Source organism: Salvelinus namaycush, chromosome 3 (genome assembly GCF_016432855.1).
Source record: "Salvelinus namaycush isolate Seneca chromosome 3, SaNama_1.0, whole genome shotgun sequence".
In the NCBI taxonomy this organism is placed as follows: domain Eukaryota; kingdom Metazoa; phylum Chordata; class Actinopteri; order Salmoniformes; family Salmonidae; genus Salvelinus; species Salvelinus namaycush.
This window is the reverse complement of record NC_052309.1, coordinates 48,732,214-48,804,302: the sequence shown is the minus strand read 5'-3', so window position 1 is coordinate 48,804,302 and position 72,089 is coordinate 48,732,214. Positions and strand designations below refer to the sequence as shown.

The following is a 72,089-nucleotide window of genomic DNA, read 5'->3' as shown; positions in this document are numbered from 1 at the left end:
ATCCACTAGGGGGAGACAAAGACAACAAAACGCAGATAAGAAACAATGCCATTTAAATGGCTATTCTAATTGCTTACAAGTTACTCTGAACTAAGCATCAATATTTGAAGTTTTATTTGCATACCTTTTCAGCAAGAGAGAGGACAGTGCTGGCTTGAATAATGGCCACTTGCTCCTCATTTCGCAAGTTCTAAAAAAAAAAATTAAAAAAAAGGTTAAACAATCCTGATTTTCAAGTCTTCACGCAAAGGAGGAGTGCATTTTTATTTGCAAAAACATCAGTAATAACATGTTATAGAGCCCTTCCAAGCAGGCTTACCCCGTTATCACCCAGAATGTCGAGCAGCTTGATCAGGTCAGGTATACAGACATCCTGGGGAAGGATCAAAATAAACAATCAGCATCCTATTTCACCTAAGATTGCTTTGCAGAAAGACAAAATATAATGTATTGTAATACTAATGAGACATTGCTGAGACGGGTTATACCTTCACTCCTTCCTTCATGCAGTAGATCTGCAGGGCGCTGACACCCTCGGAGAACGGATGCATGCGGAGATGATTAAACGGAGGGGATTTCCTCTCACGCTCCTACAGGAGGAACAAGTCATTTATTGAATCATTTAACAGCATTGGTTAAATTGATTGAATGGTTGGACAAAGAAGAGAGCGGAGGGAGTCAGTGGAGGGACATTTCCTGCTGTTTTGTTCTCTATCCAGTAGATGGAAGCACCGTTCTTTTGGGGGCTTATTGCAGTATCTGCACTGCAGCACAGAATGCACAAAGCCCTGTTCTGAGCCTGTCTGAGCCTGGCCATTGGGGGAAGGGGAGGAATACAGGTCCCAGAGACAAGACGGATATTAGTGCTGAGCGATTAGTACTTTTTGAGGCCGGTTCGGTTTCAGTTCGATTATTTTAAAAACAATCACGGCTTTCGATTTTGATCATTTTGGGGGGGACATTAAATGCACTATGCATTATTTGGGTTGAATGCTGTAACAATGTAGAATGAAACAATTACTAAAAGTCCCATGATGGTGGTGACTGCCCATTACTGATTATCACTTATTTACCATTTATTCAAATTGCATATATTACATTTGTTTTAGGCCTATTTGACAACTTGAATATTTAATTCCATCATCTCATCTCCAAAGAGCTGCTGCCTATGCTGTCTGACAAAATCACTATTTTAGTAGTTCTTCAAATTAAATAAGGCATACTTGGTTGACTGCTGAATACCAACTATCAATCGTAGATCATGTATTTTCAGATAAAGATACCTCACAAAGCAACTGCTCTCCATCCCTCTTAATCGCACGTTCTTCTGTCTGTTCTCTCCGTCTCAGACAGGACAAGGAGTCCTTGATTACGGTTGATTATGGTCAATGTAATTAATTACCACGTTTTCTGCGCTAAACCATGTAGAATATTGGCCTGTTGAAAACTACAACTCCCTACTACATCGCACAGTTCGGACTTGATCTGATTTATCTCTAGAGAAACTGAGCGTTGCCCTCACAAAAAAAAAAAAACGAACAAAATTAGTTGTCATTTAGTTGTTTAAAACCCGAAAATAACCAACATTTTGGTTAATCGCTCAGCATTACTGATATAATGTTTGGAATGTATCTAAATATTTGTGTACACACAAAAAAATGCAAATGAATTACTTAAAAATCATACAATGTGATTTTCTGGATTTTTGTTTTAGATTCCGTCTCTCACAGTTGAAGTGTACCTATGATAAAAATGACAGACCTCTACATGCTTTGTAAGTAGGAAAACCTGCAAAATCGGCAGTGTATCAAATACTTGTTCTCCCCACTGTACGTGTCACACTTGTGTTCAGAGTCCTTGATTTTTTTCTAAATTAGTACCTTATAAACTGCACATGAACCATGAATCAATAGTGCACGCAAATTAATCGCATAGATATTGTATTGAAATCAATGGAACTTGGACAATAATGACATGTACCGTTTGTGCTCTTCTAAAAGACAAACCACAACGAACTTGTGTAAATTACATTTACTTGTCGATAGATGAGAACCTATAGCAGCCATGTATCAACTAATCTGTTTACGGTAGATGGCCAATACGAAAAGGAAATGCAACACTTTTTTCATTGGATCATTTCAACAAATCATCACCTCACAGGTAGTTCTACATAGTGACAGAGGTTGGCTTTCATTTGAGTGACAGTTTTACTGTCAAATCCGTGTATTTGTTTGTGGTCAGTGATTTTATACAGAGATTGCTCCGAATTATTTATGCCATTTGAGTTTTCTAAGTCATGCGACAGACAGGCGTGTTTGATAAAACCAACAGTACCAAACCAAAGATATTGTAGCATCAATGTATCATCATCTTGATGACTATAAACTGTTATATTAACATCACTAATCTGAGGTAAAAAGGATGTATAATTCCACTAAATGTTATGTTTTGAAAATGCAAGCTTGTGTAAGGTAGTAACACAAATTGTCCACGTTAGGTAAATTAGCAATAAAAAAAAATGTATATGGACAAATATAACCACAATTCAATTTAAGATGATAGTATATGTTGCCCACTCACAAACTATTCCAACAATGACATCTATTTCTCACTCATTTAACCATTTAGAGAGTAAAAACATGCTCTGAAACACAATTTAACCAGGCGCTCTAGACTAGAGCTTCCATAGTGTCTGTGCAGCAGCCTGAACGTCCGACGTCCTCACCTCTAGTTCCAGTATTCTGAATTCCAGGAGCTCATTCTGGTCCTTGGAGTCTTGCAGCTCCTGTTGCTGTCGACTGCATTTTCCATCCAACTTCTCCACCTGCAGAAGACCAGAGGGATAGCATGAAGGTCAGAGCCTGCCAGTAGCATGGACTTCCATACCCTACACAATATCAAGTGGTGCATGGTGAATGTTCAGATCCAAAATGACTACCGTGTATCACCCTTCTTGCTAGCGGACATTGGTGGAGGACAAAGTGAGTTGACTTTAAAATACAAAAGTAAATAATGATGCATAGTGTAATGCAATATTGCTATCATATCAATGATGTCACAGCAGGACAGACCTTATCCAGTAGCTCCTGATTCCTCCTGAAGAACAGCTGTTTCTCCTCTACCCACTTGGAGTCCTGCGAGAGGAGAACCAGGTTTCAATGAGGGAAAAATTGTCTTCTCTTGCAGATGTACTTAACTTGATCACTCTGTTGTCGAAAATATCATTTTTTCTGTGTCGCAGGAAATGTAAACCTGTAGTGTTTTTGAGTTTTAAAAAGTCTTGTAATTCCCACTTTAACATTTCTGACTTGATTTGCCCTAAGGAAAATCGTATCAACAACCAACAAAATGCCATATAATTGTAACACACAGAATCATTCAAATGTCCTGTTGCTGCTGTGAGAAACTGGTCAAATTAAGAGAGTACATCTATACTTGCAGCCATAGAATTAGAATGAGTGTACCAATGAGTTTGCCATGGTCAGAGGTTCTATGCCCAGTCTACTCATTCTATTTCTATGGTTACAGCATACTGAAGTGTTATACAAAATCGAACATATCCCGCAGATAGATATCATAGCTATCCCATCATGGATAGCATTTGCGTTTGTTAACTGACCCACACTGTATGAAATACTAGCGTCGATCACAACCCAAACTCAAAATTGTTCTTCACTGTTGTGAGGCAACAGAATCAAAACCATTCATTGACTTTTCCTCTCAGTCCCCAAGACTAATCACTATTGACAGTCCAACTCTGGAGTTGTAATTACATTTTCACAGACCCGTTACATTTGGTACTCCTAGTATATAAATAATTGCATAATAACTATGGTCACATACAGTACAGTACAAGCCATCCATGTGCAGTAATTCAGAGACTGGGACATTGTGTATCGCCTTCCTCTATGTCATAGGATGTGTCCCAAATGGCACCCCATAGTGTACTACTTTTCGACCAGACATAGCCCTATGGACCCTGGTCAAAAGAAGTACAGGAGGGGTGCGTCACTTGAGTGGGTTGAGTCACAGACATGAACTTCCTGTCTTCCGTGCGGTGGAGGAGAACTTTGTGGGCTATACTCAGCTTTGTCTCAGGGTGGTAAGAGCCTATGCTCTGTCTGCATACCCACAAGTACCATATCTTCGCCCTGTTACCATTTTCAATTCCTACCATTTTCAATTGGTTGTTATCCCTCTAGTGGTGTGCAGGCTGTGCTTTGGCAAAGTGGGTGGGGTTATATCCTGCCTGGTTGGCCCTGTCTGGGGGTATCGTTGGATGGGGCCTCAGTGTCCCCCGACCCACCCGTGTCTCAGTCTCCAGTATCTATGCTGCAATAGTCTATGTGCCGGGGGCTAGGGTCAGTCTGTTATATTTGGTGTAATTCTCCTGTCTTATCTGGTGTCCTGTGTGAGTTTAAGTATGCTCCCTCTAATTCTCTCTATCTCCCTCTCTCCCTCCCCTCCCAGAGGACCTGAGCCCTAGGATCATGCCTCAGGACTACCTGGCCTGATGACTCCTGGCTGTTCCCAGTCCACCTGGTCGTGCTACTGCTCCAGTTTCAACTGTTCTGCCTGTGGCTAGGGAACCCTGACCTGTTCACCGGACGTGCTACCTTGTCCCGGACCTGCTGTTTTCAACTCTCTCTCTCTCTACTGCACCTGCTGTCTCGACCTCTGAATGCTCGGCTATGAAAAGCCAACTGACATTTACTCCTGAGGTACTGTTGCACCCTCTACAACCACTGATTATTATTTGACCCTGCTGGTCATCTATGAGCGTTTGAACATCTTGAAGAACAATCTGGCCTTAAATGGCCATGTACTCTTATCATCTCCACCAGCCCATGTCTTAGTGTTGGTCTGTGGGATAATGTCCTTTACCTGTCCTTTGTGGGCGAGCTCCTTCTCCAGGTCTTCTATCTTGGCCTTGTACCTGAGAACGTCTGCATGGAGCTGCTCCTGAGCCTGTGACCCACAACATATCCCCATTAACATCAACCACTTGATACAGCCGTATGTGACGGATGCTGCTGTTATAGAACACATGGGCAGTGATAGTTGTAGTGGAGTATATTGTCTGTATGCAGTCTTATACACAATTTTACTGAATACAGAAACAAATCTGGCATGACTGCATCCCTATTGCCCCAGATAATGCAAAAATTACAATCTTATGCGGGTGACATTTAACTGAAAATGAATGGCAGGTCTACTGTACCTTAGCTTCCATCTCAGCGTCTAAAAGGCCCCCTTGATGTTCCTGTAGCAGGGCGTACGCTCTCTGTAAGGCCTGGTATTCTCTGGTCAGCTGCCTGAAGCGCAGCTCCGACTCCTCGTTAGCCAGTCCCTGTGTTGGTGGACGGACCCCGGGGTTAGAGAGAAGACATTGGGAACAGGGGAGCGTGAGGGGAAAGCCAGGATGAGAAATGATAGATAGTGAGATTAGAAACACATTGGTTCAGAAAGACAGAAGGGAAAGTGCATGACGTGGCAGGTAGCCTAGTGGTTAAGACCGTTGGGCCACTAACCGAAAGGTCGCTGTTTTGAATCCCCGAGTCGACTAGGTGAAGAATCTGTCAATGTGCCTTTGAGCAAGGCACTTAAACCTAATTGCTCCTGTAAGTTGTGCTGGATAAGAGCGTCTGCTAAACTACTAAATATTGCATGGATGCTGATTTGCTACTGGTGCTTATGCAAAGGTTATTGATCACTTATCGTAAATAAAGTTCCCTCCCCACCCAGGGTCTGTGTCTATTTCCTATGACGTGAACAGGTCTCACCTCATCCAAGTCTTCATCAGGAGTGGCTGGGGTGCGGTCCATGCGAAACGAAGCCACAGAGGACGTCTCCGAGTCCATGGATTCCTCATCGTATCCGAAGAAGGTGTCCACTACAATGTGCCTCTGTGTAGGGAGAGATCATAGGATTGTTTGGAAATCGGAGATTTCCCGAGGCAGATGACTGTATTATGGTATTGATCTTGTTCTTGGTTCTCCTATAAAGAGAAACACATTCACGTGCAAACGTGGCTTCCTCTACCTTTATTTGCCTGTTGCTTCGTTTATGCCTCTTCTTCCGCAGGAGCTTTTCCCTATCCTGAAAGACACCGAGTATATCAGAACTAGCAACAAACAAACATACAACTTTAGCAACCATGGATATGTTTCATTTGATCATTTGTATCTGGCAAAGAACAAAATACTGCATGTACACCAGTTCTCTTAATGCTTCATTTAGATAGTAAAGCAATTGTCTCTTGTGACAGACTGCTAATATACAGTAAATGTTATCTGGCCAGTACAGACAACATTTGGTTCTGGGTACCACCGAGATTAGTAAATCAACACCTTTGATCGTTTTAGAAGTGGAAGCCTATTTGACAAAACGTATTCGCACGATTTTTACTTTGAAAAAAAAAAGTGAACATCCCCAAAATAAACCTATTGTTGGTGGTGAAGTCATATTTCGAAAAGGACAACTCACTCTTGTCAGCTCGTCGATGATGCTCTGCTGCTCCAGTACCTGCAGCTTAAGGAACTCAATCTCCTGGTCGTCATGTGCCTGGTCCAGATCATTCAGAGACTTACAGTTGGATTTCTTCAGCGGTGGGTGGGAGCTGATCTTCTCCTTCTACACACACACAGAGTGGAACCAGTTGTACGGGAGTTAGAACCTTCTCCATCTCTCAGCATGTGCTCATCATGAATAATGAATACGTGTGGTGGTTAGGGTACCGAGGCCCAAGCCACAATATAATGGACTTCTAAATCTACAAGACTAATGCAGACTTTAATGCTTTGGTTCCATTTACTTTACTGTGACAAGGACTGTAATCATAGCCAATGTGCTGCAGACAGTCTTCGTCAACACTGAGCTATTGAGGCATGCTATGCTTGTACTAAACTATTGGAGCCCTGGTTGTGTTGAGATCTGTGTGATGACGACACTCGCCATATAAACAGAGTTACTAGAGTGGGAATTCCCCATTTAAGTCAAGGGTCTGTAATTCTATGTCCTTGCCACTCACCATCTCCAGGTTCTCTTTGGCCAGGCCTTTGAGTTTCTCTTCCATGCGCTGCAGGGTCTGGCTGAGGTCATCGTTCCTCTTGTTCAGCATCTTGTTCTTTTCCAGCATGGGCTTGCACTGCTTCTCCGACTCCCGCACACGCTTTAGCTGAGAGAGAGAGAGAAAGAGAGAGAGAGAGAGAGAGAGAGAGAGAGAGAGAGAGAGAGAGAGAGAGAGAGAGAGAGAGAGAGAGAGAGAGAGAGAGGTGGCAATGATGATAGAATAGAAGGGGAGGGAAGAGAGAAGGAGGCATAAAGAGTTCAGCTCAGTCCAGTGTGTCAACTTGGCAGGGGACTCCATACTGTAATTGTAACTCCTTTGCAAGATAAATTAATTACGTGTTTAAGGAATCCAGATTAAGACGGATTGTTATTGTTCAGTGATAGGGGATTAAGATGTGATTCTCTGCCAGGCATGGAGAGTTCAGAGTGACCAGGTCATACCAGTTCATTCCTCTCATCCACTAGCAGTGAGTTGCGGTCCTCCAGCTTGCGGATGGTGGAGTTGAGGTCGGCCATGCGTCTCTGGTTCCTGCGCATGTCCTAGGTTGTTCAAACCGAACACACTGTTAGCTCACTGGTATCTTGCAACACACTACATTCACTCTTGGATGCAGTTTTCGACACAGCGACAACAGTACAAAGTTATATTATGTTCTATAATATAATCAATTATTTCAATTACATGTATTATACATTGAATAATAAGATGTTTGGGGCATTTTTTTCAGGAAAATGTAGTTTGATCATTTTATACGTTTCTGGGACATTTATTTTTGGAGTTCACTTATTGGGTAATTCTTTGTATTCATCAGTCACATCTCTCTAGAAATATTGGCCAAAAACAGTTGTTTTCTGTCATGTAGTGATTTTCGAGCAGACCACTAACCCAGAATGTGAGACTGCATTGAAACCTCACAGACTTATTGACTGACCAGCAGTCTTCAGAAACAATGCTCTTCAGAGCCCTTCCTTCAGTTCTTTGTTCAGTACCAGACAGAAGCTTGTCTTATTCTAGCAGGTAGGCCTCTAAATACTTGTTTGTTGTGGTTTTCATTTGACAAAATATCTAGTACTACTGTTTTGGTCATGTTTTATTGCTCTCATACAAAGTAATTCCTTGAGCACTACACATGTAGCATAAAAAGTGATATTTGCAGATGAAGAAATTAAGGGATGCATTTGCCCTACATTTAGAATTCTGTTGGTGGGGCACTATGGAGTAGACGTCTTCACAGGTCCAATTTTTTTTAAGCTACTTTATTAACCAGAGCTGATAAAGCGGGAGAGGAGGGAGAGAGAGGTCCCGCTCTAGCATGCGGGGGAAGGGCCGTACTGTGAGTGAGGGGAGGGGAGGGATGAGAGAGGAAGAGATGAGAGACAGCAACCAACTAAGCCGACTCGCACTATAGTAAACTAGTAGTTGCCATAAATAGGTTATTTACCATGATATATGATTACGTAATATCTGTCTTGACTGTATCAACCCAGGAGAAGCTAGTTAAGCTAGCTAATGTTAGCTAGCTAGGCTAACTGAGGCTGCAGTGCATGCACTTTCTCATCATACAGTTACAAATAACAACAACTCCATTCAGAATACTAAGTAGCAGCCTACCTGTTGGCTCTTGGTCATTGTAGCCTATCTTTCTCCTTTAACTTTTAATTCCGTAATTTTACCTTATGATTGGCCAACATCAACAACAACAACAAGCTACAGTACATGCACCACGCTCCACTCTTGTGAAAAGCAAGAGCGGCAGCATAAATTATAAAAAGTCTCTCTCTCTACTGCAGCAGTAGCGTTCGGATCTGTACGGCCTTTCAGACAAGTGAAAATAACACATACACGAGCCCCGTGACAGTCATATCAGATCCAACCCAGACCCGTGACATTATTTAGACTTCTAGATCCGCGGATCGGATTTCGGGTATTAGGGTACAGGTGGATCTGTGAAGACTTCTACGGAGTGCGGCTTTTGGTATTCAAATTGTGGTATTATATGAGCGATACAACTTTCATATAGAGAACGGCCACACCCAAACTGTGTTTGTTTGACGCTGTGTGAAAGCAGTTTGATCATTGTCCTGCAATGTGCAAAGACCATGTTGCTCTGTATGGATGAGGTGATCGGCGTGATTCGAATTGCAGGCTAATTTAATCCTGTCCTTAAAAGTATATTTCTGACCACTTATTCATGTCATTCTTCTCAAGCTTTTTCCGCATAAGCTGCGTAAACTAGTATAGGCCTACAGTATTTTATCGCTCATTATCGGTTAATTGTCCCATTAATTTCCATTTTCTTTTGGATTGGCTTCATTATTACATTTCTATAATCTGTTTTGTACCATTTCCAAGTTCCCCTCTGCCTTTCTATGTCGTACCGGGCTGCCACAGTGCTCCGCCCCGTCCCCAGCCCGCCCGGGGATCTCTCTCTTGGGGCTGCCCAGGTTACACTCTGCCTCCTTGACCAGGAACAGCTGGTCATCCAGGGCATCCTTTTGCATCTGCATCTTCTGCAGCAAGCCAATGGCATTCTCCAGCTCCTTCTCCAGAGAGAAGATGGTGCGCTCTTTGGATTTGATCTCATCCACCTGAAGGAGGGCATAGCAAACAGGAAACTCCGAGAGTGGTTAATGAGACACAGAGAGATGGACAGGAAGGATGGATGGACAGACTGACTGTCTCAATGATTGAGACAGACAGACAGACATGTGCACAGTTCCATTCAAAAGAGCAGGGGTGAAAGTAGATTTAATTTGTTCATGGTGCGGGACAACCTATGTGTTCACGCGCTTGCGGCTGACCGGAGGTGATGATTAATTATGGTGTACTAACCTACAGTTTTCTTGTCATCTTTGTTTTAATTATTGTGATATGCTCATGTTTTATCTGTACGCTGTACCAGCACAATTTTTTGTCAGGTACTCCATACCGGACCGTATTGGCTTACTTTGACCCCTGCAAAAGAGTATCATGTGAAAGAATGATGTATCATATCATGTAACATTAAAATAACATCAAATTGATCAGAAATACAGTGCAGACATTGTTAATGTTGTAAATGACTATTGTAGCTGGAAACGACTGATTTTTAATGGAATATCTACATAGGCGTACAGAGTCCCATTATCAGCAACCATCACTCCTGTGTAATGGCACGTTGTGTTAGCTAATCCAAGTTTATCACTTTAAAAGGCTAATTGGTCATTAGAAAACACTTTTGCAATTATGTTAGCACAGCTGAAAACTGTTGTCCTGATTAAAAAAGCAATAAAACTGGCCTTCTTGAGACTAGTTGACTATCTGGAGCATCAGCATTTGTGGGTTCGATAACAGGCTCAAAGTGGCCAGAAACAAAGACTTTCTTCTGAAACTCATCAGTCTATTCTTGTTCTGAGAAATTAAGGCTATCCCATGCGAGGAATTGCCAAGAAACTGAAGATCTCGTACAATGCTGTGTACTACTCCCTTCACAGAACAGCGCAAACTGGCCCTAACCAGAATAGAAAGAGGAGTGGGAGGTCCGGTTGAACAACTGAGCAAGAGGACAAGTACATTAGAGTGTCTAGTTTGAGAAACAGATGCCTCACATGTCCTCAACTGGCAGCTTCATTAAATAGTACTCACAAAATGCCAGTCTCAACGTCAACAGTGAAGAGGCGACTCTAGGATGCTGGCCTTCTAAGCAGAGTTCGTTCCTCTGTCCAGTGTCTGTGTTCTTTTGCCCATCTTAATATTTTATTTTTATTGGCCAGTCTAAGATATGGCTTTTTCTTTGCAACTCTGCCTGCAAAATGGTTTTCTAATGATCAACTAGCCTTTTAAAATGATAAACTTGAATTAGCTAACACAATGTGCCATTGGAACACATAAGTGATGGTTGCTGATAATGGGCCTCTGTACGCCTATGTAGATATTCCATTAAAAATCTGCCGTTTCTAGCTACAATAGTAATTTACAACATTAACAATGACTACACTGTATTTCTGATCAATTTGATGTCATTTTAATGGACAAAAAAAATGTTGCTTTTCTTTTCAAAAACAAAGGCATTTCTAAGTGACCCCAAACTTTTGAACGGTAGTGTACATCTGTCCCTCATTTTAAGGTCCATCCCTCTCAATTTAAAATGGTGAAACTATTCCTTTTAAAAATGATTTTGAAATAAGAAACATGAATCATATAATAGTCAAATCATAAAGTAAAAGCAGATGAGCTGGTTCTACTCTTTTTGGCAATTCGATGGTGTTTTATGGTGGAAAACTGAGCGGGTCGAGCATAACACGTCCACCCTGTTACCCATAGATATGTTTTAACAATTTCACTTTTTGGGGTGAAGCTTGCATTCAATTGCCACTCCCTGTTGCACACAAGAAGCTTCCATTCCCCCTGTAACAAGGGGATGTATGGCTGATTTAAGAAGAAGCACTTAGTATAAACCATTTTTTTATTTAACCTCTTGAGATGGGAAAACTTGTTTTTGATGAAGTTGAACATGTGCTCTTCATGATAGAATATAACAATTTGGCACCAAATTGGTGGAACGAACCCCAATGTTCTGCACACTTGCATAATTGGTATGACGTAAACCATGGAGACATCACTCCATCACAAAAGACCTAGACTCTACTAAACTACTCTGCATGCTGCTCAGAACTTCTCCGACAGATCATTTTCCTGGGCCAACTATCTGTATGGCGCAATGAGATGTATAGACCAGCTACGGCTACGTCTGGTATTCAGCAAGACATGCATCCACAATCAGACCCTCTGCTCTACCCTCTACCCATCCTCCAGCCAAGACAGTTTTTACCAGTCTGCGGATGTCCTTCTCGCTGTCCCACTTGATCTTGGAGATGTGTTCCTGGTGCATCTGATGCTCGGAGCGCAGATCCCCGGCCTTCATCTTATCCGCCTGGATCATGGTGCTGAGTGCCTCGTCCGTCTGCTTTTTGTTCTGCTTGAGCTCCGAGATCTCTTGCAGCAGCTTGACCCTCTCCACGTCGAAAAAGCGTCGTGCCTCCTCCTTGGCCTCTAGGGTCAGCGCCGTGCGCACCTTCTCTCCGCTGCCGTCCCGCATGGCGCTCAGCGCCGCCTTGAGCCGCTGGTTCTCCTGGTCCTTGATCTTGGCGGTGCGGGCCTGCTCCTGCTCGTGCTGGCGGACCAGGTTCTCCCTGAGTGCCTGGAGCTCTTTTTGCTTCTCCTCGTGCCATTTGGCTCGCTGCTCTGTCAGCGTGGCCGTGTGCCTGTGCTGCTCCTGCTCCCGGATCCGTTTGCACTCTTGCACCTTCTCACGCTCCAACTTACTCACCTAGGCCCCGGGAAGAGAGGGAGAGGAGACAAAGAGAACTGAGTTACACCATAAAAGGAGGAATGTTAGAGAGATACTACAGACAGCCTGAGGCCATTCTCTTCATCTAGCACCTATTATGTAGATAAAAAGATGTATTACAGTGTCAAATATAATTAGAAAAAACAGATAATGGCAGATAGGGCACGCAAGACCAAGCGGAGATCGAGATCTACCATTGTAGATCGAGATCTACTACGATAGATCTCACCTGCTCTTACGTAGAGCAGGTGAATGTACAACAACAGCAACAGCCTACATCTACTGTGTGCCAACTGTGAAGGGGGTAAACCTCATCCAGACCAGGTCAATGTATAACTCAAAACATCCCTGTACATCTATGTAGAACCTTATAAAATGTTGAAACGTGCTGTATGTCAAAGGTTGTGTGTAGTGACTATACGTAAGACATTCAATGCCACTTGAATGCCACGTGCCACATCATCTGCAGTTGAACCCACTGTTACAGGTGTATTTGAGAAGGGACGATTTACATGCAACGTAGTGTTACAAAATGGCCTACCTTGCATTTCTCTTGATGCAGTTCTATTTGAATGTCAGTCAATTTGGACCTGAGATCTTCGTTAGCTGCCTGTAGGGCAGAGATGAGCGCTTCGGGCTTCTCGCCCTTGGTACGGCCCTTCTTCGCCATTGAGTCAAATACTACAGCTCCTCCAATGCTTTCATAGAGACTTCATAGAAATGAACAGAGGCCCTCCCGAGGTTTCCAGTTCTTCCTCTTCCTCATTATCTTAGTAGACAGTAGAGCTGTGTGTGGGGAGGAATAAAAAACATTTTTTGACAATTGTAATTGAAGGATATGGAGCTCAACTCAACTTAACTGTTTACAAACATTGATTATTCAAGTATAATAGTAAAGCAGTTAATTGCATGGTGCTGGCAATGTACAGTACAGTGTTGGCAGTAGCCACTGGTCAGGAGTGGCTCACTGATTTAGACAGGTCAGGCAGCTGCACAGTGAGTAAACATTGACCAGGTTTTCATCCTCACAGATGACTACAAAAGGACAGTGTCAGCCAGTGGTTTTCTATGCCAAATGTTACAACCCATTAGACTGATGCAGACCAGCGCACATAATTGAACATCAGCATGTGAAAGAACCAGTAGGCTACATCCACAACGTATTATACATAAGATGAGACGCAACTTGATGCGACGGTCGAAAGGAATTGTATTTAAGAACATAGTTTGTTTGATCCGAACGGTCTAGTTTTATAACGTCTCATGTCGTCGGCTGGAGTTCCCAAGATTCAACATGTCAAATCTTTAGCTATGGATCTTAATTTGATCACTCTTTTGTTGCTGAGAATTTTCCTGCAGAAAATGCAAACTTGTAGTGTATTAGAGGTTTTAAAAGGCTTCTGAAGTTTGTAATTTCCACTTTAAAATAGCAGTGTTGATTTTCCCTTATGTGAATTGTATCAAACCCAACAAAAAAAATCCATTAATTATAATCCACATAATAATTCACATTTCCTGCTGCTACAGGATTATTTTCCTGCCGTAGCAAACTGGCTCAAATAAAGATCTTACCCTGTAGATTGCTGATATTTATCTGACAAGTCACAAAGTGTACCCTGTTTCCGGTGCATATATTTCATAACACTCGTTTGCTACAACACCTTGCTACAACAAGTGGCAACTTTGTTTTAAAGTTTCATCACGTCATTGAAAAGAGTCACCGTTACCGTGGAAACGGTCTCAACTGACTGCCCCGTCTTTAGTCAGCTGTTATACAACACAACATTCTAAAACTGGCACGTTTTTATCTCACCTCGTCTCAAGACAGCTGTTGTATCTGAACTGACTTTAGAGGTGAACATTCTGAAAAGTCACTGTTGAAACGACATTGTTTTTCTAGCTGTACAAATCACGTGGTACTCGTGGCAATTTGATGCGTGGCACTCTGCATGTGTTATACATGTTGTTTGATAAGAAAATGGGTGTTGGTGTTGGGTGTTAGAGTAGAGCGTGGGGGAGAGGAAGGGCAGCTGTATATACACTGGTAGTGATGTATAAAGTAGGGCACAGCATGGTGCTGTGTGCTTGCATAAGGAGATATAACCTAACGTAAAAGAAACACCTGAAACTAGATTCCCTACATACTGGTCTTGACGAGGAGAGAAAAAAAAAGTTGGGGGAGGTTCTCTTCAGACTCTCTCTTTTTTTAAGGAAAGTGGAGAAACACTCTCTTCATATTTTTGGATGCTATATTGACAGACAGATTAGACACTGTGGGAGAGAGGTAAAGGGAAGTCACATTGAGAAAAGAACACACAGAGATTGAACTCCCGGTCTCCAAGGCGAGTCACATTTGTGCGTTGAGCCAGGAGTGTTACCACCGGACCACTGGAGCACATAGCAGAAGTCTCTTACGAAGACTGTATAACCCATGCGCTATAGTCTCAGCGATTGTACACACACAGTGCCATAACCCCCTTGCATAATTTCCTTATAATCAGAGACAGAGGCCTCAAATATTACACTAAGATTTCAGATGAAGATTATAATGTCACGTTTCTTGCTCGTGCGCTTATCAGTCCACTAGTGCTAGGCTTTTCAATCGCTGGTGAGTGTTGCTCATGGCTTCTGTCCAAAGGACCATGGCTGTTTTGTTGAATTACTGTTGATATTATTTGCAGAGTGTGAATATGCAGACAGCAAGAGACAATGTCTCATCCACCATTCAAAATCAAAGCCATATAGGCTATTCTCTGGAGTCTTTACGACCTTTCTAACAGCAAATGGGTCCGGTATGGCTCTGTTCTGGAACATTTGATCCTAAAAGAAAAAGGATGACATGGCTAGGATAACTGTGGTTCCATGCCACATCAGAATGTCAAAAGGCGTAATGCAACCTAATAACGTGACAGAAAGTCATCCTAGTTGTTGTCTGAAAACATGGAATCCTAACTTCTAAATACAACGTATTAAACATTGTTCATTGTGGGCTAATCAGCAATTACAAGCATGGATGCATGCGAGACAGATTCAAGGCACTAGCTTTGTTCAAAGCACTTCTGGGCAAGGGCAGGAAAGCGTACATGAGTAGGCCTACTACTCACAGAGAGTATAGTAAAATCAGTTGAAAATAATCACAGAGAATTAGGTATGTATGAAACGCAAAACTGATGTAAGGGAAGTCAATGTAATGGTATTGAAATGAATGCTGACAGACACTACAACAAGGTCCACTAGTATTGTGGCTGGGTGAACACATACAGATACTTTTTCAGTGAAGGGCTGTCTGGCTTCAATGTCCTCCTTTACACTCTGATGCAAACTCCAGATTTAAAGTGCATTATTAACATTTAGTGTAATTACTGAGTTGAAAATCATTCCTAGGATTTTAGGTAACAATCAATAGCTCAATAATGTAGGGCTGGACGATACTGACAAAATATAAAATCACAATATTTTTCAAATCTTTGACGGTATGACAGTATTTTATGATTTTAGAATAAATGTGCTAAATATGAATCATGAGTAGTGCATGACCTTAGGGTGGAAACAAATACATTCTAAATGTTTTTAATGGGGCATTCATTCTTCTGATTGTTCTACACATGTTGCTCATGGATCCCACCATGTCAAACGAACCAATTATCTGTCGGCATTTATACAATTACCCCCGAAACTTCCTGTTTCCCTCACAGCTGTCGTGATTTTTTCTTATGACTTTTCGCATAAAAACTGTGGTTAGTCACCATGTATTTTCAACGGATTCAATGGCAGCTCTTACTAAAGCCACAGGGTGATTCTGGCACCCGAACTGCCACACAGGTAAGTTTCATTACAAAAAAGTATAAGCGCTGTAACGGCTGTCGTCTTCCTCTGACGAGGAGAGGAGAGAAGGATCGGTGGACCAATACGCAGCAAGGTATGATGACATAATGTAATTTATTGAAAGACAAAGACGAATACGAAAACACTTGGAAAATTACAAAATAAGAAAACGACGTAGACGAAACCTGAACATGAACTTACATAACTACACGCAGAACTCACGGACAGGAACAGACTACATCAAACGAATGAACAGCCAAAACAGTCCCGTGTGGTGCACATACACAGACACGAAAAACACAGGAGACAATCACCCACAAACAAACAGTGAGAACAACCTACCTTAATATGACTCTCAATCAGAGGAAATGCCAAACACCTGCCTCTAATTGAGAGCCATACCAGGCAACCCTTTAACCCAACATAGAAACACAACACATAGAAATGCCCACCCAGCTCACGTCCTGACCAACAAAACAAAGGATTAACACAATAACTAGGGTCAGAACGTGACAAGCGCGCACATTCAGCGCCAGCGCTGCCTCACAGGCACTAGTGATGATGACTAGTGACGATTTTTTTCAATGAGGCGGATCTTTTGGCTCCGTTCACCTAAAAGAGCCATTCACTTGGCTCCCAAACGGCTTTTTGTTCTGTAGAGCATAGAAGAGCCCTCTTTCTGATTTTCTCTACTTTTGCATATATTTTTCAACTGAATGTTATCAATTGTCGTGTTATTTGTTCACTCAGGTTTTCTTTATCTAATATTAGGTTTTGGTTGAACATATGATAACATTCAGCATCAAAAATATTTTTCCTAATTTTGTTGTGATTAAATTTAGATTTTGTGTCCCTGGCCTACACACAATACCCAATCATGTCAAAGTGGAATGATGTTTTTAGAAATGTTTACAAATTAATTAAAAATGAAGCACTGAAATGTATTGAGTCTAACTATTCAACCCCTTTTATGGAAGCCTAAATATATTCAGGAGAAAAAAATTGCTTAACAAATAATACATTTGTGAATTACTTACTCTGTACCTCACACATACAATTATCTGCAAGGTCATTCAGTCGAGCAGTGAATTTCAAACACAGATTCAACCGCAATGTAATGCGGTGCGTACAGGCGGCAGAGAAGTCAGGCGCAGGAGAGTGAAAACTGATTTACAACAGTGTCGTTTAATAAACATAAACCACCGTCAACAGAACAATACATGAAATGGGTCAAACAAAACCCGGTAATACCAGCATACCGTTGCATATGCACTACAAGAAACAATTACCGACAAGGACATGAGGGGGAACAGAGGGTTAAATACACAACATGTTATTGATGGAATTGGAACCAGGTGTGATGGAAGACAAGACAAAACCAATGGAAAATGAAAAGTGGATCGGCGATGGCTAGAAGGTCGGTGACGTCGAACGCCGCCCAAACAAGGAGAGGGACCAACTTTGGCGGAAGTCGTGACACACAAAGACCAGGGAGGTTTCCGCATAGTGGTGGCTGCATCATGTTATAGGTATGCTTGTAATCATTAAGGACTGGGGAGTTTTTCAGGATAAAAAAGAAATGGAATGGAACTAAGCACAGGCAAAATCCGAGAGTAATACCTGGCTCAGTCTGCTTTCCACCAGACACTTGGAGATTAATTCACCGTTTAGCAGGACAATAATCAAAAACACAAGGCCAAATCTACACTGGAGTTGCTTATCAAGTGGACGAGTTACAATTTTGACTTAAATCTACTTGAAAATCTATGGCAAGAACTGAAAATGGTTGTCTAGCAAAAATCAACAACCAATTTGACAGAGCTTGAAGAATTTTGAAAAGAATAATGGTCAAATATTGCACAATTCAGGAGTGGAAAACTCTTAGAGACTTACCCAGAAAGACTCACAGCTGTAATCGCTGCCAAAGTTGCTCCTACAAAGTATTGACTCAGGGTGTGAATACTTATGTAAATGAGATATTTCTGTATTTTATATTCACTACATTTGCAAACATTTTTAAAAACATGTTTTCACTTTGTCATCATGGGGTATTTTGTGTAGATGGGTGAAATACAAAAAATGTATAAACATTTTGAGTTCAGGCTGTAACACAACAAAATGTGGAATAAGTCAAGGGGTATGAATACTTTCTGAAGGCACTGTAATTGTATGTGTGGGGTACAGAGATGAGGTAGTCATTCAGAAAAAGTCAAGGGTTATGAATACTTTCCGAAGGCAATGTGAGGTCCCTCAGTGGTGTGGCTGTATAACTTTTGGAGGATTTGAGGGCCTATGCCAAAACTTTTCAACCTCCTGAGGGGGAAGACGTGCTGTCGTGCCTTCTTTACAACTGTTAGCGTGTGAGAGGACCATTTGAAGTCATTCGTGATTTGGACACTGAAGAGCTTGAAGCTCTTGACCAGCTCCAACCGTTTTACACTACACTACACATGAGCGCTAATGCTGTATTAACCCAGTAACTAACCATGCTGGAGGAATGCTGCGGTAGACTACAATCGGTCAGAACCAGGTGGCGGGGGTTAAATGAATATGTAGACTCATAAATCAGATTATTGTCCTATTACATATTTGGTGATGGGACATAATCCCAGCTCACCGGAAAACAATTATATTATTGGGACACACTCAGTATGTGTGTCCCACATGCTGGGTTTACGAAGCATGTGACAAATTATTTGATAGACTATTGGCATCAGTTCCCTTCCTGACATGTGACACAGAGGATGTGTGAGCATTAGGCTTGGGCGGTATCCAGATTTTCATATTGTCATACCGTCCTTCTCTCATCCAGGGATTTACAGTATTACCGGCATAGCACACAAGGGGATGCTAAAACGCAAAAAAGCCAATTGGGCATCTATTAACAGAATGCTAACAAAAGTAGCACAAACTAATAGCAAAATCATATGGACACTTTTAGCTAAATGCTAGCAAATGAAAAGTAACAAACTAATTGCAAAGACAGGCAAATCCAGCTCCTAAAGTTATACAAGCATAGCTAGTAGCTACAGAATGTCATTTTTGGTGAGTGTGGACATTTACAAGCGAAAGTGAACGAGAGAAATTGTGCAACTGATCAAAGCATCCTGCATCCTGCATGCTGATGAATTGTTTTGTATTATTACGATGTATTATTAATAAGGTAGTTAAGTCTCTGACTGGTTCGGTTACAAAAACAGTTACAGTTATTACAGTGTAGTAACTACGTATAAGGGCCACTATATATAACTGCATAGTTTCCTAAGGACCTGAAGTGAGGCGACCATCTCCGTCGGCATGTTACCAACACCAAGGGTGTTACCATGGGTTACAATGGTGTAACAATCAGAAACAATATAGTGTAACAGTAACATAACAAAACATTAAAAAAGGAAGGGCCAAAAAAAGAGAAAAAAATACAGTTTCCAAAACTTTCTGCTCAGATACACACCTCACATGTCACCAATAAGCTTACATAACGACATCCCATTACTCCCTTTACCCCGAGTTAAGGTTGCCATTTCGTGCGCCAAGCTACATCCTCTCTGCCCCTCTCTAACAGGTCAACTAAATCTCTAGGCAAATGCTCCAGCATCAGCTGCCACACTTAGTATAAATGTTTTCATTTCCTTTCATCCTACTAAAACCTAGCAGTGTTCCGGACACATTTTGCACAACCGCTGCATTCAAACAAGGCTGTAATGAAAACTAATGGGACTGTAGAGGCTGTATTGGCATCAAAATCCGGGGTGTAAACCACGTTTCTATTCAAGCGTTGACATAGTAATGGACCAATAGTTTTCGAGCAAACATGAAAAAACGGACCCCTCTGGCTTCACGTTACATCGTGACGTGTCATGACGTAACGTACGGCACGCATTATGCAACCCATTGTGTGCCGTACAGCATCTTCCCACCAGGGGTAGCGTTTATCTTGTAGATTAAAAACATGCTTAACCTTATACACTTGTAAGAAACCTTCATTATTCATGATTTTTCGTTTAAATGAGCATTAGTATTAATATTATTATTGCCAATATTAAACACATTTTTCATGAGTAGGGTGCTAATAGCACAGCTCTTGATTGTGCACAGGTGAAGATAACGAACCAATCTCCCTAAAAGACAGCATGTCACCAAACTGCAATAGTTATGAATTATATGGACTGTTTTTGGACCATTGGCTTCCCTGTAAACAGGTACTGACAGGAGGCATGAGCCACCTCCCTCAGGCTACTCCCAGCCATCACCTCCTCATAAGCAGCCTGTAGCTATTCGGGGGTGTAACGCTGCTGTTACGTGGGCTGTTGTTGGGTATTTCCCTTTCCAGACATTTCCTGTCATAATACAGTTAAAATCGTTTTTTTTTGTGTGTGTGTCCATGCAACATCATTCATAAAGATAGCGCCAAGGAAATGGACTAACAAATGTGAATATCATTTTCATGTGATCCAACATAACGTTATTGCACATTTCATGGAAAGAGCAGGTGTTCATGTACACTCAGTGTATGTGATGGAGTGAGAGGACAGAGGTGAGTTGTTGTTACAACTGTTGTTAGTTGTTATATACATTTTTTACATGAATATTGTTGCTTTATACAGTAATTTACTAACGTTAAGTAGTTTATAAAAGTACTTATCTCGTGCTATTGGAAGTTATAATATGAACCCTAATCATCCCATGCTTTGTTCATTAACATTATATAAAGTAACATTATCTTCCTTCATCTCTCTCTTTGAACAGAATCACATCCATCCCCTCAAAATAAAGTTCCCTACTTTGTGTAACTCATATATTCAACGATATTTATTTATTTATCAAGACACTATCAATGGTGAGTGTAAAGTTAATTACTTGTGAGCTCATCAATAGTTAATTCAATCAACAGTACATGTTTCGCGTCATCACTGCGAGCCATCATGACTCTCAAAAGCCGTGACAGCCGCAGTTCACTTCAGAAGATAACTTTAGCGCCGCTCTAAAACCCCCGATTCAAATTTGACATAAACCTTCAAGTAGGTATGTAATGAGACATTTATATAGACTCTTTATAGTGTTTTATTGACATTTTAGAGGTGATAAGTTGAACAAATTGGGTGAAAAAGGCTGTTTCCCCACACAACATATCTTCCCCTTTCACTATCACTCAGTAGCCTTCGCTTCCCCCTTCGCCAATGCCTTCTTCAATCATGCAGAGACGGGCAGCCTGGAGGTCTCGTTATTGATTTTGTTGGAAAGGGGAGAAATTGTGCTTCACAATGGAATCAATATTACAGTTGACCTGGAAGTATTACATTTGTATGTGTATGTATGTGCCAATTCCTGTTCTGTATTTTAAACACATTGGGGATGCTGTCTGTGTAGGAGTTTGTACAGGACTTCTCTAATCCTGTAACAAGAGAATGTGGTGTTGCATGATGAGATCCATGCTGCCCATCTCAAGCTCCCTCTCCCAGATTCTTAATACATTACCTATATTGTATTTATCCCAAGTATGAATTGACTCATAAAAGTAAGAGATAAAACACTTTGAGTCTGTGAATTGGAGGAAGCATTGATCAACTGGACCCGTCAACGACCCATCTAGACATAACGTAATGTCACTCCGAAATAAAATGTAGAACTTGCAAGAAACCATAAAAGTGCATTTGCGGGATGCCAAACTTAGCTTGGATTTGTGTAAAACACATCAGAACATTGTTTGAGTATACGTCCCCAGTAACTGATTCCTCTGCTGAGCCATGAGTCGAAGGTACTGTTGTTAAATCCTGGAGGGAATGTTCTATTGCTTCTATTGGTGTCCGTGATGAGGATATACCTTTCCTACAAGTGAGGGTTCATCAGCTCCAGCCATATTTGGACTGTACAGTAGATCACAGGGTTATTCAAAATGTTTGATGGTATTTGTTTACTATTACTAGTAAGAACACTTAACAACGCCATAGGTGCACAGACCCATGCTTCTGGAGACTGTGCCTGACGCCTGAGATAGTCTTGCATCCATTCAAAAATGGATGCAAGGTATAGCATGCCCAATTGTAGTTCCTCAATTTAAGTCCAACTCTTTTACCATGCCAAATTATTTGGAGAGGTCCGTCTCTACACTCTTCACCATTTTTCTAGTGAAATGTCCTCTTATTTCATTTATCAAATCTCAGGGCCAGTTAGAGTGCAAGTAGTTAGACCTATTATCTTACTGCTTGTATGTCCTTGTAGCACACTCTGGCATTTACACATCTTCCCCCTGGATTTAAGCCTGAAGCAGAACTCCAAGACATAAGGCAAGTAAGGCTGATGAACAATGAGAAAGGGGAGAAGGCAGTGAGGTTCCCGCAGCAGGAGTGGCCTGTTTCCCAGCTCTGATGCATGGTGAGGGTTGAACACAACATCATTAAGCACACTGGCATCATGACCCACTTAACTCTCCACTGAGATCAAATCTGTGTTGCTACCGGATTCTGCAGATGATGCTTTGTAGCCGCCCGCCACAGTCATGAATAAAGATTTCTGGTGTTCGAAAACCATTTGACCAATTTCCGCATTTTGATAGAAAATGTAGGCCGTGTATTACGCTGTGTTTAAGTACTCATGTCATGTTTGTATGGTATATTCCTAAGCACCACTGCTGTTTGATACCACCTTGTTTGTGATAGTAATTCATAAATGAAGAGTTTCCAAAACGCTATATATACATTTTCAGAAATGTTAGTAAATCCGCTTTTTTTTTGGAACTTACGTTTCTTTCCCCACGTCTAACCATGCATTGTTAAATCACAGACATGTTTGTTTGAAATCTATCACTTGAAATCTATCATTTCAGAGACAAATAATCACGTTTTTTCCTAAACGAGATATATCCGCATCACTCTCATAGAAAAAAGGAGTACTGCAAGGTTTTACAGAGTCAAACGTGACAAATAATTACATTTGTATTAAAGAACTGAACAAATTATACATTTGTGACATTGATATATATATATATATATAAATATACAGTTGAAGTCGGAAATTTACGTACACCTTAGCCAAATACATTTAAACTCAGTTTTTCACAATTCCTGACATTTAATCCTAGTAAAAATCCCCTGTTTTAGGTCAGTTAGGATCACCACTTTATTTTAAGAATGTGAAATGTCAGAATAATAGTAGAGAGAATGATTTATTTCATCACATTCCCAGTTTACATACACTCAAATAGTATTTGGTAGCTTTGCCTAGTAATTGTTTAACTTGGGTCAAACGTTTCGGGTAGGCTTCCACAAGCTTCCCACAATAATTTAGGAGAATTTTGGCCCATTCCTCCTGACAGAGCTGGTGTAACTGAGTCAGGTTTGTAGGCCTCCTTTCTCGCACACACTTTTTCAGATCTGCCCACAAATTTTCTATAGGATTGAGGTCAGGGCTTTGTGATGGCCACTCCAATACCTTGACTTTGTTGTTAAGCCATTTTGCCACAACTTTGTAAATATGCTTGGGGTCATTGTCCATTTGGAAAACCCATTTGCGACCAAGCTTTAACTTCCTGACTGATGTTTTGAAATGTTGCTTCAATATATCCACATAATATTCCTTTCACATGATGCCATCTATTTTGTGAAGTGCACCAGTCCCTCCTGCAACAAAGCACCCCCACAACATGATGCTGCCACCCATGTGCTTCACAGTTGGGATGGTGTTCTTCGGCTTGCAAGCCTCCCCCTTTTTCCTCCAAACATAACGACGGTCATTATGGCCAAACAGTTCTATTTTTGTTTCATCAGACCAGAGGACAGTTCTCCAAAAAGTACAATCTTTGTCCCCATGTGCAGTTGCAAACCGTAGTCTGGATTTTTTATGGTGGTTTTGGAGCAGTGGCTTCTTCCTTGCTGAGCGCGCTTCAGGTTATTTCAATATAGGACTCATTTTATTGTCGATATAGATACTTTTGTACCTGTTTCCTCCAGCATCTTCACAACGTCCTTTGCTGTTATTCTGGGATGGATTTGCACTTTTCGCACCAAAGTACATTCATCTCTAGGAGACAGAACGCGTCTCCTATCTGAGCGGTATGACAGCTGCATGGTCCGATGGTGTTTATACTTATGTACTATTGTTTGTACAGATAAACGTGGTACCTTCAAGCGTTTGGAAATTGCTCCCAAGGATGAACCAGACTTGTGGAGGTCTGCTATATTTCTTCTGAGGTCTTGGCTGATTTCTTTTGATTTTGCCGTGATGACATGCAAAAGAGGCTCTGAGTTAGAAGGTAGGCCTTTAAATGCATCCACAGGTACACCTCCAATTGACTCAAATTATGTCAATTAGCCTACCAGAAGCTTCTAAAGCCATGACATAATTTTCTGGAATTTTCCAAGCTGTTTAAAGGCACAGTCAACTTAGTGTATGTAAACTTCTGACCCACTGGAATTGTGATACAGTGAATTATAAGTGAAATAATCTGTCTGTAAACAATTGTTGGAAAAATTACTTGTGTCATGCACAAAATGGATGTCCAAACCGACTTGCCAAAACTATAGTTTGTTAACAAGAAATTTGTGGAGTGGTTGAAAAACGACTTTTAATGACTCCAACCTAAGTGTATGTAAACTTCCGACTTCAACTGTATATATAACCTTCCAGAAGGACAAGCATCTCTGCAGCACTCCACCAATCAGGCCTTTATGGTAGAGTGGCCAGACGGAAGCCACTCCTCAGTAAAAGGCACATGAAAGCCTGCTTGGAGTTTGCCAAAAGGCACCTAAAGGACTCTCAGACCATGAGAAACAAGATTCTCTGGTCTGATGAAAGCACGATTGAACTCTTTGGCCTGAATGCCAAGCGTCACGTTTGGAGGAAACCTTGCACCATCCCTACGGTGAAGCATGATGGTGGCAGCATCATGCTGTGGGGATGTTCTTCAGCGGTAGGGACTGGAAGACTAGTCAGGATCGAGGGAAAGATGAACGGAGCAAAGTACAGAGAGATACTTGATGAAAACCTGCTCCAGAGCCCTCAGGACCTCAAACGACCCTAAGCACACAGCCAAGACAACACAGGAGTGGCTTTGGGAAAAATCTCTGAATGTCCATGAGTGGCCCAGCCAGAGCCCAGACTTGAACCCGATTGAACATCTCTGGAGAGACTAGGGCTGTGGCGGTCACGAAATTTTATCAGCCGGTGATTGTCAAGATAATAACGGTCGGTCTCAACTCCTGGCTTCCACAAATAGCCTACAAGCCACTGATGCAGACCTTTGGAAGGCTGGCATCCCGGAGTTGCCTCTTCACTGTTGACGTTGAGACTGGTGTTTTGCAGGTATTATTTAATGAAGCTGCCAGTTGAGGACTTGTGAGGCGTCTGTTTCTCTAACTAGACAATCTAACGTACTTGTCCTCTTGCTCAGTTGTGCACCAGGGCCTCCCACTCCTCTTTCTATTCTGGTTAGAGCCAGTTTGCGCTGTTCTGTGAAGGAAGTAGTACACAGCATTGTACACGATCTTCAGTTTCTTGGCAATTTCTCGCATGGAATAGCCTTCATTTCTCAGAACAAGAATAGACTGACAAGTTTCGGGAGAAAGTACTTTGTTTCTGGCCACTTTGAGCCTGTAATCGAACCCACAAATGCTTATGCTCCAGATACTCAACTAGTCTCAAGAAGGCCAGTTTTATTGCTTCTTTAATCAGGACAACAGTTTTCAGCTGTGCTAACATAATTGCAAAAGTGTTTTCTAATGATCAATTAGCCTTTTAAAATGCTAAACTTGGATTAGCTAACACAACGTGCCATTGGAAGACAGGAGTGATGGTTGCTGATAATGGGCCTCTGTACGCCTATGTAGATATTCCATAAAGAATCTGACGTTTCCAGTTACAATAGTCATTTACAACATTAACAATGTTTACATTGTATTTCTGATCAATTTGATGTTATTTTAATGGACAATTTTTTTTGCTTTTCTTTCAAAAACAAGGATATTTCTAAGTGACCCCAAACTTTTGAACGGTAGTGTATATATATATATATTTATCATCAATACAGTCATTTGAGATCTGAGCTCTGGTCAAAAGTAGTGCACTATATAGGGAATAGGGGTGCCATTTGGGACAAGGCCTACCTCTAACCAAACACTACAGCATGAGGCTAGATTTATGATGGGTTGAATTTATGCAGTATGTTAAACATACAGGATAGGCACACTCCATTCAAGCTAAACAATGGATATAGGGCATTTTGCAACAAACCCCATTTTAATACACATCTAAAATCTATTCAGAAAAAAAATCTTAGAACAATCATATGTTACACACACATACTGTACATATAGCCATGAGCAATCATTTCTGATGAACAACCACCACTATGAAAAATTGGTGGATATAGCGTTTCGGAAACAAACTCTTCAAATGCTACTCTTACACCAAAGACTACCCTTTAGGTAGGAGCTGCAAATGTATGTCTGTCTGTTCGCAAGTCATTGGCACGTGTCCAATTTCATCTTCTGCTCCCAACAACTCAAACGACTTTATTTCCATTCTGACATAAACAATGACAAGTAATAAAAAAGTATACATGCCACATAGTATACTATACATCATATTGATATAACCATTCTATTCACATACAGTACATTTCATTGCATTCAACATATAAAATTGCAGCTTGTTTTGCAAGGCTCACTGCATTTGCCAATGCATATATTTTTCAGATTGCATGCTGCTGGAATATAATACATTTCCTAATGCCAAGCCTAAACAAGTTGGATTTCAGTTCGCTCCAAATTGCCCCTGTCGTGTTATGCCCATGTCATTTCCAGATAAATATGACATTTTGGGACACATTTCTAAAGAGAATCCAGGTTATGCAATCTTTGCAGATGGTGCAGTTGGGCCACTCTCGTGTGCCCCAAATGACACCCTATTCCCTATGGGCCCTGGTCAAAAGTAGTGCATTATATAAGGAATATGGTGCCATTTGGAATACAAGCCTCTGACTCCAGTGCTGGCTGTGCCAGAGGACCTGGGGATTAATCACTCTGCATGGCAGTGAACATTATCCTTCCTGTCTGATTATTTGGGCTGGACAGCACTTGTCATTGGATTACCACTGTGCCCCCCTCTCCTTTTACATTATTATTGTTGGTATTCACTGTACTCAACATACTATTTCCATATGAACTATTAGATCCATATGTACTATTAAGATCTCTCTGACCAGGATTGATGAGAAAGCAGACCTTTGCTCTGAGGGTCGGCCGGTCTAGACTGGGCCTGTATTAACATCTAATCCCTAAACTATCAGCCAGCCACAACAATGACCACAACATCCCAATGGTTGTGATCCCAAAACAAACTGCTCTCCAGATATTGAGGCCTTAGGCCTATTACACAATGATTTGAAAAAGGATGTTGTGCCCAGTATTGGATAACCTAGCAGATGTATTGTGATATATCTAGGCCTCCGTGCATGCATACAAACACTCTAGTAGGCCTAACATGTCATATTGTTGTGTTGTATGTAAATAGTTGACACATGTATTACAAATGTCTTCAATCAGATTGGTTTCATTTTTTGAGAACACAATTCTAGATCTTGTTAGATCTGGTTTTTATGGCAACTATTGTTCTTATGGCTATGAATATAATGGGCCTTGCCCTGTGTTGTCATATAAATATCACACACAACAATAAGAATTCCAGATGGGACAGGTAGCCTAAATTATGGAGACAACAGCACTATAGCACTAGCGAAAAAGAGCAATGCAGGTCGGTTTACCCACGGCACTTCAACAACGGATGATGATTTATCCAACGTGTCATTAGCAGATGTCCGTTACAGTAACTAACAGAAAGACAGATGTTGCCAATTCATCGTGTGAATTCATAGTTTAAAATGGCCCTGGCCATAATATGCCACCAGCAATTTCCTCTCCATCTTTGAAAGGCTGCATGCTTCCTAATGCGCAGGCCAATACTGTAACTTCCGACAGTTAGCTACAGCTACACGCTCATTTACAAATGCCTACATAACAATTACCCTACGCATGAATTGCGAAACGCATAACATTACATATAAACTCAATCATGTATAGATGCACTGCAATGTCCTGACATAAGCTTGATAATAACGACAGTAATAACACACATATGGCGCTTGCGCTTCATGAGAATTCCTGTCAACCTGCTGCAAAAGCATATATCTCTCTCCTATCTCTCTATTATTCATACCTTGTCGAACATTTTAAATAACATATTAAATCAATACAAACAGAGCATTCTTACCGTGTAATTAATCTCCACAATGTATTAAGGCCTAAGCTTTTTAAAACCGTATCCATGGCCCTCGTTTTTTTTTCTCCGCTACTGCTCAGCGTCAGCAGCCGACATACAATGAGAGCGCTGATGCTACGAGACCCCGCCCTCCTTCCCTTGCAGAGAGAATGAGCTCTCGTCACCGTCTTCAGTACCGGGAACTGCGGTCTCTGCTACTCCACCTTGCATGCGCCGCCGTCCTGTGGGCTGCGGCTATACACGAAGAGAAGGCTATTGCGCTCTATTTCTTCTTTTCAGCTCTCTGTCCCCCGTTCAAGGAAACGGTGTCAACCGCTCACAAAGGAATGATAAGCACACCGAGTATCGTTCGTTGAAGTGGAGGCAGCCGTCACTGTCGTTTTCAGGCGCAAGGAAAATTAACAATATTACATATCTAGGCTAGGATAGGCCTTAGCTGGGGAGATTCCCCGTCTTTTTCGTAGCAGTTTCGGAGAACTTATGCAGCCGGTTAGCATAATTAACGTAGCAGGTTAGGATAATTAGGTTAAGGTTATGAAAAGGTTTAGGGTTAACGAAAATGCTCTCCTAACCTAAACTGTTATAAATAGTCACTTTGAAGTGGCGTGTTTTTAAGGAGTCCCTTGGCTGGGTTTCTCAACTACACCATATGTACATCTCGGAGGAGTCAGGTTGTGACGACTGTGTGGGCGGAGTGTACCTCCGACAACATCAGTCGTTGTCAGTCAATACGGGGCAACAGTCAGAACAAAAGTTTTATTAAAAAGTATGGATTTCAGCAAATAAAAGCACATAGCTACAGAGGACAAACATAGGTACTGCACATGGAATGGTTTTAAAGTATCTGTCTAGGGTTTCCAGATTTCCATGAAATATGACCTATAATTAAAACAATATGAGTGGAATAGTTATCGGATAATCATGAAAAGTGAATACTGATGAGTGAGAAAGTTACAGAGGCGCAAATATCATACCCCCAAAACATGCTAACCTCTTACCATTACCAATAACAGGGGAGGTTAGTATTTTGGGAGATATGATATTTATGCCTCTGTAACTTTCTCACTCATCATTATTCACAATTCATTCATGATTATCCATAATCATGGTAGCATCCACATTAATGTAGAAGTGTTCAGAAAAATATGATATTCTTATTTACAATAAAACATTACTTCAAAATAGCACAATACATTATTTTCCATTAATTTATATTGGGCATAACATAATCTGATTTACAACCAAAACTAACAGAAAATTCACCATACGGGACTGTTTCGTTTTCGTTTTGTATCATTCACATTGTTATTTTTGTATTCTTAGTGTCCAGTTATTAAATTGAATATGGACACTTACCACTCTGCGCTTTGGTCCTCACCTCATTCCAACGACAAGCGTTACAGAACCACCCACCAACAAAGGACCAAGCAGCGTGGTAACGGGAAAAAGCAGCAGCAGCAGCGATCGCAGGACTCTTGGACCTGGGAGGAGATTCTGGACGGCAAGGGACCCTGGGCACAGGCTGGAGAGTATCGCCGCCCCAAAGCTGAGCTGGAGGCAGCGAAAGCGGAGAGGCGGTGGTATGAGGAGGCTGCACGTAAGCGCGGCTGGAAGCCAGAGAGGCAGCCCCAAACATTTCTTGGGGGGGGGGGGGGGGGGGGGGGGGGCACACGGGGTGTGGCTAAGCCAGGTAGGAGACCTGAGCCATGCTTACCTTGGAGAGAGAGGGACCAGGCAGGCACCGTGTTATGCCGTGAGGCGCACGGTGTCCCCGGTGAGCAGGCATAGCCCGGTGCGGTACATAGCAGCGCCTCGTATCGGCCGGGTTAGAGTGGGCATCGAGCCAGGTGCCATGAAGCCGGCTCAATGCATCTGGTCTCCAGTGCGTCTCCTCGGGCCGGGATACATGGCACCAGCCCTACGCATGGTGTCCCCGGTTCGCCATAACAGTCCAGTGCGGCCTATTCCACCTCGCCGCACTGGCTTGGCTACGGGGAGCATTCAGCCAGGTAGGGTTGGGCAGGCTCAGTGCTCGAGACCTGTAGTGCGCCTTCACGGTCCGGTCTATCCAGTGCCACCTCCACGCACCAGCCCTCCGGTGGCAGCCCCCCGCACCAGGCTGTCTCTCTGTCTCCTCACTACAGGTGCTCCCGTCTGTCCAGTGCCGCCAGGATCTCCCGTCTGTCCAGCGCCGCCTGAGCCGCCCGTCTGTCCAGCCGCCCGTCTGTCCAGCGCCGTCAGAGCCGCCCGTCTGTCCAGCGCCGTCAGAGCCGCCCGTCTGTCCAGCGCCGTCAGAGCCGCCCGTCTGTCCAGCGCCGTCAGAGCCGCCCGTCTGTCCAGCGCCGTCAGAGCCGCCCGTCTGTCCAGCGCCGTCAGAGCCGTCCGTCTGTCTAGCGCCGTCAGAGCCGCCCGTCTGTCCAGCGCCAGAGCCGCCACCGCGGTCAGATGCCCACCCAGACCCTCCCCTATAGGTTCAGGTTTTACGGCCGGAGTCCGCACCTTGGGGGGTACTGTCACGTTCTGACCCTAGTTCTTTTGTTATTTCTTTGTTTTAGTGTGGTCAGGGCGTGAGTTGGGTGGGTTATCTATGTTCGTTTTTCTATGTTGGTTTTTTCGTTTGGCCTGGTATGATTCTCAATTAGAGGCAGGTGTCGTTAGTTGCCTCTGATTGAGAATCCTACTTAGGTAGCCTTTTTTCACCTGGGTTTCGTGGGTGATTGTTTTCCTGTGTCTGTGTTTTCACCATACGGGACTGTTTAGTTTTCGTTTTGTATCATTCACATTGTTATTTTTGTATTCTTAGTGTCCAGTTATTAAATTGAATATGGACACTTACCACGCTGCGCTTTGGTCCTCACCTCATTCCAACGACAAGCGTTACAAGTATACAGTGCATTCGGAAAGTATTCAGACCACATTTTGTTACGTTACAACCTTATTCTAAAATTGATTAAATAATTTTTTCCCCTTGTCAACCTACACACAATACCCCATAATGACAAAGTGAAAACAGGTTTGTAGAAATGTTTTCTCATTTAATAAATATAAAAACAGAAATAACTTATTTACATAAGTATTCAGAACCCTTTGCTATGAGACTCGAAATTGAGCTCAGGTGCATCCTGTTTCCATTGATCATCCTTGAGTTGTTTCTACAACTTGATTGGAGTCCACCTGTGGGAAATTCAATTGATGGGACATAATTTGGAAAGGCACCTAGCGTCTGGCCACTACCATAAAGGCCTGATTGGTGGAGGGTTGCAGAGATGGTTTTCCTTCTGGAGGTTCTCCCATGCGCTGTCAGAGTGACCATTGGGTTCTTGGTCACCTCCCTGACCAAGGCCCTTCTCCCCCGATTGCTCAGTTTGGCTGGGTGGCCAGCTCTAGGAAGAGTCTTTGCTGCAGAAATATTTTGGTACCCTTCCCCAGATCTGTGCCTCTTCACAATCCTGTCCCGGAGCTCTACGGACAATTCCTTTCGACTTCATGGCTTGGTTTTCCTCTGGCATGCACTGTCAACTGTGGGACCTTATATGCAGTGCTTATATGGGAACTGTCGCCGGAAGCTCTTGACTAGGAACTGTCGCCGGAAGCTCTGGACTGGGAACTGTCGCCGAAAGCTCTGGACTGTGGAGGTGCACTGGAGGCCTGATGTGTGGGACCGGTACAGGTGGCACCGGGCTGATGACACGCACCTCAGGGCGAGTGCGGGGAAGAGGCACAGGACGTACTGGACTGTGGTGGCGCACTGGAGGCCTGATGCGTGGGACCAGTACAGGTGGCACCAGGCTGATGACACGCACTTCAGGGCGAGTGCGGGGAGGATGCACAGGACGCACTGTGCTGTGAAAGCACACTGGAGACACAGTACGTATGGCCGGCGCAGGATATACTGGGCCGTGGAGGCGCACTGGAGATCTGGAGCGTAGAGCTGGCACAACGCGTCCTGGCTGGATGCTCACTTTAGCCCGGCAAGTGCGGGGCGCTGGCACATGACGCACTGGGCTGTGAAGGCGCACTGGCGACACAGTGCGTATCTCCGCAAAACATGGTACCTGACTGGTCCCACGCTCCTCACGGCGACTGTCTTGCTCCAGACACCAAAATATCCACTCTACCTCATCACTCCCCTAAACTATCTCACAAGAGTGTTTACAAACACGTGGGGGGTAGATCGGCCTTGGGATGAGAGATGTGTACCTAACTTGAGCACAGGGATGTATGATCCGCAGGTACCAACTGTAGCAGAATACAGGAGGTCATTGGAGATGTTGGTGGCTAGATACCAAGGGGTAAACTGGGAAACAGGTAGGGGGTAGCTGAAAGTTCAGTCCTAGACTTATCAGTAAAACACGAAGACAATAGGAGAGCAGGAGACAAATTCCGAGTAATATCTAATCTCACAGCAGTCGCTGTAGGGACAGTAGAAGAAGCGTAGAATGCTATATTGATAGCATGGAATAGGACTACTGTGCAAATGAGGGGTATTGTGAGACTAGTCATGGGCCATGTTGGAAGTAGCAATGGTTACTTTTGTAGCATTGTTGGTATATCAGTAATGACAACTCATGTCACATGGATTGGTTAGTGGTAACTGGGGGACCAAAGGATGCTGTTATTCAAATATCACAAATGATGTTGTCAGGAAATAACCAATGTGTTGCAGTGTGCATATCCTCAGGTGGAACCAATTTATTTTTTATTTAACCAGGCAAGTCAGTTAAGAACACATTCTTATTTTCAATGACAGCCTAGGAACAGTGGGTTAACTGCCTGTTCAAGGGCAGAACGACAGCTCGGGGATTTGAACTTGCAACCTTTAGGTTACTAGTCCAACGCTCTAACCACTAGGCTACCGTGCCACCCCATATAACCAAGAGACACCAGGCGGGGGTGTTGGAACAGCATCGATTTGAGAGACACACTACTTCGAACAGTACCTGCAGTGGTTAAGATCGTCATGTCTCTCCTTGGGGGGGTGCATAGTTTTCACGTGAAGTGAGGTCCAACTGCATAATGGGTGAGTGAAGACACTATGACACAGGAAGCGGAGCTAGAGAGAGACTAGATTCCACTGTAAGACATACAGATGGCTGGGTCTGGGAACTACTATAAACATCATAGTTGGTTAGGGGTTCAGCTGCGTTATGGGTTAATGCATCATATGATGGAGAATAGAGGGGTAATTGTACTGTGAACAATATGTTGAAGGCATTGATGTAAAAGCAGATAGAGTGCTGAGTTCCCTCAAGAGGATGGAATGTGGATTAGGGATACGCACTTGCATATCAGGTGTCGTGCCTAGCAGGTGAAATGGAGAAGACGGGGAACAAAGTGAAAATGATATGACTTGGGAACACCTCTCGGAACCTGGGGCCTAAAGGGGAAGACTGGGTGAAAGCATGAGGAAGCTTTTTAGAGCTTTCATTTTTGTAGAACCCAGCAGGAAATTATCTTGGAGGCATAGAGTCAGGTGAAGAGAGAGTGGGAATTGTCATGGTTTCAGACATTGGTTTTCATGCTTATATAAATATGCATAGATAATCACATTGTTAATTATGTTTTATGTTTTTTTGTTGCTTTCCTAGTCTTGTGCTATCACTCTCTTAGGAAAGTGGAGAAGGGGAAAGTGGAGAAGCCAAAGCCGCTCCATCTGACATATAACAAGACCGCAGATTCAGCTGGAATGGCATTTTGTTATGTGATGATAGATGGGAATAAAATTGTGTGATCACAGTACAGAGGCCATAAGTCTATGAATTTGTACACCTCGCGGTGACTGGTTGTTCATTGTTTGTTCATTTGTTTAATTCATGTTTTTATAATCATTTGTTAGTTTTTTTAAAAATTATTTATGTTTTATTATTATTGTTTATCCAGTTAAGTAATTTCCAAATTTATGTAAAGTGAACATTAGGACGCTATTGTTCAAGAGGAAGGACTGTTGGGATGTGCTAAACTTTGAACATTGAGATATTAAATGAATGATAGGAAATGAAAGAGACTGGGTTATGTTAGAAGTTAATGGTTCTCGGAAGAAAGAAGAAAGCTTTGGAATGTGTTTTATGGAGGAGAGGAGAGCGATGTGTTGATACAGGGGAGACAGATGGACATCTGTGTATTAGATGAAAGAGGCGTTGAGGTCAGGAGGTGAGGACAGATTCTCTTAAGAGAGTAATACATGTTTGGAATCCTGTTACCCTCTTTATTAGCTTCCTGTAGAGCCATAAAATGTAAGGATTGGAGAGAAAGGGGAGTGTCTTAAGTAGGATGCATATAAACTGTGAAGTCTGAAATCTTTAGCTGTCTGTTTTCAGCTGTACAGAACCTTTGGGAAAGATTAAACTTGGTTAAAGCTTCTCTAGTGTCCGTGAGTTATTTACTCTGAAAAATAAGAACCTAACAACTCCAACCTGCCCTTTCCCACCTGGACAAAAGGAACACCTATGTGAGAATGTTATTCATTGACTACAGCTCAGCGTACAACACCACAGTGTCCTAAAAGCTCATCAATAAGCTAAGGTCACTGGGACTAAACACCTCCCTCTGCAACTGGATCCTGGACTTCATGACGGGCCGCCCCCAGGTGGTAAGGGTAGGTAACAACACATCCGCCACTCTGATCCTCAACATAGGGGCCCCTCAAGGGTGCGTGCTCAGACCCCTCCTGTACTCCCTTTTCACTCATGACTGCATGGCCATGCATGACTCCAACACCATCATTAAATTTGCCAATGACACAGCAATGGTAGTCCTGATCACCGACAACAAGGAGACAGCCTATAGGGAGGAGGTCAGAGTCCTGGTCGTGTAGTGCCAGGACAACAACCTCTCCCTCAACATGATCAAGACAAACAAGAGGATTGTGGACTACAGGAAAAAGAGGACAGAGCACGCCCCCATTCTCATTGGTGTCCATATCACCAACAAACTAACATGGTCCAAGTACACCAAGACAGTCGTGAAGAGGGCACGACAAAACCCATTGCCCCTCAGGAGACTGAACAGATTTGGCATGGGTCCTGAGATCCTCAAAAGGTTCTACAGCTGCACCATCGAGAGCATCCTGACTGGTTGCATCACTGCCTGATATGGCAACTACTTGTCCTACGACCGCAAGACACTAAAGAGGGTAGTACGAACGGCCCAGTACATCACTGGGGCCAAGCTTCCTGCCATCCAGGACCTCTATATCAGCCGGTGTCAGAGGAAGGCCCTAAAAATTGTCAAAGACTCCAGCCACCCTAGTCATTGACTGTTCTCTCTGCTACCACATGGCAAGTGGTACTGGAGCGCCAAGTCTAGGTCCAAGAGGCTTCTAAACAGCTTCTACCCCCAAGCCATAAGACTCCTGAACATCTAGTCCCAGGCTACCCAGACTATTTGCAGTGTCCCCCCCTGTCACCCCCTCTTTACACCACTGCTACTCTCTGTTGTCATCTATGCATAGGAATTTTAATAACTCTACCTACATGTACATACTACCTCAAATAACCGGTGCCCCCGCACATTGACTTTGTATCGGTACCCCCCAGTATATAGTCTCGCTATTGTTATTTCACTGCTGCTCTTTAATTACTTGTTACTTTTATCTCTTATTCTTGTCTGTATTTTTTTTAAACTGCATTGTTGGTTAGGGGCTCGTAAGTAAGCATTCCACTCTAAGGTCTACACATGTTGTATTCGGCTCATGTGACTAATACAATTTGATTTGATTTGATCTCGATCTCCCTCCCTCTTTCCAGTGGGTAAAGTTAACACCCGCCACCTTCCAAATGCAGGTAGATTTTGGCATTGGCAGGTAAAATGTCTATTTCACCAGCAACATTGGCGGGTGGTCAGGGCTCCACAGCTCGGAACATTTCACTCGCATTTGTGAAAAGCAATCGTCAAGTATGATCCCATTTTTAGTAAAATAAATGCTGCAGTAGCTGTTTTCAAAGTATTTCTGCCGTTTTGTTATATAGTTGGTAAATAATCGCACAAAGTCAATTATGATTGCATGTCTACTTACATTAAATATATAATTATTAATATACGCCTACTGTAAGATAGCTAGCAAACGAATTAGCAAAATTTCGTTAGCATGCCTAGCTGGAACTTCTGAAGATGGAAAATGTTCTACAATTTCCAAAAGCTAACCAAACAAAACGTCTTTACTTTTACAAGAGGTGTTTGTGTCGTCATGTGCATTAGTTGCATAATTTCATTTTTACTTACACTTGTATGTTGACTCCATATATTGACGTTGAGCGTTGAGAGTTTCATGCCCCGAAGTGAACATAATTGTACACTCACAAACTCGACTAAAAACGAGAGCTGAGGGGCTTTCGTTGCAAACTTCCCTTGCTTGGATAATCATTTGGACCGCCCTCTAAGATGGTGATGGGGATTCCCCGAAGGGCATAAGGCGAGTGTAAATGAAGGAGGGTATAGCTTTTATGAGCTTGAACCGCAGCCTCAATCTTGCAGGCAAAAACATGATTTGAGTTGCATTACCACGGTAACCACCCACCCTTAAAGGGACAGTCGAACATTTGTCTCATCTGTGATATTTTGGTTAAAAGACTCATGTCTCAAAAAAAAAATATTAAACAATATAGGCTACTGCTACCTAACGGTGTTCCTACACATTTTGCGTAACCGAGGCATTCAAACAAGGCTGTAATGAAAATTAATGGGTCTGTAGCAACTGTGTTGGCATCAAAATCCGGGGTGTAAACTACATTTCTATTCGAGCGTTGATTGACATGGTAATGTACTGTAGCGTTCGTCGTCTGAAGATGAGGAATCATCGGACCAAAGCGCAGCGTGGTAAGTGTTCATGTTAATTTATTAAAAACAGAACACTAAACAAAATAACAAAGAGAATGAAACGAAACGAAACAGTCCTGTCTGGTACAGACACAAAGACAGAAAACAACTACCCCCAAAACACAGGTGGGAAAAGGCAACCTAAGTATGGTTCTCAATCAGAGACAACGATAGACAGCTGCCTCTGATTGAGAACCACACCTGGCCAAACACACAGAAATAGAAAACATAGAACACAAAACATAGAATGCACACCCCAACTCACGCCCTGACCAAACCAAAATAGAGACATAAAAAAGGAACTAAGGTCAGGGCGTGACATGTACCAATAGTATTCGAGAAAATAAGAAAACTGACCCCTCTGACGCTATTCGTATCATGACGTAACGTACGGCACGCATTATGCAACCCATTGTGTGCCGTACAGCATCTTCCCACCAGGGGTAGCGTTTATCTTGCAGATTAAAAACATGCTTAACCTTATACACTTGTAAGAAACCTTCATTATTCATGATTTTCGTTTAAATGAGCATTAGTATTAATATTATTATTGCCAATATTAAACACATTTTTCATGAGTAGGGTGCTAATAGCAATGTGGTCATCAATAACACAAACACTGAATCAATCAATAATGAATTACATAAGACTTTGAGGTGTATAATCTTAAAAGAATACCACTGTATCAACCTCTGATCTGTATTTACACAAGCAAACCCGTCACCTGCTGACAAAGAGCTTTCGTTTCTTTGCTCTCACGTTTGCAGTGTTAACATTTTGAAATACCTATTCACTAGAGCTGTGTGTTCAATAATTGTGAAATCTCATGTGTACAATAACCCATGTCAATAACGCATGTCCTAGATTCTTACGTGTGCTATCTATTAAAGTCGTTTGCAAATTGCACGCTCTAACCTAAATTGAGATGTGACATTCCTGTGTACCTCTCTTTCTGCACTTGATTCTGCACAGGTGAAGATAACGAACCAATCTCCCTAAAAGACAGCATGTCACCAAACTGCAATAGTTATGAATTATATGGAATGTTTTTGGTTTATTGGCATCCCTGTAAACAGGTACTGACAGGAGGCATGAGCCACCTCCCTCAGGCTACTCCCAGCCATCACCTCCTCATAAGCAGCCTGTATGTAACGGAATTCTTCATATGAAGAGGAGGAGTAGTGATTCGACCAAAGTGCAGCGGGGTGTGAATTCATAATGATTTATAGACAAGACAAAAAACGAACTAACTTGAATAACTAACAAAACAATAAACGATGTAGACTGACCTGAACGTAAGAACTTACATGTAACACGAAGAACGCACGAACCGGGAAAACAGACTACACAAAAACCGAACGAACAAACATACCGAAACAGTCCCGTGTGGCGCAACATACACAGACACGGAAGACAACCACCCACAACAAACAGTGTGAAAACACCTACCTTAATATGACTCTCAATCAGAGGAAATGACAACCACCTGCCTCTAATTGAGAGCCATATCAGGTCACCCTTTAAACCAACATAGAAACAGAAAACATAGACTGCCCACCCAAACTCACGTCCTGACCAACTAACACATACAAAACTAACAGAAAACAGGTCAGGAACGTGACACTGTAGCTATTCGGGGGTGTAACGCTGCTGTTTCTTGGGCTGTTGTTGGGTATTTCCCTTTCCAGTCTTTTCCTGTCATAATACAGTTAAATTAGTTATTGCACACTCTTCGCATTCTCTCAGTCAGCATCATGGGGAATGCTTTTCCAACAGTCTTGAAAGAGTTGCCACATATGCTGAGCACTTGTTGGCTGCTTTTCCTTCACTCTGCGGTCCAACTCATCCCAAACCATTTCAGTTGGGTTGAGGTCGGGTGATTGTGGAGGCCAGGTCATCTGATGTAGCACTCCATCATTCTCCTTGGTCAAATAGCCCTTATTAAACAGCCTGGAAGTGTTTTGGATCAGTCCCATTAACCTGTTTGGGGTGCAGCCCGACGTCGGTACACTTATGACAACAGCCAGCTCAAAGTGCAGGGCGCGAAATTCAAAAGATATTTTTTTAAAATATTTAACTTTCACACATTAACAAGTCCAATACAGCATATGAAAGGTACACATCTTGTGAATCAAGCCAACATGTCCGATTTTTAAAATGTTTTACAGGGAAGACACAATATGTAAATCTATTAGCTAACCACGTTAGCAAAAGACACCACTTTTCTTACTCCATCAGTTTTTTACTCCATCAGTAGCTATCACAAATTCGACCAAATAAAGATATAAATAGCCACTAACCAAGAAACAACTTCATCAGATGACAGTCTGATAACATATTTATTGTATAGCATATGTTTTGTTAGAAAAATGTGCATATTTCAGGTATAAATCATAGTTTACATTGCAGCTACAGTCAGAAATTGCACCGAAAGCAGACAGAAAAATTACAGACACCAACGCCAAATAACTAAATACTCATCATAAAACATTTCTGAAAAATACATAGTGTACAGCAATTGAAAGACAGGCATCTTGTGATTCCAGACAATATTTCCGATTTATCAAGTGTTTTACAGCGAAAACACAATATAGCGTTATATTAGCGTAGCCACAATAGCCAGAAACACTTGGGCGCCGACGACCAGTTCACATGCACGACAGATATTAGAAATAGCATCATAAAATGTTTCTTGCTTTTGGTGATCTTCCGTCAGAATGTTGGACAAGGTGTCCTTTGTCCAGAACAGTCGTTGTTTGGATCTGGAACGGCAAATGTCCCTCTTGATTTAGCATGGGCACTTGCCAAGTGGCACGGATCTCTCCAACGTCAACAAAGTCAGAGAACGGAACACGGCAAAACTCCCGAAAAAATTTCAATAATCTGATTAAACTATATTGAAAAAACATACTTTACGATGATATGGTCACATGTATCAAATAAAATCTAAACCGGAGATGTTAGTCGTCCATAACGACAGCTAAACAGAAGGCAAATCCATGTCCCCTTTCGCGCGCTCCAGAAACAGGAAATGGACGGTCACGTCATACAAAGAGCTTTAATTCCACCTCAGACCAAGATAAACACGAAATTTCTTCTCTCACCGCCTCTTGACAACCAGGGGAAGGTGTATGAAGTGTACGTAGACTCTTACGTATCATGCCCATGTATAGGCAGGAAGTTGAACAGAGCATCGATTTCTGACATTCCACTTCCTGGTCAGGAAAAGTGCTGCAGAATGAGTTCTGTTTCACTCAGAGAAATAATTCAAACGGTTTTAGAAACTAGAGAGTGTTTTCTATCCAATAGTAATAATAATATGCATATTGTACGAGCAAGAATTGAGTACGAGGCCGTTTGAAATGGGCACGATTTAACTGGCTACTCAATACTGCCCCTTGCAGCCATAGCGCAAACCAGATGGGATGGTGTATCGCTGCAGAATGCGGTGGTAGCCATGCTGGTTAAATGTGCTTTGAATTCTAAATAAATCACAGACAGTGTCACCAGCAAAGCACCTCCACACCATTACACCTCCTCCTCCATGTTTCACAATGGGAACCAAACGTGGAGATCATCCATTCACCTACTCTGTGTCTCACAAAGACACGAAGGTTGGAACCAAAAATCTAAAATGTGGACTCATCAGACCAAAGGACAGATTTCCACCAGTCTAATGTCCATTGCTCATGTTTCTTGGCCCAAGCAAGTCTCTTCTTCTTATTGGTGTACTTTATTAGTGGTTTCTTTGCAGCAATTCTACCTTGAAGGCCTGATTCACGCAGTCTCCTCTGAGCAGTTGATGTTGAAATGTGTCTGTTACTTGAACTCTGTGAAGCATTTATTTGGGCTGCAATCTGAGGTGCAGTTAACTCTCAGCGGAGTTAACTCTGGGTCTTCCTTTCCTGTTGCGGTCCTCATGAGAGCCAGTTTCATCATAGCGCATAAATAAAAATAACAAATAAAAATACATGTTATATTTGAGATTCTTCAAAGCAGCCGCCCTTTGCCTTGATGACAGCTTTGCACACTCTTGGCATTCTCTTAACTAGCTTCATGAGGTATTCACCTGGAATGAATTTCAGTTAACAGGTGTGCCTTGTTAAAAGTTAATTTGTGGAATTTCTTTCCTTCTTAATGCGTTTGAGCAAATCAGCTGTGTCATACCCAAGAAGACTTGAGGCTGTAATCACTGCCAAAGGTGCTTCAACAATGTACTGAGTAATATTTCATTTTATTTTATACATTCGAAAAAAAATTGAAAAACATGTTTTTGCTTTGTCATTATGGGGTATTGCGTGTAGATTGAGGGGAAAATCAATGTAATACATGTTAGAATAAGGCTGTAATGTAACAAAATGTGGAAAAAGTCAACAGGTCTAAATACTTTCCGAATGCACTGTATACACTCACAGACAGACGGCAAGACCATTGTGCCCAATGGAGGTCAAAATAATTTTGATGTGATTGACTTCAAATATGCCTGGTCATGAAGGACCCCCGGTCACAGATATGTAACATTTTGGACGATTCAACTTTTTTAACACTTCACAACCACCCCTATGACCTATAATTAAGTCACTTCCTTTTCATCGCAGGAAGCTGAAATTCTATGCCCTAAGTTTCAAGTATTTTTGTTAAGAATGTACTGTTGTACAGAGGATGGAACACAGTGTTTTTGTGTAACTGCAGGGAGAAGGAACCATGTTGAGGATGAATTCCTGTTGCCACAGGAAGCTGAACCTCAACACAGGGCATCCCTATAAGGTCAGGATGGTTTGTGTGCAAGAATGGTTAGCGAGCTCAATTGCAGTCCACAGTTATGTAAGGGCTGTAGGTATCGCTTTTCTATGTGTAACAAATCAAATCAAATCAAAGTTTATTTGTCACGTGCGCCGAATACAACAGGTGTAGTAGACCTTACAGTGAAATGCTTACTTACAGGCTCCAACCAATAGTGTGAAAAAAAGGTGTGTGTGTGTGTGTGTGTGTGTGTGTGTAGGTAAGTAAGTAAAGAAATAAAACAACAGTAAAAAGACATTTGAAAATAACAGTAGCAAGGCTATATACAGACACCGGTTAGTCAGGCTTATTGCGGTAGTATGTACATGTAGGTATGGTTAAAGTGACTATGCATATATGATGAACAGAGTAGCAGTAGCGTAAAAAGAGGGGTTGGCGGGTGGTGGGACACAATGTAGATAGCCCGGTTAGCCAATGTGCGGGAGCACTGGTTGGTCGTGCCAATTGAGGTAGTATGTACATTAATGTATAGTTAAAGTGACTATACATATATGATAAACAGAGAGTAGCAGCAGCGTAAAAGAGGGGTTGGGGGGAGGGCACACAATGCAAATAGTCCGGGTAACCATTTGGTTACCTGTTCAGGAGTCTTATGGCTTGGTGATAAAAACAGTTGAGAAGCCTTTTTTCCTAGACTTGGCACTCCGGTACTGCTTGCCATGCGGTAGTAGAGAGAACAGTCTATGACTGGGGTGGCTGGGGTCTTTGACAATTTTTAGGGCCTTCCTCTGACACTGCCTGGTGTAGAGGTCCTGGATGGCAGGCAGCTTTGCCCCAGTGATGTACTGGGCCGTACGCACTACCCTCTGAAGTGCCGAGCAATTGCCGTACCAGGCAGTTATGCAACCGGTCAGGATGCTCTCAATGTTGCAGCTGTAGAACCTTTTGAGGATCTCAGGACCCATGCCAAATCTTTTTAGTTTCCTGAGGGGGAATAAGCTTTGTCGTGCCCTCTTCACGACTGTCTTGGTGTGTTTGGACCATTCTGGTTTGTTGTTGATGTGGACACCAAGGAACTTGAAACTCTCAACCTGCTCCACTACAGCCCCGTCGATGAGAATGGGGGCGTGCTCGGTGCTCCTTTTCCTGTAGTCTACAATCATATCCTTAGTCTTGGTTACGTTGAGGGATAGGTTGTTATTCTGGCACCACCCGGCCAGGTCTCTGACCTCCTCCCTATAGGCTGTCTCGCCGTTGTCGGTGATCAGGCCTACCACTGTTGTGTCGTCTGCAAACTTAATGATGGTGTTAGAGTCGTGCCTGGCCATGCAGTCGTGAGTGAACAGGGAGTACAGGAAGGATCTGAGCACGCACCCCTGGGGAGCTCCAGTGTTGAGGATCAGTGTGGCAGATGTGTTGCTACCTACCCTCACCACCTGGGGGCGGCCCGTCAGGAAGTCCAGGATCCAGTTGCAGAGGGAGGTGTTTAGTCCCTGGTTCCTTAGCTTACTGATGAGCTTTGAGGGTACTATGGTGTTGAACGCTGAGCTGTAGTCAATGAATAGCATTCTCACGTAAGTGTTCCTTTTGTCCAGGTGGGAAAGGGCAGTGTGGAGTGCAATAGAGATTGCATCATCTGTGGATCTGTTTGGGCGGTATGCAAATTGGAGTGGGTCTATGGTTTCTGGGATAATGGTGTTGATGTGAGCCATTACCAGCTTTTCAAAGCACTTCATGGCTACGGACGTGAGTGCTACCGGTCTGTAGTCATTTAGCAGGTTGCCTATGGTGGTCTGCTTGAAACATGTTGGTATTACAGACTCAATCAGGGACATGTTGAAAATGTCAGTGAAGACACCTGCCAGTTGGTCAGCACATGCCCAGAGCACATGTCCTGGTAATCCGTCTGGCCTCGCAGCCTTGTGTATGTTGACCTGTTTAAAGGTCTAACTCACGTCGGCTACAGAGAGCGTGATCACACAGTCGTCCGGAACAGCTGATGCTCTCATGCATTCCTCAGTGTTGCTTGCCTCGAAGTGAGCATAGAAGTGATTTATCTCGTCTGGTAGACTCGTGTCACTAGGCAGCTCGCGGCTGTGCTTCCCTTTGTAGTCTGTAATAGTTTGCATGCCCTGCCACATCCGACCAGCGTCGGAGCCGGTGTAGTATGATTCAATCTTAGCCCTGTTGTCACGGCTGTTGAAAGGAGAGGACCAAAGTGCAGCGTTGTGAGCGTACATACTTTTAATAGTCAATGTCGCTAACAAAACAATAAACAATACCAAAAAAAACGTGAAGCTTAAGGCTATGTGCCATCAAACAAAGTTAACTTCCCACAAAGACAGGTGGAAAAAAGGAATACCTAAGTATGGTTCTCAATCAGAGACAACGATAGACAGCTGCCTCTGATTGAGAACCACACCCGGCCAAACACAAAGAAATAGAAAACATAGAAACTAGAATGCCCACCCTAGTCACACCCTGGCCTAACCAAAATAGAGAATAAAAGCCTCTCTATGGCCAGGGCGTGACAGTACCCCCCCCCCCCCCCCCCCCCCCCCAAAGGTGCGGACTCCGGCTGCAAAACCGGACTCTAAAGGGGAGGGTCCGGGTGGGCTTCCTTTATGGCGGCGGCTCTGGTGCGGGACGTAGACCCCCCTCCGCCTCTGGCTCCCCCCACTTTGGTGGCGCCTCTGGTGCGGGGACCCTCGCCGCCGACCCCGAACTGGGGACCCTCGCAGCGGGCCCCGGACTGGGTACCCTCGCTGGGGGCTCCGGACTGGAGACCATCGCTGGAGGCTCCGGACTGGAGGCAGACGCTGGAGACTCTGGGCTGGAGAACGTCGCTGGAGGCTCCGGACTGGAGAACGTCGCTGGAGGCTCCGGACTGGAGGCCGTCGCTGGAGGCTCCGGACTGGGGACCGTCGCTGGAGACTCCGGACTGGCCCGTGGGGCAGGCACCGGACTCACCAGACTGGGGAGACCTACTGGAGGCCTGGTCCAGTAGGGAGTGTCTGAACATGGCCCAACAATTATTTTGTATTTATACTGTATATGAGGTAACGAAATGTTCAAAGGTAGTTATGAGTCTAGCTGAAGTTTGGAAGGGGAACACTTTGTTCTGTTCATTTAAAGCTTTTCAAGACCTAAGTTGACCACCTGCAGTCCATGCATTTCATTTTTATTTTACCTTTATTTAAAACAAGGAGTCACAATTTAGACCAGGGTCTCTTTCATAAGGGAGCCGTGCATATCGAGAGGCGCAGTGGTCTAAGGCACTGCATCTCAGTGCAAGAGGCATCACTACAGTCCCTGGTTCGAATCCAGGCTGTATCACATCCGGCCGTGATTGGGAGTCCCATAGGGTGGGGCACAATTGGCCCAGCGTCGTCCGGGTTTGGCTGGGGTAGGCCGTCATTGTAAATAAAAATTTGTCTTTAACTGAATGCACTAGTTAAATAAAGGTTAAATAAATATATATATACAGTATTAATAAGGCAATTAATAAGATAAAATCAAATCTAAATCAGTTGGTAGAGCATGGCGCTTGCAACTCCAGAGTTGTGTGTTCGAACAGTACGAAAAAGTAAAGAAATGTATCCAATCACTACTGTAAGTCGCTCTGGATAAGAGCGTCTGCTAAATGGCTAAAGTGTAAATGAAAATACAATGTAAAGCAAACTAAAATACAGCACACCAAAAATATTTAAGAAAAACAGTTACATTACTCAGTAAGCAGGTCCCCAATCAATATTTAAATTGCCAGAGCCACACCAGAGCATCCAATTGTAATGTATTTTGTAGGTAGTTCCAGCTATGAGGTGCATTAAAACTACAGTGCCTTGCAAAAGTATTCACCCCCCTTGGCGTTTTTCGTTGCATTACAACCTAAAATTTAAATGCGTTTTTATTTTGATTTCACGTAATGGACATACACAAAATAGTCCAAGTTGCTGAAGTGAAATGAAAAAAAATATTTGCTTAAAAAAATAAATAAAAAACAAAAAGTGGTGCCTGCATATTTATTCACCCCGTTTGTTACGAAGCCCCTAAATAAGATCTGGTGCAACCAATTACCTTCAGAAGTCACATAATTAGTTAAATAAAGTCCACCTGTGTGCAATCTAAGTGTCACACGATCTGTCACATGATCTCAGTATACATACACCTGTTCTGAAAGGCCCGAGAGTCTGGAACAAAACTAAGCAAGGTGCACCACCAAGCAAGCGACACTATGAAGACCAAGGAGCTCTCCAAACAGGTCAGGGACAAAGTTGTGGAGAAGTACAGATCAGGGTTGGGTTACAAAAAAATATCTGAAACTTTGAACATCCCACGGAGCACCATTAAATCCATTATTAAAAAATGGAAAGAATATGGCACCACAACAAATCTGCCAAGAGAGGGCCACCCACCAAAACCCACGGACCAGGCAAAGAGGGTATTAATCAGAGAGGCAACAAAGAGACCAAAGATAACCCTGAAGGAGCTGCAAAGCTCCACATTGGAGATTGGAGAGTCTGTCCATAGGACCACTTTAAGCCGTACACTCCACAGAGCTGGACTTTACGAAAGAGTAGCCAGAAAAAAATAAGCAAACATGTTTGTTGTTTGCCAAAAGGCATGTGGGAGACTCCCCAGACATATGGAAGAAGGTACTCTGGTCAGATGAGACTAAAATGTTGCTTTTTGGCCATCAAGGAAAACGATATGTCTGGCACAAATCCAACACCTCTCATCACCCTGAGAACACCATCCCCACAGTTAAGCATGGTGGTGACAGCATCATGCTGTGGGGATGTTTTTCATCAGCAGGGACTGGGAAACTGGTCAGAATTGAAGGAATGATAGATGGCGCTAAATACTGGGAAATTCTTGAGGGAAACCTGTTTCAGTCTTCCAGAGATTTGAGACTGGGACAGAGGTTCACCTTCCAGCAGGACAATGTCCCTAAGCATACTGTTAAAGCAACACTCAAGTGGTTTAAGGGGAAACATTTAAATGTCTTGGAATGGCCTAGTCAAAGCCCAGACCTCAATCGAATTGAGAATCTGTGGTATGACTTAAAGATTGCTGTACACCAGCGGAACCCATCCAACTTGAAGGAGCTGGAGCAATTAGATGTGCCAATCTTATAGAGACATACCCCAAGAGACTTGCAGCTGTAATTGCTGCAAAATGTGTCTCTACAAAGTATTGTCTTTGGGGGGGGGGTGAATAGTTATGCATGCTCAAGTTTTAATTTTTCTTTGTCTTATTTCTTGTTTGTTTCTTGTTTGCTTCACAAAAAATATTTAGCATCTTCAAAGTGGCATGTTGTGTAAATCAAATGATACAAACCCTCCAAAAATAATTTTAATTCCAGGTGGTAAGGCAACAAAATAGGAAATAGGAAATGCCAAGGGGGTGAATACTTTCGCCAGCCACTGTAAAAGCGGATTTAGGTAATTCGGTGGAGATCCGACAACCCTCAAGAGTTAACCAATTCTGTGAACGTATTTGGTATCTCATGTTTGTATAGTTGGAAGCCTGTGTAGTACACTGTTGTTAACAAACAGAAGCAATGAAGGGATCTACGGGAGTTTAATGAGGACCAGCCAACCTTTTCATCTTATAGGAACGCACTTGTGAGTATTAAAACTGTAACCTGTGATAAAACGAATGGCGCTATGGTAGACGGCATCCAAAGGTTTTGGAGTAGTGGCTGCTGCAATCTGGTTAATGGTGTCACCATAGTCAAGAACTGGCAGGAAGGCTGACTATACAATTTGCTTTCTGGTATTTAGGGAGAAGATCTATAAAAAAAAAAAAACACTTTAAACCCTTGATTTTTTGAACTAGCTCATCCGTATGTTTTTTGAACATTAAATCTTTGTCAATCCAAATGCCCAGATATTTATATCGATGGTATCGATGGGAGAACCATCCAATAAATAAATATGTAGTCCATCTGATTTTGTTGTTGTTGCGAGAATTAGAGAACAACATGCATTTAGTCGTCTTGTTCGAATTAAGTAGAAGTTTTAAACCAACCAGTGCTTTTTGTAAGGCAACAAGGTCCTATTGCAGCTCTAACATAGCATGGTCAACCGTTGGGGCACATCGTCTGGATACAGATTAATATTACAAGTTTTAACAGATAGAAGTCTTAATGTAGTCTTTCAGAGCGTTCCAGAAGAGACTGTAAAGGACAATTTGATTTATATGAAATTTAAATATGGCAAGATATGTTTGGCAAATAAAGGGGTTTCATCACTTTTCGTTAGGTTTAATTAGCATTTTTTGAAACCTCATCTGCACGTTTTCCTTGTCTTCCCGTGACAGATGATCAAATCCGAACGATTACTTGGATAGGCTTTTACAAAAGGGCCTACATGTTTTAATGATAATAATAATAACAATAATAATAATAAATATATGTATTTACATAAAACAACAAGTTATTTATTTACAAAAAAACTTGATTAATCACATATTATCTCATTTTTATGTCAAATTGCATAATAAGACAATGGACAGATTTGCCAATGTTGTCTACTAATGCGTTTGTAGCCGTGCACAGGCCAACAACACAGATATACATACCCCTGAAGACATACCCCTTATGGAACGGCGGGGACTGTGAAGAGACACACACAAAGGCCCACGTACATTGTAATGTTGTTGTATGGTGGTATTATACATTTTGTATTGTAGATATGTAGTGGTGTAACAATGTTAAATGATGTACTGTTAAATATTTTGTTATATGTAAGTGCTTTAATGTGGTTGGACCCCAGGAAGAGTAGCTGCTGCCTTGGCATCAGCTAATGCGGATCCCTAATACATATAAATACAAATACGGTGATTCTCTCAGAATACACATAAAATGCACATACAACTGTATATTTGGAGTGTATAGCCAATATTGGGGACTGTGACATTGTTTCCCAGAAAGAAACTGACATTCAATCTCGGTTCCCACTCTTTACCACAGCCACAAAGTCAAAATTGTCCATATCGTATAAATGCATGAAAGCAAAAAGTGTGGTTAAAATCACATTTTACGAAGATAAATTGTAGAAATAGGTGGGCTTTATGACTCGCCCTATCTCTTCTCCCCTCTCTTTTCACTCGCACACAAGCACGTGCACACGTTTACGAAACCACACATCTCTCTCTCTCTCTCTCTCTCTTTTAAAAAAATATATTTTTCTCTCTCTCTTTCTCTCTCTCTCTCTTTCTCTCTCTCTCTCTCTCTCACTCTCTCTCACTCACACACTTATGAAACCACACTCCCTCAGCCCCCTCTCTCACCACTGCTCTTTCGATCTGCCAGTTTCATTCACACCTGAGATGATGAGGATTGGTCCTGCACAGTTTTCCTCTAATCCCACCCTTGACCCCATTTAGGACAGGATTGGTATATCCTGTCTATATAGCCTTCTGACCGTGCCAACGTCAGCTACAACTTCTCAAATCCAAGGAAAACTTTACTTACGCATCCTAAAAAGTATCGGGCACCACCATGAACTACAACGAGAAGAAAGACCCCAAACTGCAAATGATGCCCAGCACAGCCAATGGCCAAGCAAAACTAAAGGAGCTGGAAGCGCGGGGAAACTGGGGCAGTAAAGCCGAGTTCATTTTAACGGTGATGGGAGCTATAATTGGACCTGGAAACGTGTGGAGATTCCCTTACTTGTGTTACAAAAACGGAGGGGGTGAGTGAAAACGGTCGTCACCCAGTTACCACAGCCACAAATTCATAACCCCACCTATTTCTACAATTATCTTCTTAAAATCTGATTTTAAACCTAACCCTAAACTTAATTAAGACCAAAAACACATTTTAGTTTTTATCGAAGCCCTAGCCAATTTTGACTTTGTGTCTGTGGTAACTAGTGGAATGCATTGAAACTCTGATGTTGTCCAATAGTCGGTCATTAGATCGCATTAGAGCAATGCATTTGATACACTGTGCGTAATTTCGTTAACAGTGACATTTACGCATGTCTTGATTTACCTGATTTTACGTGTCTGGCAGGTGTGTTCTTCATTCCATATGTTTTGTTCTTGGTGACGTGCGGGATCCCACTATTCTTCCTGGAGACTTCTCTGGGACAATACACCAGCCAGGGAGGAATAACATGCTGGAGGAAGATGTGTCCGCTATTTGAGGGTAAACCTTTTTATGTTGGCGCATGGGGAAAATACTTATTTTCATACAGTGGTATGGCAGAAGGCACAGACCTGATCAGATTAGCTGCACCCCAGTACTAGTAGTGTTTATTAGAATTACATCATCTTCTTACTGTTCTACATTTCTTAAAATTAAAATGTCAGGAGATTATCATGTCATTGTTCGGTCCATCTCTCCAGTAATTTTGGCCTTGTATCTTTTTATCCTAACTATTCTGTAATTTACCCACAAAGGCCCATCGGTGCTCAAGAAAATGCACAACGTATGCACGGGTTTCCCAAGTCAGGACCCCAATGAACGACGTACAACTTATTATATGCATTGTATGAACAGTAGAAAGTATAGCACACGAACTACAGTGTTGGTTTTGGACAAGTTAAACCCTACATTTAATCTACTTGTACGTTTTTATTAAATATATGTACTGCTACAACCATTTTGGGACAATTAAGATTTTCACAATCTGCATTAAAATGGTGCTGAGTGCTAAAACATGCTCTTTTCCACAGGTATGGGCTACGCCTGTAACCTTGTCATCTCATTCGGTGCCATCTCCTACATTGTGATCTTGGCATGGGCCTTTTTCTATCTCTTCTCCTCCTTCAGTGCAGAGCTACCCTGGGCAAGCTGCGGAAACTGGTGGAACACTGGTAAGAGACTCAAAGACTCAATCATGGACACTCTTACTGACATTTGTGGCTGCTTTGCGTGATCTATTGTTGTCTCTGCCGTCTTGCCCTTTGTGCTGTTGTCTGTGCCCAATAACGTTTGTGTTGCTACCATGTTGTGCTGCTACCGTGTTGTGTTGTTTACATGTTGTTGTCATGTTGTGTTGCTACCATGCTGTTGTCATGTGTTGCTGCCATGCTATGTTGTCTTAGGTCTCTCTTTATGTAGTGTTGTGTTGCCTCTCTTGTCGTGATGTATGTTTTGTCCTATATTTTTATTTCATTTATTTTTCTTTTAATTCCCAGCCCCCATCCCCACAGGAGGCATTTTGCCTTTTGGTAGGCCGACATTGTAAATAAGAATTTGTTCTTAACTGACTTGCCTAGTTAAATAAAGGTGAAATAAAAATAAATAAAATAAAACGAGGCATGGGAAGAGGTCATAAGAGGCATGGAGAGGGGTCAAAGAGTTTGAGTTACGAGTGTACAACATTATTTAACAACAAAGAGGGGCCATAACTGGCAGTTAACCAAAGTGAATTTGGTGGACCATTCCTTTGTGATTATTACATTTGTTTATTCAAGTTTAAGCTGTTGTACCCTGTTATTTTATTACACTTTTTTAAAAACTTGTTATCTCATTACCATTAACTATTGCCAAAACAAGGATGATTTAGTACCAGGCCTTAAAGTTTGTGAACTAAAATTGTACTTTTTACCAAACTATATCTTACAATACTATACCATGATATGGGGAGGTACAGTGTAAGGAGGGTCAATCAAAAAGTTGAATTGTCAATTTCCAATGTGTGTTACATGTACCAAATCAACTTGTCTGCCCTAGACTCATGCATGGACTACAGCAAGCAGAATCTCAGCACCAACCTGACATCAAGACAGAATGCCACACTACCAGTCATGGAGTTTTGGGAGTAAGCAGCCCCCCTTACTTCACGCATGTGACGTGTTGAGCAGGATTCCCAAACCTTCTCACCATCTCTCTCTCTCCTCTCTCAGGCGCAGGGTGCTGAACATTTCCGGGGGGATCGAGGAGATGGGCAGCATCAGATGGGAGCTGGCACTGTGTCTCCTTCTCACCTGGGTCATCTGTTACTTCTGTGTCTGGAAGGGAATTAAGTCCACAGGCAAGGTGAGAATCAATGAATACTAACTGACCTCTATGAACATCCCCACTCTATTTCCACAGTGGCATTGTGTGTGATATCCAGTATCACACTATTGTAACTACTACATCTACTGGTTAGAATGTGGTATGGTTATTTGTATGTGCAGTACAAAAACAGATAGACATAGCAACTGATGTCCTTGAGCCTCATGCTTGGACCTTCCCAGCAAACATGACCCAATTAGCCCCATGTGGGTATTATGTGGGCACGGGCTAGCCCACGCCAAGCCCACACCAACCCAATATGGGCTAGCCCACACCAACCGATACTGATTAGCCCACACCAATCCCACATCAGCCCAACATGGACCCTGTTCTTTTTATGAATGGCTCTGCCCTGGTGTGAGTGGTCAGCTCCACTAAGACTCTGTTCAGCTCCACTCAGTTACATGTCACCATTAGAGAACACACTGTGTCTGGCGGTGGCTGTAAAACATAATGACAAGTGAAGGCTGCCACGGTTGCCGAGGCGACGTATGTATGGTACTCCATTCACTGTGTGAACAGCTCCAATCCAGTGTGAATGTCTGTTCCTTTTTTTAATAAACAACTCCAACAGCATGAGAGACCCACAATGAGAGACCCACTATGACCCACTGGGTGGTATCTGAAACATATTACGATGATCAAAAGAGTATGTATGTGTAATGCAACGTTATTAAGCGTTATTCAAATCTCCAGAGGTTTTGTGAAAGTGTATGAAAGTAAGTATTCTTATTTTAAATCTATGTAGTTTTGTCCTTAAGTTGTTATTGTCTATTAATGTTCTGTATTATGTCATGTTTTATGTTTTGTGTGGAACCCATGTAGAGTAGTGGCTGCATTCATATGTCCAGAGAGGACATGTAAAAAATGTAAAAAATAGTTCCCTCATTATGTCGAGCTCACAACTCATTTATCTCACGATCACTACATAACAAAAGTTATTTTGTCGAAATCACAATATGTGTTTCTCGTGATCACGACATAACAAAAGTACCACGATTCATCCTTTCATTTGTTCAGATGTACGATAACTACATAATCAAGCAAGGAGCCCTGCGGCTGCATTAATCGCAATACGGGGCATTTATCCTGTTTGGGCTGCAAGCCCGACGTCGGTACACTTATGACAACAGCCAGCTCAAAGTGCAGGGCGCGAAATTCAAAATATATATTTTTTAAATATTTAACTTTCACACATTAACAAGTCCAATACAGCATATGAAAGGTACACATCTTGTGAATCAAGCCAACATGTCCGATTTTTAAAATGTTTTACAGGGAAGACAAAATATGTAAATCTATTAGCTAACCACGTTAGCAAAAGACACCACTTTTCTTACTCCATCAGTTTCTTACTCCATCAGTAGCTATCACAAATTCGACCAAATAAAGAAATAAATAGCCACTAACCAAGAAAAAACTTCATCAGATGACAGTCTGATAACATATTTATTGTATAGCATATGTTTTGTTAGAAAAATGTGCATATTTCAGGTATAAATCATAGTTTACATTTCAGCTACAATCAGAAATTGCACCGAAAGCAGCCATAATATTTACAGACACCAACGTCAAATACCTAATTACTCATCATAAAACATTTCTGAAAAATACATAGTGTACAGCAATTGAAAGACAGGCATCTTGTGATTCCAGACAATATTTCCGATTTATTAAATGTTTTACAGCGAAAACAAAATGTAGCGCTATATTAGCGTAGCCACAATAGCCAGAAACACTTGGGCGCCCACGACCAGTTCACATGCACGACAGATATTAGAAATAGCATCATAAAATGTTTCTTACTTTTGGTGATCTTCCGTCAGAATGTTGGACAAGGTGTCCTTTGTCCAGAACAGTCGTTGTTTTGATCTGGAAAGGCAAATATCCCTCTTCATTTAGCATGGGCACTTGCCAAGTGCTACATATCTCTCCAACGTCAACAAAGTCAGAGAACGGAACACGGCAAAACTCCCGAAAGAATTTCAATAATCTGATTAAACTATATTGAAAAAACATACGTTACGATGATATGGTCACATGTATCAAATAAAATCCGAGCCGGAGATAGTTGTCGTCCATAACGGCAGCAAAACAGAAGGCAATCCCACTGTCCAAGTCGCGCGCTTCAGAGTACCGGAAATGAGGGACACGTCATACAAAGAGCTTGTATTCCAATTCAGATGAAGATAAACACAACATTTCTTCTCTCACAGCCTCTTGACACCCAGAGGAAGGCGTATGAAGTGTACGTAGACTCTTACGTATCATGACCATGTATAGGCAGGAAGTTGAACAGAGCATATATTTCTGACATTCCACTTCCTGGTCAGGAAAAGTGCTGCAGAATGAGTTCTGTTTCACTCAGAGAAATAATTCAAACGGTTTTAGAAACTAGAGAGTGTTTTCTATCCAATAGTAATAATAATATGCATATTGTACGAGCAAGAATTGAGTACGAGGCCGTTTGAAATGGGCACTATTTAACTGGCTACTCAATACTGCCCCTTGCATCCATAAGAAGTTAAGCCCTGAACGATGCATGACAGGCATCTCCTTCTCCCAGGCTGCGTACCGCCCCCAAGACCATAGTCAATCACATGCAAGGAACAATGCAGCTAACTTGTCTAGTCTTGCGAGCTAGCTTGTTAGCTAGCTAGTTAGCTAGCAAGTTATCTATGCTGGTTGTTAGCTTGCATAACTGATATGTATGTAATTATAAGGGACACTTATTGTTTTGTGGATAATATTTACATTGTCCACAAAACATAAATGCCCCATGAAGGCTTAGATGCCACAAGTGCTCTTAGCTCGAGGTAAGGGACATTTTAGCGTGCTAACATTCTAATTTATAAACTGATAATGACTGCCAAACACAAATGAAGGCATGGTGTTAGCATTAAATGCACCAACCCTTAATGTAGCAATCAATAAAAACATACGCCCTGATACACCGTTGTCTCTGCCATATTGTCAATCTAGCATCAATGCGTTTACTCCTATTGATAGAGTTAATCTCATGATCTCGACAAAACAACTTTTGTCAAGCCGTGATCATGAGAAAATGATATTGTGATCTCGATAAAACAGCTTTTAAATAAATCAAATCATCTCGACATGACAAGGGATTTTGCATTTTGTAAATAAAGTATTTCTGTTTTTTATTTTTAAAACATTTGCAAATATGTCTAAAATCCTGTTTTTGCTTTGTTATTATGGGATATTGTGTGTAGATTAATACATTTGATCCATTTTAGAATAAGGCTGTAATGTAACAAAATATGGAAAAAGTCAAGGGGTCTGATTACTTTCTGAATGCACTGTATGTCCTCTCTGGACTTCCGTATGGGAGTCCTAATAAAATACTTAATACAAAGCCCAGCTAGAAGAGGGCCTCATTGGAAGATTTGGGGGGCATGGTTTGCAAGTAATTATTTTTGTGCAACCGTAACTGAGTGTGTTGTTCCAGTTTGTGTTCTGTTGTGTGCTGCCCAATTTTTTGTGCATGTGACATATGAGAAACTAAACAGTTTCTTTTGTAAAAATATATGTATGATATTAACAACTTGGTTGTCTTTCTGAGTTCAATGTATCTCGTTCCCTAAAAAATACCTTTAAGGGTTGAAAATTATGCCATTCATGCATTGAACTAAATTGTAATAAATAAATACATTCCTTTTAAATAGCAAAGGCGCATCGGCCCAATGTGTGCAGCCTAAAAGGCCAATATGTTAGCCCGCATTGGGCCCACTTGGGTCGATGTGGGCATGTTGCTGGGTTTTTTCTCACCCTTTAAGTCACTGAGAAAACCATATCACCTCAACATTAAAGATCCTGAGATTTGTTGTTGAGCCTTTTTTCTTTGAGAAAAAGTATTCTGTGAGCTATACAGCATATCTGCTTTTTCTATCAACAGGTAAGTCTTTCATATAAGTCTGTGTTGTCTGCGGTTGTGTTCATTTTGTAAGAATTTCTTGCCACAGCATTGTACATATCTGTAAGTTTATCTATAATAGTGCACATTATGACTTGTTGTCTTACCCAGTGATTTCACTCTGACTGCATATAGTCTCCACCAATTCAATATGACCATAACTCCCTCTACAAACTGACAGGGTTGTTTAGATTCCAATGTACTAAGTTATTCCTGTTATCTCTCCTGTCAGGCTGCTTACTTTACGGCCACATTCCCGTATGCCATGCTCCTGGTCCTGCTGATCCGCGGTGTCACTCTGCCTGGGGCCATAGACGGCATCATCTTTTACATTTACCCTGACATCTCTCGCCTCACAGACCCACAGGTAGACCTACAGTACATGGCTTGACACACACGCACACAGAAACACACACACCATCATTATAATCATCATCATCACCGGCGATCACTCGGGGTCGAGTATGAGTGTTCTCCTGGTGGATCCTGCTTGTGGGTCTTCCGATGGCTGAAAATGCCACACATTTTGGTGCTGTGTGGGCAAGGTTGAGTAGTGGTGGTGTCTGGTGGTTGGGCCTTCTTGAAGGAAAGTTTCTTCTTTCGAAGTTGCTGCTTGTCATATGCTGCACAGCGAAGATCTTCATAAGTGCTTATCCCTCATGGAAAGTTTTCCTCCATGTCGACCTGTCTTTTTACAATGTCCTCCCAGCTTGAATATGTCTACGTGGCACTTTTTGAGGTTTGTTTTGATGTTATCCTCGTACCACTTATTTTGTCCGCCAGGGCCACTCTTTCCTTAGTTGAGTTGTGAGTACAGCACCTGTTTCGGGATGCAGGAGTTGGGCATCCTGACAAAATGGTCAGTCCATCTGAGCTGGTTTTGGGTGGTGGTGATGCTCTTCATGTTCGGGCCACCTCTAGGAAACTGGTGTTTGTGCGCTTGTCTTGAGAATGCTCCACTGGCACAGCTTAGATGGTGGTGTATTAAGTGTTGTATCAGTGTTATTTCCTGGTAGTTGCTGGTTGAAAATACAATACGTACTACACAGGACCTTCTGATGCCTGTTTGAATGGGCGTCAGTTTCGGTTTGCATGGTGATGGTTAATAGACCAATAACAAAGAGGGTTCCATACGTCTATGCAAATAACAGATTGTATTAAGTTCCCCCCTCCTCACTCAGACCACTCCCAGACAGTCTTAGCAAAATTCTTGCTTGAGAAATAGCTTTTTGCTAAAAAAGCTATTTTTGTCTATTTTATTTTATATTTATTTATTTATTTATTATTATTATAAAATTTAAAAAATCACCCCTTTTTTCTCCCCAAATTCATGGTATCCAATTGTTACAGTCTTGTCTCATCGCTGCAACTCCCATAAGGCAAAGGTTGAGAGCCATGCGTCCTCCGAAACACAACCCAACCAAGCCGCACTGCTTCTTGACACAATGCCCATCCAACCCGGAAGCCAGCTGCACCACTGTGTCGGAGGAAACACCTGGCGACCTTGTCAGCGTGCACTGCGCCCGGCCCGCCACAGGAGTTGCTAGTGCGCGATGAGACAAGGATATCCCTGCCGGCCAAACCCTCCCTAACCCGGATGACGCTGGGCCAATTGTGCGTCGCCCCATGGGCCTCCCGGTCGTGGCCGGCTGCGACAGAGCCTGGACTCGAACCCAGAATCTCTAGTGGCACAGCTAGCACTGCGATGCAGTGCCTTAGACCACTGCGCCACCCAGGAGGCCCTATTTTTGTCAATTTTAATTAAACTATTACAGTAAGGTACTTAATTGTTACTCAGAAATGGTTTGATATTGATATACAGTAAAAAAAAAACAGCTGCATTGGACCTTTAAGGTTAAAGAGTCTGCCGTCTATTCTGTACAGGATTTGGACTCACTGATGCAGATTTTGGCCTGTGAGGTGGAGGATGGCAGCAATGAAATTAGAGGAAAGGGTGGGTGCAATGATGCTGCCCTGTTTTTCTCAAGTTAAACCTTGAAGGGTTCCGTTTCAGTGCCACTGTTACTGAGCACTGTTGCTGACATGTCATACAGCAGTTGCAGTATTCTGGTGAATTTGTCAGGGCAGCCATTTTTTTTACATAATCAGCATAATGGTTCACAGAGTCAACGGCTTTTGTAAGGTCTATACAGTGGTTGCTTCTTGCAGTTGCCACACAGTGAAAAATCATGTCCATGGTGTCTCTGTTGGGCGAAAGCCACACTGACATTCTGGGAGGATTTCTTCTGACAGGGAAAGGAGTCAGTGTCCCAGTATGCTGGAAAGTGTTTTTCTGGTGGTCGACATGAGGGTGATGCCTCCCACATGTCAACCAAAAAATTGTGACGATTAGGGTGTCCCTGAGTTTTGCAGGGATTTCCTCCTTGTCCCAGATCTTTAAGAGCAAGGCATGTACTGTATGTGATCTAGGAGATCTAGCCTACCTTCCTTTAGGATTTCCGCTGGAATCCTATCAGGACCAGTGGCCTTGTTGTTCCTCATCTTCCTGATGGCATTGTGCACCTCCTGCAGGCTGGGTGGTTATCCCATGTCCTCCTTTGTACTTCACTCTCAACCGCCCTCTCAACCGTTGTTTTTCTGTTGAGGAGCTCTTTGAAGTAGTCTTTCCAACGGGATTGGATGGATTCGTCATTCTTTAGCAGCTTTAGCCCACCTTTGGAGCGGATTGGGTTTAGGCCGCGGTAACTGGGTCCACATACCACCTTCATGGAGTCGAAAAAGCCTCCGGAACCTCCAGAGTCTGCCAGTTGTTGGATCTCCAGGGCCTTTTCTGTCCATTTGTTCTTTAGTTCCTTCTTCCCCCTGGCGTGAGCTTCTCTTCTGGCTCTGCAGTTGATGTCGTTCTGCCAGACGCAGGAGGTTCTCCACTTGGTGTTAATGAGCTGTTCTATTTCTGAGTCCTTCTCATCATTAGGGTGTTCTTGCAGGTGTTGAGGATGGTGGACTTGATCATGCTCCACTGTGTTTCAGTATCCTCGTATTCTTTGGGCAGTTTTGCACTGAGAACAGACTGGAGGTGTTGCCGTTTGGTGGCGTCACCCAGACTTTCGATGTCAAGCCTTTTGCCGGCTCAGCGCACACACACACACACACACACACACACACACACACACACACACACACACACACACACACACACACACACACACACACACACACACACACACACACACACACACACACACACACACACACACACACACACACACACACACACACACACAAGAATCATAATATCTCCATGAATTTAATGCTATGTGTAATATGCTATTCATCCCATCTAAGGTGTGGATGGATGCAGGCACACAGATTTTCTTCTCCTATGCTATCAGCTTGGGCTTCCTCACATCCCTGGGCAGCTACAACAGTTACAACAACGACTGCTACAAGTGAGTCACTGGCATAGGGATGTATAGAGGACACACATGCCACAAACCTGACTTTTTTAGCATGGGCAGCACCATTGAAGTATTTCAGCATTTTAAATTAGTCAATCGGATGGGACTTCCTATGTGGGATCACAGGTCAGTAGGAGGGATCAGCCAATGACTTATACTCCTGAGCAAACATTCCTGCACTACAGGTGGCAGTAAATCACCAACCTTAGAGCTGCCCGTGCTCTCACAGAAACAATACGTACAAAGACAAGGGGTGTGCCCTCTTTCCAACTCTATGGTCTCCGGAGTGTCAGTGAAACCCACCCCCAGTCTGACTGCTTGACACTGATTAAAAAGAAAGACTGCAGATTTATAGGATTACGAGACTTTGGGAATCACTCGCAAGTTATAAAGTATCTCCAGGCCAAAGATAGATCACTATTTCCCCTAACATGTACTTTGGTATTTTTATCCCCAGGGACTGTTTTTACCTGTGTCTTCTAAACAGTGGCACCAGCATTGTGTCAGGCTTCGCAATCTTCTCTGTTTTGGGCTTCTTGACCTATGAACAGGGGTTGTCCATTGAAGAGGTGGCTCAGTCAGGTAAATATTGATACCAGACAAGAGAGATGGATTTTACCATTAGAATGTTTGACATTATTCCATAGAAGATCATAATGCCTTAAAAGCCAAAGGTCACAGAGAGTTCATACCAAATTCATCCACAATGACTGTGAAAACTTCTTATAGTAAGTCATCTTCTTAAATAAAAAACGTTTATTTGGTTTCTATATGTGACCGAACACCTCGATTTGGTCTTATGTAGCAACATTTGAAATGGATAGAAACTCAGAGCTACAAAATGGCATATCATACACTACAGTTGAGGAACAATGGGAAAGTAATTCTGCTTTGGAAGTAGATTAATTTGTAACCCCACTTTTGAGAAAATGGCCCTTTAATCTTTTGGTACACCTACTGGAGAGCTCTTCTTTGTCTACACCTTTTCAGCATCGTTTACACCCTCTTAAGCCTTAGCCCCACCCATCTCTTTAAGTATTCACATGTGAGGCCATGTGCTAAACAGAGTGAGTAAGATAGTGTAGTAAACAACCAAAGATTTCAAGACTAAAAGTGGTGAAAGTAAGAGCCTACAATAAGGAAAAACTCCAGGTAAAAATACACTTTATCTAGTCCTTGGCCCATATCCTAATCTGACTTTGGTGCAGGTCATGTTGTTCTTCACATGACCGTTTCTAGTAAACACACATTATATCAAATAAAATCTAAGTTTATTTGTCACATGCACAGGATACAGAAGGTATAAACGGTACAGTGAATTTGTTACATGCATATATGCATTGTAGCAATATCAAAAATAGAAAGTGTCCAGATAAAAAATATTGTATAAATATTTTATCATTATTAGAAGATGCTTGATGTGTCATAAATAATTGCTATAGACACCCCCCAGCCACATCTAGCTAACTGGATGGGACACTATTGTCTAGACACATACACATGTTCATGAAATACAATAGATGGCCGTAATCACCCCCAGACACACCTGGTTAACTTGATGGGTCATGTAGCTAGCTCGCTAGCTAGCGAAAGAATAAACCATAATCCCAACCCATACTACTAGATATACTGATTGTCATAGATAGCCGATAGCCACCAAGCATAAAATGCTGTGGTATGAATCTGCAAGTAGCTAAAGCTAACCAACTAGGTCCAATGTTTTTTTTTTTTTTTTTTTTTTTTTCACCTTTATTTAACCAGGTAGGCAAGTTGAGAACAAGTTCTCATTTACAATTGCGAACTGGCCAAGATAAAGCAAAGCAGTTCGACACATACAACAACACAGAGTTACACATGGAGTAAAACAAACATACAGTCAATAATACAGCAGAAAAATAAGTCTATATACAATGTGAGCAAATGAGATGAGATATGGGAGGTAAAGGCAAAAAAAAGGCCATGGTGGCAAAGTAAATACAATATAGCAAGTAAAACACTGGAATGGTAGATTTGCAGTGGAAGAATGTGAAAAATAGAAATAATGGGGTGCAAAGTAGCAAAAAAAATACAGTAGGGGAAGAGGTAGTAGTTTGGGCTAAATTATAGATGGGCTATGTACAGGTGCAGTAACCTGAGAGCTGCTCTGACAGCTGGGGCTTAAAGCTAGTGAGGGAGATAAGTGTTTCCAGTTTCAGAGATTTTTGTAGTTCATTCCAGTCATTGGCAGCAGAGAACTGGAAGGAGAGGCGGCCAAATGAGGAATTGGTTTTGGGGGTGACCAGAGAGATATACCTGCTGGAGCGCGTGCTACAGGTGGGTGCTGCTATGGTGACCAGCGAGCTATGATAAGGGGGAACTTTACCTAGCAGGGTCTTGTAGATGACCTGGAGCCAGTGGGTTTGGCGACGAGTATGAAGCGAGGGCCAGCCAACGAGAGCGTACAGGTCGCAGTGGTGGGTAGTATATGGGGCTTTGGTGACAAAACGGATGGCACTGTGATAGACTGCATCCAATTTATTGAGTAGGGTATTGGAGGCTATTTTGTAAATGACATCGCCGAAGTCGAGGATCGGTAGGATGGTCAGTTTTATGAGGATATGTTTGGCAGCATGAGTGAAGGATGCTTTGTTGCGAAATATGACGCCAATTCTAGATTTAACTTTGGATTGGAGATGTTTGATGTGAGTCTGGAAGGAGAGTTTACAGTCTAACCAGACACCTAGGTATTTGCCAGCAGCATACCACCCTGCATACCACTACTGGCTTGCTTCTGAAGCTAAGCAGGGTTGGTCCTGGTCAGTCCCTGGATGGGAGACCAGATGCTGCTGGAAGTGGTGTTGGAGGGCCAGTAGGAGACACTCTTTCCTCTGGTCTAAAAAATATCCCAATGCCCCAGGGCAGTGATTGGGGACACTGCCCTGTGTAGGGTGCTGTCTTTCGGATGGGACGTTAAACGGGTGTCCTGACTCTCTGAGGTCATTAAAGATCCCATGGCACTTATCGTAAGAGTAGGGGTGTTAACCCCGGTGTCCTGGCTAAATTCCCAATCTGGCCCTCAAACCATCATGGTCACCTAATAATCCCCAGTTTACAATTGGCTCATTCATCCCCCTCCTCTCCCCTGTAACTATTCCCCAGGTCGTTGCTGCAAATGAGAACGTGTTCTCAGTCAACTTACCTGGTAAAATAACGGTAAATAAAAATAAAAAAAATGTGTAGTTGTCCACATATTCTAAGTCAGAACCGTCCAGAGTAGTGATGCTGGACGGGCGGGCAGGTGCAGGCAGCGATTGGTTGAATAGCATGTATTTAGTTTTACTTGTATTTAAGAGCAGTTGGAGGCCACGGAAGGAGAGTTGTATGGCATTGAAGCTCATCTGGAGGGTTGTTAACAGTGTCCAATGAAGGGCCAGAAGTATACAGAATGGTGTCGTCTGCGTAGAGGTGGATCAGAGACTCACCAGCAGCAAGAGCGACATCATTGATGTATACAGAGAAGAGAGTCGGCCCAAGAATTGAACCCTGTGGCACCCCCATAGAGACTGCCAGAGGCCCGGACAACAGGCCCTCCGATTTGACACACTGAACTCTATCAGAGAAGTAGTTGGTGAACCAGGCGAGGCAATCATTTGAGAAACCAAGGCTGTTGAGTCTGCCGATGAGGATGTGGTAATTGACAGAGTCGAAAGCCTTGGCCAGGTCAATGAATACAGCTGCACAGTATTGTTTCTTATCGATGGCGGTTAAGATATCGTTTAGGACCTTGAGCGTGGCTGAGGTGCACCCATGACCAGCTCTGAAACCAGATTGCATAGCGGAGAAGGTGTGGTGGGATTCGAAATGGTCGTTAATCTGTTTGTTGACTTGGCTTTCGAAGACCTTAGAAAGGCAGGGTAGGATAGACATAGGTCTGTAGCAGTTTGGGTCAAGAGTGTCCCATCCTTTGAAGAGGGTAGCTAGCTAGCTAACATTAGGCTATAACTAGCAATGCAAATGTATTTCTGAGATACAAATAAAAGGACTACACAGATCATACACGTAACGTTAGCTAGCGAGCTATGTTCGCTAGTTAGCGAACAGTACGCTTTAACTTGCAATTAAAGTGACTTTCTGGCAAAATTAGAAACGTATAATACCTGAAAATGTAGCTCTTACCCATATATATCGATGAACACTTCACAGCAGACTGGAACCCCTTTAACTGCATTTTGTTTGGCCTGCGTTGTGTCAAGTCACTCCAGTTCACACTGACCATTTTGGGACAAGACTTGTCACAAAGCCACTGACCATTTTTCCCGGGAGAAGGAAATGGTTTTGGGTGGTTAATCTCTGTAAATCTTGGCAACCGGGTTCCCGCCATTCATCCCTAGTGAGCATGCCTACATGCATATGTGTGTGTGTGTGTGTACGTTACATGTACATACTGAGCGAGGCCAGGCAAGGGTGAGGTCAGGTTTAGTCCATGTGTTCAGTCAGTGTATGCAGTTATGTGTCGTCAGTGTGCACTGTAGTGACACAAATTGCACAGTGTGCAGTGATTGAGTGTACTCAGTCAGTGTGCCTATCTTTGTACAGGTCCTGGGCTGGCATTTATTGTGTATACTCGAGCAGTAGCCATGATGCCCATGCCTCAGATCTGGTCTGCCTGTTTCTTCATCATGATCATCCTTCTGGGTCTGGATAGCCAGGTAAGTGTCCCTCTTTCTCCCATGCACACTGAAGATTTTTCTAACCACATGAACTTAGTCATTGTCAACTGTTTGTCAAACATGGCTTAACAGGGCTGGGCTTAAATTCCGTTTCAATTCAGGAATGAAGTCAACTCCAATTGTATTTTATTTCAATGTGTTTACATTTTTCAATGAGAAAATTGAAGTTTATGTCCTGAATTGAAATGGAATTGACCATAATCCTAATGGACAAACTCAAACTATACATCTAATCTCGCTCTCCCTCTTTTTCTCCTCTCTCCCTCTCTAGTTTGTTGGGCTGGAGTGTTTGATGACATCTGTTGTGGATCTGTTCCCTACCTATCTGCGCCGTGAGTTCAGGAGAGAGCTGCTGTTGCTGGCTATCTGCACAATATGCTTCATACTGGGGCTTGCCCTGGTCACAGAGGTAAGAGACCAATGCATCACCCATACTGTTTGTCTATGACTAGTGCCCAGTGTTTTACCAAGGGTCGTATTCATAAAGCGTCTCAGAGAAGGAGTGCTGATCTAGGGATCATAACCTGATCCAAGATACAGGCCCTTGTCAGGTAATGTTCTTGAACATGCCCAAACTGTATGCATACACCCACACATGTTGTTTGTTGGTATATAAGGTTTGGGAGTAGTGACTATAAGTGTGTATAGGTACAATGCATTCGCAAAGTTTTCAAGTCCCTTGACTTGTTGCACATTTTGTTTTGTTACAGCCTTATTCTAAAATTGATTAAATAGTTTTTTCCCTCATCAATCTACACACAATACCCCATAGTGACAAAGCAAAAACAGGTTTTTAGAAATTTTTCCTTTCCGGAAGCCACTCCTGCATTGTCTTGGCTGTCTGCTTAGGGTCATTGTCCTGTTGGAAGGTGAACCTTCGCCCTAGTCTGAGGTCCTGAGCGCTCTGGAGCAGGTTTACATCAAAGGATCTCTCTGTACTTTGCTCCGTTTATCTTTCCCTCGATCCTGACTAGGCTCCCACTCCTTGCCGCTGAAAAACATCTCCACAGCATGATGCTGCCACCACCATGCTTCACCGTAGGGATGGTGCCAGGTTTCCTCCAGACGTGACGCTTGGCGTTCAGGCCAAAGAGTTCAATCTTGGTTTCATCAGACCAGAGAAGAGTCCTTTACGTGCCTTTTGGCAAACTCCAAGCAGGCTGTCATGTGCCTTTTTACTGAGGAGTGGCTTCCGTCTGGTCACTCTACCATAAAGGCCTGATTGGTGGAGTGCTGCAGAAAAGGTTGTCCTTCTGGAAGGATCTCCCATCTCCACGGAGGAACTCTTGAGCTTTGGAGCTCTTCCTCAATTGCCCAGTTTGGCCGGGCGGCCAGCTCTAGAAAGTGTCTTGGTGGTTCCAAACTTGTTCCATTTAAGAATGATGGAGGCCACTGTGTTCTTTGGGACTTTCAATACTCCAGAAGTGTGTTGGTACCCTTCCCAGATCTGTGCTTTTAAACAATCCTGTCTCGGAGCTCTACGGACAACCTTCGACCTCATGGCTTGGTTTTTGCACTGTCAACTGTGTGACCTTATATAGGCAGGTGTGTGCCTTTCCAAATCATGTCCAATCAATTGCATTTACAACAGGTGGACTCCAATCAAGTTGTAGAAACATCTCGCGGATGATCAATGGAAACAGAATGCACCTGAGCTCAATTTCGAGTCTCATAGCAAAGGGTCTGAATCATTATGTAAATAAGACATTTCTGTTTTGATTTGAATAAATGAGCAAAAATGTCTAAAAACCTGTTTTCACTTTGTCATTATGTGGTATTGTGTGTAGATTAATGAGGATTTAAAAAAAAATGTAATACATTTTAGAATACAGCTGTAACGTAACAAAATGTGGAGAAAAAAAAACATTGGGTATGTTGAAGTGTTGTGTTTGGTGTGGGTGAAGTCATGACAAGGTTTTGTTTTTACTCCAGGGAGGGATATACCTGCTTCAGCTACTAGACCACCATGTGTGCAGTGGGACCACCCTGCTACTGCTTGCCTTTTGTCAGTCTGTCTGCATTGCCTGGGTCTATGGTGAGTCGTACACTGCCTATAGGTCATAGCAATGTACTCACTTTAGAATAACTGTCTGAAGGCAATAGGGAATTCAACCAATGGTGACATGGTGATTTGTGACTTTTTGTGACGTGCCCCCCTTGAACTATAGGTGCTGAACGTTTCTATGGTAACATCAGTGATATGATTGGCTACAGACCTCTGCCTTTGATGAAGTACTGCTGGCTCTACATCACTCCTACAGTATGCGCAGTAAGGATTCAGTAATCAAAGGGCTAATATTAATACTATGCATGCCAGTATCACTTCTTGTTTTTATAAGAAACATTAATGTGTTGGTAATTCCAAATTGTATGCCTAGTCAACTGTCGTGGAAATTCAACACCAGGGACACCTGAAGTCAATATTAAATGAATAATTCTTTATTATCAGCAAGCTGGAGAGGTTCCAACAAACGTAGTGCACCATAGTACAAGTCGGTCGGGAGCTCTGCCGGGACAGTCCCGTTGGTTCTCTTATATACTGCATTCATACAGCACACAGCGCTGACACACACACTTACCCCACCAGACATGTCGCCAGGGGTCTTTTCACAGTCTCCAGGTCCAGAACAAATTCAAGGAAACGTACAGTATTATACAGAGCCATGAGTGCATGGAACTCCCTTCAATCGTATATAGAGCAAGGGAACAGAGAACCTGGTTTCAAAAAACAAAGTAACACCTCACAGCACAATGCCTCTCCCCCATGTGACCTACTTGTTGTGTGTGTGTATGTACTGACATGTATGTGTAGCTGATAGATTCACACACACACACACACACTACATGTTAATGTTTTTAAATGTATGTCAATTGTAAAGTCGTTTGTCTGTAATGTCTTTTTCATCATGTGTTGGACCCCAGTAAGACTAGCTGTCTCCATTGGCGTCTGCTAATGGGGATCTTAATAAATCAAAACACTGTCTCACTGTCTTGTCTCTCTTTCCGTACACTTCACTCTCTGTATCTCTCTTTCTGCTTCTCTCTCTAACACACACATGGTCTTGCCTCATGTCAGATCTCTATGTTGAGAGAATTGCATGTTAATTTCGTTTTGTAATGAGTTGCTTTTCTCTCCCAAACCATAGGCTACCTTCATCTTCTCCATAGTCAAGTACTCACCATTGAAGTTCAGCAACACATATGTTTATCCTGTCTGGGCTAACATCATTGGCTGGTTCATTGCCACTATCTCCCTCTCCTTCATCCCACTATGGATGGTCTACAAAATGGCCAACGGCAATGGAACCCTGCGCCAGGTGAGCTCAAGTCAATACATTTCAACATCTTTAGACAGGTTTGTCTTGTTTAGGTTAGACTAGTTTATAGTCACATTCTTTCACATGCGCTCCTATTATGATCCTGCAAGATTATTTTCCTGCTGTGAGAAGCAGGGTCAAATTAAGATCCAAATCTATATCAAACCAGTTGGATATGTCAGTAATAGCGATTCGTCAAACTACACAAATATGACACAAAGATGTTGGGGCTGTCAATTAAATTCTTAACACATACAATGTTTCTTATCATGGAGTGTAAATAATTGTAATCAACAACTTGAAACTTATGGAAACACAGAATACGTTTTCAGTTGTGTCTGCTATTTCAGATCCTCAATTTAAGTTGTTTTCTTTCTCCCATCTATCTGAGCTGTTATTTGTCACCCGTCTCATGTTCGATAATAACAGTTTATTCTCTTTATACTTCTCAGCGGTTCTCTGTGCTCTGTCGGCCTGTAGACGACCTCCCCGTGAACCACACATGCAAAACAGATGTCTCTCTTTATCTGGCGACCTCAGACGTTGTCAGCTCCAACACGGAGCTGAAGCCTCTCTCCTTCACAACGGGGGATGAGAACGCGCTGTAAACTCTCACAGACTATCAGAGAGAGATGTACATCTTTAGTCCATCGGCGGTGCCAATGTATAATATATTGCACATGCAAAAAATACACGTTTGTTTGTGCTTAGTCTTGTCACGTTCTGACCTTAGTTCTTTTGTTATTTCTTTGTTTTAGTATGGTCAGGGCGTGAGTTGGGTGGGTTATCTATGTTCGTTTTTCTATGTTGGTTTTTGCGTTTGGCCTGGTATGATTCTCAATCAGAGGCAGGTGTCGTTAGTTGTCTCTGATTGAGAATCATACTTAGGTAGCCTTTTTCCACCTGTGTTTCGTGGGTGTTTATTTTCTGTGTCTGTGTGTTCCACACGGAACTGTTTCGGTTGATTATTTCACGTGTCGTTTATTGTTTTTTTTCAGTGTTCGATTGTTTTAATATAGAGCATGAACACGTACCACGCTGCGCATTGGTCCTCCGATCCTTACTACTCCTCCTCATCTGAGGAGGAGGAAGACAGCCGTTACAAGTCTTTACATTGTGCTTAGTCTTTACAGAAACAGCCACCCTATTCACCCACACATACCTTGTTGGATTTTAGTTTGACGTTTGTCTATACAGAGTGATGTGGAGAACACAGACTCAGAGTCATGTATAGCATCTCTGAATGCAGCCTTTACCTGCACTACAATGCATCAATGGGACATCGTGCTCCTTTTGTAACCTGGTCCCAAATCTGTGAGTGCTCTTGTTGACTCCATTGCTGTCAATGTCATGCCAAAAATTCCATTAGGCATGAGAGCAGAAACAGACTGGCACACAACCATTTTGTGGAACAAATTAAGCAAGGCGACTAAAGATATGTGTGTGAAATGATGTATTGAAAAACTGAAAATAAGAAATGACCTCATATATATCTCAGTGGATTAGATGATATGAAAAAACATTATCTGGGTTCACACAGCACATATGAAATCGGAAAACTAAACTTTTCAGGCTTTATAATAGCACTTCCTCTTCATTTAGTTTTGACCTCTTCTATCCTCCCTTTGTTTATCTGTGTGCACACAAGTGTACGTCAATGCGTGGGCGATTGCCTGTGCGTGTGTATATGTTTGTGTTTATGTGCTGCAGATTAAATGGATGCTAAAATTTAAATATTCTGTAGTATGTATAGAGGAACAGTGATTCTTGGTCCAAATATTTTATTACTCTGTCTTCTACAATGTATTTGTATTTTAAATGTATAATGCGGATCTTGCTGAGATGTTGAGACACGTTTCAATGTTTATCAAATCAATCACATAAACTACTCTATGGACTACCCGCTAACAATATAATGCTCGACAATTACTGTAAAAAAATAAAAAATGCCACACAGTTCAAATGTCAGCTTGGTATTGTCGGCATCTTGTCCTGCTTCACTGCACAAACACTTGAAAGGTGCTTTTGTGTGATTCAGTGGGTCCCTCCCCCAGGTGGCCAGCTGAGACAAAGGAGAGGAACAATGGTCAAATGTGCATGAATGTGTAGGTAAACTGAGGGGAGAATCCATCCTGGCTTCAGTCTCAGTCCATCTGAGACAAAGAGCATCTTCTCTTTATTATGTGCTGATCAGCTGATAGGTTGTTTTCCCATCTGACTGTAATGCTGATGTTATGGCTCAAGTTTTCTCGGTACCCTTCTGCTTTAAAGTACCATCAATGTACTCTACTTGTATTTGAATACTTTGGTTTTGGTTATTACATCTCAATATGTCTATTATTGATTCTGTTGATATTATATGGATCATTAGGTCTTCATTTCAATAAAATTGTTATAAAAAGTGATGAGATATTGTCTTTTATCATTACAGATAACGTTTTTCAACCTTTTTTTCGATGTAATTGTTCATACTATGAGGCATAGGTTTTGATGGGAACTTACCCCATTTATTGCCCACAAATACAGGGCATGCAGCGTGTAAGGTCCTAGCGTCCTCCTCTCCATTCTGCAAAAGGTTGTACCACAGCACCGCTGAACCCTATAGCAGATTACACAAGTAACAATGAGTTCACTGATGTACCTCAAACCAGATCTACAAGCACTACTCACATGTTTTACTGGCTTAGGGCAGAGATGCACAGCTCCAGTGCTCATTAAGGACCACCTATAGTGTATGAGACTGATTTCTACCTGAGAAACTAGGTACATGCACTCTCCTGCCAATCAGTAGCATTAATCAACCAGTTCAGGGCCAGGGAAAACCATAAAGCAGCAGAACTGCGGGCCTGAGTTGTGCATCGCTGGCTTTTGGACAATGCACATGGACACCTATAGTGTTTAACGTTGCTGTCACTAATGTCGTGACTTTACTTTCATTAATCTGATGACTGTTATTCATCGAATCAACTAACTATGTTGAATTGTTACCAGATTATATTAATCACGTAACAATTAACTCATTAGGAATTTGGGGCACCACGAGAGCGGTTGTTTAAAGAGTTACCTTCTTTAACCATCACATCCATAAAACAGTCAATATATTAATCATAACCTCTTATCATATTATCATTCTGAACAGTCATAACCTACAGCATCTGCAAAAACCCCAGCCTTACTTATGATTCAGTACTACAGAAATTGGTTTAATTATTTATTTATTAGCTAACTTAATGATAACACAGGATAACATACACACTTAATACATCAGGAAAAGGTCCCTAGCGGCATTGAGAGGGAGGGAGAGAAAGAAACACTTATCGTTGATAGATTTTAGAAACTATTCTGACTGTAATTATATACTTTGCACACGAACCACCACCCGTTTGGAGTAAGAAATCATTCATGTATTTACGTGTTAATGCCTTCGTTCGCCATTTATCTCTGAGATATTACTTTTTCTTTGCAACTCTGCCAAGAAGGCCAGCATCCTGGAGTCGCCTCTTCACTGTTGACGTTGAGACTGGTGTTTTGCAGGTACTATTTAATGAACCTGCCAGTTGAGGACTTGTGAGGCATCCGTTTCTCTAACTAGACACTCTAATGTACTTGTTCTCTTGCTCAGTTGTGCACCGGGGCCTCCCACTCCACTCCAACCAGTTTGTGCTGCACTCCAACCAGTTTGTGCTGTTCTGTGAAGGGAGTACTACACAGCGTTGTTCGAGATCTTCAGTTTCTTGGCAATTTCTCACATGGAATAGCCTTCCTTTTCTCAGAACAAGAATATACTGATGAGTTTCAGAAGAAAGTCCTTTGTTTCTGGCCAGTTTGTAATCGACCCCACAAATGCTGATGCTCCAGACACTCAACTAGTCTAAAGAAGGCCAGTTTTATTGCTTCTTTAACCTCTACTTCCACACAATCCCGGATCCGGGAAAACCCCCATCAGTAAAAAAGCTGACTAGCATAGCCTAGCATAGCGTCAAAAGTAAATACTAGCATCTAAATATCATTAAATCACAAGTCCAAGACACCAGATGAAAGATACACATCTTGTGAATCCAGCCATCATTTCTGATTTTTAAAATGTTTTACAGGGAAGACACAATATGTAAATCTATTAGCTAACCACGTTAGCAAAAGACAACTTTTTTTACTCCACCATTTTTTTCCTGCATAGGTAGCTATCACAAATTCGACCAAATAAAGATATAAATAGCCACTAACCAAGAAACAACTTCATCAGATGACAGTCTGATAACATATTTATTGTATAGCATATGTTTTGTTAGAAAAATGTGCATATTTCAGGTATAAATCATAGTTTACCATTGCAGCCACCATCACAACTCTCACCAAAGCAACTAGAATAACTACAGAGACCAACGTGAATTACCTAAATACTCATCATAATACATTTCTGAAAAATACACAGCGTACAGCAATTGAAAGACAAAGATCTTGTGAATCTAGCCAATATTTCACATTTTTTAAGTGTTTTACAGCGAAAACACAATATAGCATTATATTAGCTTACTACAATAGCCAACCACACAACAGCATTGATTCAAGCCAAAAATAGCGATAACGTATAAACCAGCAAAAGATACAATTTTTTTCACTAACCTTCTCAAACTTC

At 42.4% G+C, this 72,089-nt stretch overlaps 2 protein-coding genes across 4 annotated transcripts in view; one reads left to right on the top strand and one right to left on the bottom strand.

Moving 5' to 3' along the window:
• Nucleotides 1-13,071, bottom strand: part of LOC120044393 (janus kinase and microtubule-interacting protein 2-like) — a 20,914-nt gene extending 7,843 nt beyond the window's left edge. The window contains exons 1-16 of one of the 3 annotated variants that reach the window (XM_038989021.1): nucleotides 12,931-13,071; nucleotides 11,883-12,365; nucleotides 9,415-9,660; nucleotides 7,513-7,611; nucleotides 7,031-7,177; nucleotides 6,487-6,633; nucleotides 6,043-6,099; nucleotides 5,784-5,906; nucleotides 5,222-5,350; nucleotides 4,885-4,968; nucleotides 3,072-3,134; nucleotides 2,726-2,824; nucleotides 489-590; nucleotides 320-373; nucleotides 125-190; nucleotides 1-5 (exon numbers count right to left, since the gene is read on the bottom strand). The exon at nucleotides 1-5 is cut by the window's left edge and continues 64 nt beyond it. In XM_038989021.1, the coding sequence (XP_038844949.1) occupies nucleotides 1-5; nucleotides 125-190; nucleotides 320-373; nucleotides 489-590; nucleotides 2,726-2,824; nucleotides 3,072-3,134; nucleotides 4,885-4,968; nucleotides 5,222-5,350; nucleotides 5,784-5,906; nucleotides 6,043-6,099; nucleotides 6,487-6,633; nucleotides 7,031-7,177; nucleotides 7,513-7,611; nucleotides 9,415-9,660; nucleotides 11,883-12,365; nucleotides 12,931-13,071 (2,045 nt within the window). Of the gene's footprint in view, nucleotides 6-124; nucleotides 191-319; nucleotides 374-488; nucleotides 591-2,725; nucleotides 2,825-3,071; nucleotides 3,135-4,884; nucleotides 4,969-5,221; nucleotides 5,351-5,783; nucleotides 5,907-6,042; nucleotides 6,100-6,486; nucleotides 6,634-7,030; nucleotides 7,178-7,512; nucleotides 7,612-9,414; nucleotides 9,661-11,882; nucleotides 12,381-12,930 lie in introns of all 3 variants that reach the window. The other 2 variants (XM_038989022.1, XM_038989023.1) reach the window with 2 other exon arrangements.
• A 36,489-nt stretch (nucleotides 13,072-49,560) lies between these two features.
• LOC120043902 (sodium- and chloride-dependent GABA transporter 2-like) lies at nucleotides 49,561-68,061 on the top strand. Its single transcript, XM_038988504.1, has 14 exons — nucleotides 49,561-49,756; nucleotides 50,080-50,214; nucleotides 50,745-50,885; nucleotides 51,748-51,835; nucleotides 51,921-52,053; nucleotides 56,241-56,375; nucleotides 59,315-59,418; nucleotides 59,885-60,009; nucleotides 64,003-64,115; nucleotides 64,408-64,545; nucleotides 66,069-66,171; nucleotides 66,305-66,405; nucleotides 67,283-67,453; nucleotides 67,906-68,061. Exons 1-14 carry the CDS (start codon nucleotides 49,561-49,563, stop codon nucleotides 68,059-68,061), a joined length of 1,839 nt encoding a protein of 612 aa, XP_038844432.1.
• The last annotated feature ends 4,028 nt before the right edge of the window (nucleotides 68,062-72,089 follow it).

Coding starts and splice junctions, on each gene's coding strand:
- LOC120043902 (XM_038988504.1), top strand. CDS start 49,561: ATGAACTACAACGAGAAGAAAGACCCCAAACTGCAAATGATGCCCAGC. Junction 49,757..50,079: donor GTGTTACAAAAACGGAGGGG/GTGAGTGAAAAC, acceptor CGTGTCTGGCAG/GTGTGTTCTTCATTCCATAT. Junction 52,054..56,240: donor GAATTAAGTCCACAGGCAAG/GTGAGAATCAAT, acceptor CTCTCCTGTCAG/GCTGCTTACTTTACGGCCAC.